The sequence below is a fragment of the Curcuma longa genome, chromosome 2 (assembly GCF_044706935.1).
Source record: "Curcuma longa cultivar G26 ecotype Majalengka, Jawa Barat chromosome 2, ITB_CL_G26_1.1, whole genome shotgun sequence".
In the NCBI taxonomy this organism is placed as follows: Eukaryota; Viridiplantae; Streptophyta; class Magnoliopsida; order Zingiberales; family Zingiberaceae; genus Curcuma; species Curcuma longa.
This window is the reverse complement of record NC_133862.1, coordinates 623805-678793: the sequence shown is the minus strand read 5'-3', so window position 1 is coordinate 678793 and position 54989 is coordinate 623805. Positions and strand designations below refer to the sequence as shown.

Here is a 54989-nt window from a genome sequence, read left to right as displayed (position 1 = left end):
CTTGAGCAAATTAATTTGTTAGTCTCTGTCACCTTTGGAAAGTTGGCAGTCAATGTCTGTATCTACAACAACAGATATTTGATCAGAGGGGAATTCGAGTGGGTTGTCTTCCATGTCCATATATAAGTTATGTTAATTAAACAGGGAAAAGAGACTCCGAGTGAGTTGCACCCCATGTCTATATATAAATTGTGTTTTGGATATTTTCTATAGATAAATTAGGGGAAACAACAGTCTATTTTCAAGATTGAAAAATTGGATTACCAAAAAAAAATGGAAGGAAGGTAAATTCATTCCTTCATTACGCAGTTAATCCATTTACATGCCACATGCTACATAATGGTATGCAATCTTTAAATTCAGAATCGTCAAAGTTGGTAGGAAGGTAAGTTTATTTCATCCGATTTTAAAATAGATGAAAAAAATGAGTTAAATTATCCAAAATAATTTAAAATTTGTTTTTATAATTTTATACCAAGTAAACGAAGAAAAGAAGATTATCTCGGCCCTGACCTTTTGTAATCCTTGTTTTGTTTCTTTCCGAATGGATCGAATTGAAGTTTATTTTTTTAAAAAATATTAATTGTTTTTTTTTAAATAATAATAAGTTTTTTTTTAAATTTTTTATATTAAACTGATTAAGATTTTATTAAAAATTTTAATATATTTGTAACAAAATTAATTATTTTAATTACCGATTGAAAAATATTTTAACAGTTCGTTCAATTTTAACATATTAATTATAATTTTAACCAGTAGTTTTATAGACATCAGAAGCAAATTATGCAAAGATTTTTAATTCCATAAATTGTGCTAATTTTAATTTTAATTTATCGGCTACTTGTTTCATGGTTTTAATTTGAACTGCAGATCTTACTCTAGAAACAGAAATATTGACATTAATAACAGGTGAATTTCGACATTGAATAGATCAGTAAATAAAAATATTTGTCCATCTATAATGAAAATTACATTAATAAGAATATAAGTTAAAACATTTTCAGATTTAGTTTTAATTATCGGTAAAATAATTATACTTTTTTCATCTAGATTAGAATTTGATTTAGTGGCTCTTTTCAAAAGTCAATGGATTTATCATGGATGCAAATAAAAAAAATGTTAAATCCCGGGACAATGGTCAATCCCTATGATAGTTATCCCACGGAAGTTTCCTACCAGACCACCAGGATAAATTCGCATATAGCGGCTAATCCATGCGTATTTGTAATAAAAGAAAATTCTTTCTTACAAATACAATCGTAGCTGAAAAATTTTCATGAAACCAGAGTCACAATCCGGATATCCTACCTAGTCAATCGATTTATCATGGATGCAAATAAAAAACATCGTCTGATGAGAGGTCTTCTCGTGGTTGACCTAGCTGACGCAACTCAGATTCTACTTTTTGACCGGAGTTGACTTGAGCTTCTCTCCAAACCGGGAACTTGCCTTTATTAGATTAGATGACACTGCGCCGCTCCAAACCCTCAAATTTCGCCTCTCTCAACGTCAAGGATGGTGGAGAGCGTCGGGAGGATGAACCTCTTCGCATCCCACTCGCCGCGGAGGGTTCAGAGTCACTGGACGACGACGCGTTCCTCCCACTTCGAGCAGCGCACTCAAAGGCCCGTGCTCACTTTCGTTTTACCCGCTCCTGGCGCTGCGAGCTCCCGTGCTCCTTGCCGCCAGGCGATCAAGGCGGCTTGCGTGCAAGGCGAGGTGTTCTCCGTTACTTCTACCAAATCAGATGTGGATTACCTGGGCGAGAGCACGAAAGGGGATTTGAATGTGAACCGGGAGCATCTCGAAGCCTTTGGTGAGTTCCTCCGCTAACTCTTGGTTTAGGAACTTTGATCCAATTCTTTCTCTGGAGTTTGATTTTTTTGTTTTTCTTGCTTACTGTTAAGGGCAATTGCGTTGGTGTTAGAAATATTGTTCAAGAGAAAGAAAAAAAAATGCAGCTTTGTCCCAATTGACTGTGCTCTATAATAATGTAATTTAAAATGACATCGAGATGGACCCTTGGATTGTATAAAAAATAATAAGATGTCGAAGCACATGTACATTCGGTTTTGACATACATTGTCCAAGATGAATTGATGATTGGTACAGAGTGTCAAAAAGGAATGCATGCCCATTTTGTGGAGTCTCATGAGGAATTGTGTTTTTAACTAGGAGACATCATTAGTGAAGAGCAGACCTTATGAGCACAATGCTAGTGATGGTGTCCGAAAGACAATCAGATAGTTAATTTTATTATGTATTATAATTGCACTACTTAGTAAAGTTACTCTTTTATTACAATTTATCTTATCTTGTATAATTTGATAATTATAATAAAAATTCTATATGACTGTGGCATTAGTGATTGAGCCTTAATACATTGTTATAATATCACTAATTGTCCATATTGTGATAATGTCAATATTAGTGATTGATCCTTTAATTGTGAAATGACACTAATACATTGAGATAGTATTATTAATTGCCTCTATCTTAGCAATTGTTCCTATGCAGCAATATAGACATTGATATTGCAGTAAGACTAATACATCCTATGTTTCTATCAGTGGATAGAAGGAAATCATCTCATGCTTATAAATAGTGTGATAAACAAGCAAGTGATTTGACTCACTTTGACAATTCATATGGTATTTACTCTAACATATATGAGTATTCATGATGCGTATGCAAAAGTGGTTCTTAAAGTTGGCATTATCATAACTATCTTATTTGGAGACAAATATGCCTTCATACTTGTGCGATAGTCCCTTGATAGGGATGCACGTATATTTGTCATTATTAGTTAGTATATTGCTAACCTTATGAAGATAAGTGCACAGTCAACAATGTAACTTATCATTTTGAATGAATGGGGAGTGTTTAATTGACCGTTAGATAGACAATCATTCAAGGAATTTTCACTTTCTATTGAGTTATCATTCTGAAATTGAATATTATTTATATATATGACTGATGAGATAGACATTATTTCAAGTCCTACAACACATTATCATATAAGATGATAAAAAGAACTAAATTACACAAGAGCTACTCTTGTAAAAGGCTTTGTGGGCCAATAAAACCTTTCAAATATTGGGTAGTCACTATACCTTACTAGAGACAACTTAACTTGTCTACCTAATTTTCATGTGAGATTAAAATATTTAATTGATTAAATGTCTATCAATATTTTAGGAGCCTAATGAGTCACAATTGACACAAAGTGTGTATCCTCGGATGTTGATGCATGTAAAGATTGAATGAAGTTGAAACTAATTAAAAGTTGATTTGCTTTAGTTTGAAATTAAGAGTGACTTAATTGAAACTAATTAAAGGTTAATTTACTTTAGTAAGATTAAAAGGGACTTACTTGAATTTGGTTAAGAGATATAAATTGCAATTAGACATAAATTTCAAAAGCCAATTAACTTTCTTTTTTATAAAAGGAATATTTCTACAAAGAATTTAGAGCAATCTTATAGGAATATTTCTATAAGATTTGTAGAAATAATAGAATGATCTTATAGAATGAAATTAATTTGATAAAATAATAGATTCACAAGAATATAATAGTAGGTAATAGAATTTCTATAAATGTTGTAAAAATTATTCTCCTTTTAGAAAACTAATTCTATAAAAGGTTTGACTATAAATAAGGAAGCAAATAGTTGTAGTTAAGATTGATATTAATTTGTTTTTGTAGGAAACCTAATTACTCTCTCTGCCTCTTATTGTCACCACCCCCATTCCTTAAGGTTCAACCAACTCTCCCCTTCCTCACTATTCAGTTGATATGCTTCGCTCGAAGTTCCTCTTGTTCTACTGTTGGTCCTTTGGAAGGATCAAGGTGATTATTAGTCTATCCGACCACTACATTATTGAGATCTTGTATCTTATGGATGAGTTAGAGGCTTATACTCTTGAGTAGCTTCATGCCTACAAGGAGCATGCCTTCCTTTTGGTTTGATCTAATCTATTTTGTTAGCATCTTGTTTAGATTTTTTTTTTAAAAAATTTCACTGCATCTTAGTTTTAAAATTCCACTGCATCTTCGGCATGCTAAAACCTAAACACTATAACTAATTGTTTCTTTGTTTTAGTGAAATAGTTGTTCCTTTTAATATTTTTTTTTGTAGGATTTGATGGCCAAGCTGGCTTAGACGGCTCTATTGAAGATATTGCAAGGGTAGAAGCTAAAGAAGCTGAATTTGCACTAAATGCTCTAGGAATTGTGGTATATTCTATTCTTCAATTTTATCCCGGTAATTATTATGCTTTTATCTACTTATGAGTTTAATAAGCATAAGGGTTCACATTTACATTACATTGGCATATGTCATGTATGTTTGTTTGGATGTCAACACTAAATAAATGTTCTAGTTGATAGTTTGTCATCCCTCACTTGAGCTTGGCCCACAGATAAGGAGAATTAGCTCTAAGCTAGCGATCTAAAGTAGTATAGTGCATGCAAACAAACATAACTAAACCACATACCTTAACCACAAAAAAGGAATCATATTTGAAGTCGTGACCAACTTGATAACTAATTTATAGTAGGAAGCCAAAAATAGACGATGAGCACAAAAGTGTGATTCTAGATTAATGTGCATGAATTATATTTGAGGAAGAGCTTGTGATGAAGACCAAAGATTTAGGTGGAGCTCGTGATGAAGGTGAAAAGTTGGCTAAAACTCTCAACCTGGAAAGGCTTGTGTGAGCTTGTAACTAAGGTAGAAGGCACACAATGAATGCGAGACTACGGAAGGACTCGTCTACACACGTTCCGTGTTGGTTAGTATCGCACGAGATTTAAATCCATGGCTAGGAGAGATCTTTTAGTAAAACTAGTGCAAATCTTTTTTTTCAAGATGTGGGATGGAGAATTCATGAGTCAAATGCATAAGATAATTAAAAAATTTGCAATGAGTTATTTATAATCAGAGAGAATTAAAAAGATTAACAACCATAATTTATTATGACACACATTTAAGGCATTCTCTTGGACTCCTTTGTGGACCTTTATGCTTGATGCTTTTAAGGTATCAAAAATAATTCAAATTGGTCAAGTTGGATGAGTTTTTTTTTTTTTTTGCCAAATGGAACTTCATAAAGAATCAAATTTGAATAAACAAGAAAGTAAAGAAGGGAATTGCATTTGTTGCCAAGGAAGAGAAGAAGAAGAGTAATAAGCCAATTCAAGAAGATAGCTCCTCATCATCCTCTTTATTCGAATTTGATAGCAAAAAATATCAAGCAAATGAGATTGCCTATTATGTGAAGAGAATGATGAGAAAGAGCAAATATAAGTAAATGGATTTCAAAAGACTTTTCAAAAATTTTAAGAGAAAAAGTGAAAGCGTCCTCAAAGGAAAATGTTACTTGCAATGGGTGCCATAAGAAGGGGCACTATTGAAATGAATATTCCCATCTTTAAGAAGAAAGAATCGAGATCTATGTGAGATGACACAATTCAAAGAAATAGCTCCAAGACATCGACGCTACTTAGCTTTGATTTAAGGTGTATTTTTAGGTAAAACTTGATTCACTTTTCAATATCTTGATTGCAAATTCTAAGTCTTTTATGATCATATTTCAATTTATAGGGAGAATACATGAAATAGTTTCTGGGACATAAAATGTTTAAGATGTATATGTTTGACACCATGCCTAACTTCTATATTATTGGGGTCATACTAGTTCAAACATGTTTTTAAGCTGTGTTTTGCAAGAAAAATTGAAACAACGGTGGGTTGTCTATTTCCCTCTCTAGGTGGATCATATCCAATCCTAAAACTAAGTACCTTGACATTTTGGATCGAGTGGCTTTCTTGACATTTTGACTACTAAAGGGACCTTACTTTACTTTGACCTACTCTACATTTTCCGTAAGACTTTTAAGCTAATTGGTTGAATTATTGTGTTCCTAACCAAGTTATATAGTTTGTAACTTAAAAAACGTACTGCCTGAACTGCATTCCTGCACGAGATCAAATGATTGTATTCATTAATGAATAATTGACGCCTTCATGTTTCTTGCAGTATCATATTTAATAGTATTCATGCTTGATAACTTAAGTTATATCTTTATCTGAGCTCTGGATGTTTTTCCTTTGTTTCATAATAGGATGATTTAAAACATGACCTCTTGCTTCTTATTATGACACTTTGATTATAGGGCACGTTCTTCCTTACTCTATTTATGGAGAATTAGCATTTGAGAACTAAAGTTTGGTTGCAAATTGATTCTATTGCATGTTCAAATGTTGTAGTCAGTCATCTCTTCATTAAAGAGCCTTCTATGATCATATTACAGAGTTTGTGAAGATTCTGATCATAAAATCATGCTTCTACATCTCGTTCTCCATTCATTATGTGAATTCTGGATTTCGTTATTTCCCCTCCAGATATTGTGTTTTATTAGGTATTTAATGCTAACAGTCTGATATTTGACAGAATAGTGAAAGTGTCTTGTTTAACTTACAGCATGCTGAATGCAGGATCCTTTTTCATTAAGAAATTCTCCACGTGGCATCTTCTGCACTAGGACTTTGAATCTTAGATCCATCGGTGTAATTGGGTATGACATGGACTATACATTAATTCACTATAATGTTATGGTAAGTGGATTGCATTTGTTTTTCAGTTTCTTGTTAAACTCACAGCACTACTACTGAACTCAATCTAATTGCTTAAAGTAGACCCTTTTTAATGTTTGTCTTCTTATGTGGTGTTATCATTAGACCTTGATCACAGGGTAAAAAATAGCTCAATTGGGATGTTATTAGGGAAGTTGCTGCGAGTTAAGATATATAACATTGACATTTCAATGTCCTATCTTGATTATTAATTGTAGTTATGCTGTTTATAAAGCATTTTGTACTGTCTCATTAGTGTGAAATATCTGTTCATATTATAATACCATAAAAAATTTAGGTATTTAATTTTTTTTGAAAATATATTTTAAATAAATACTTGAGTGCTAGTGTAATTTGTCTTACTTTAATATGGATGATGAATTATGGTTAAATATATTGTTTTGTTTGTATAAATATATGAGTAATGAAACTAAATGTATTATCTTTGTATCATTGTCGTAAGATCTTGACATACTATGCCAACTAAAGTGCCTATTGTTATCTTTGTATCATTGTCGTAAGATCTTGATATACTATGCTAACTAAAGTGCCTATTAGATGATGAAATATGTTTGGTTCTAGAAGGTGATTTTGTCATTTATCCTCTCTTTTGATATATAAACACTTACCTAATGCTACTAATTGTTGGTGCAATCATACTACAGTAGGTCAATGTTAACGGGATACTTGGCATATGAAAAAGTTTAAAGGTCTTGGTTGGCAGTTGAAGAAGTCTAGTAAGTGTCAGAAGATGTTGAAGAAGTACAACAAGTGTTAGAAGATGGAAAAGTCCAAGAGGTGCTTAGTAGATGGAGAAAATCAATGTGTTTGTAGAAGTCCAAGAGGTCTTCGCAAATGGCAAATGCGAAAGACCAACAAGTGTTGATAGAAGTCCTTTGTAGATGTGAAAGACCAATAAGTGTTAGCAAGATGCTTGAAAGGTGAACGCTAACCAGGAGTGTTACAAGTGTCATTAAGGAAGACTTAGAGGAGGTAAGTACTCTTGACAAGTTGAAGAAGACCTGGAGGCAGGAGTATTAACAAGTTGAAGAAGAACTAGAGGTGAGGCCTCTTGTCATGTGACATGTGATAGATTAAGAGCGATTATAATCTTACATTTTTGTAGGATTTTTTTGCTTAGACGTGTACTCAATCAAGAAACTTATATTTTGGATTAAAGTCAACGAAAAAGCTTGAACTCAAGTTAAGTAAGATTTCTAAGTAGATTAAGTTGATTGAAAATTTGTTTCAGTCAATCAAAATTTTGTTTTGATTGATTGAACAGTTGAATCAACTCGGTAGTCGATTGTAGATATTCTACTCATGAATAGAACATTATGTTACAGCTTGAATCATTGAAAAAATATTTAGTTAACCGGAAAACATTTGGGTCGACTTAAGAAGTTCTTAGTAACATATCTAAGTTAACTGGAATAGGTTGAGAGTCAATTGAATAAGTTGTTTGTCAATAAAGTCACAAACTTATCTAGTTGAATTGACTTGAAAAGCCATTAGAAAAAGGTCATAAGCATATTTAGATTGATTTGACCAACAAAGTTTGAGTCGACTAATGCAGAATTGAGTTAACTGAAAAAGTGTTGAGTTACTAAAGAAGTTGCTGGTAGACAAATTTTCAAGATCAATGTTTTAGTCAAATGAGATAAAATTGAGTTGATTGCAATCATCTAGATTGGAGTTGACAGTCTGTTTGCGGTTATAAATAGGGGATCAATGGGACCTCGAAAACATCAATTCTCATGTGCCTTCGACAAACTATAAAGAGTTTAAAGGGTTAAAGGGTTTTTTTTTTCATATTTAACATTTTTCTCTATTTTTGTATTTTAATTTTCTCATAGTTTATTTATTTTGTTGCAACTAGGGTTGCAAACAAATCAAATCGAGCCAAATAATATGAAAATATTGATATTTGAGTTCGAGCTTGAAAAATATATGTGATATTTGAATTCGATTCGAAGCTCGAAAATACAAATAATTTGGCTCAAGCTTAGTTCGAAATAAAATTCGAGCTCAAGTTCGGTTCGAATTGTTTAAACCTTGAGTCAAGTAGAATCGAACTATAATTTGAAATGACTTAAATTCAAGTTTGGTTCGAATTATTCAAACCTTAATTTGAGCATATTTAAATTCAAATTGTGTAAACAATAATCTGGAGTTCGATTTGAGTTTGGCTCGTGAGTAGCTTGTGAACAATCAAACAAAATATTATGGGTTTGAATTCAGCTTGAAAAAATTATCAAACATATTCGAGTTCGGCTCAAATTCAATAATTTCGAATACAAATCAAATATTTTCCGAGCCAGCTCGAAAAATTTGAAACAGGCTCTATTCGTTTGCACTCCTAGTTGCAACAGTAAAGTTGTGGTTCAAGTTGCAGAAATAACCTCTTGCAATGCAATTTAGGTTGCGTACGATAGATTCAATGTGGTCCGATTTTCTTGGGAACTATACATTAGTGGGAGCATCGTGCACTAGACTGCTCTTTTTGTTTATTTATTTTGTTATTTGTAAAGAGAAGAGGAAGGTATTTTTGTATAGAGTTTCTCCACCTCCTAGTAGGAGATTTTCTTTGTAGGGGATTTCCAAGTAGTGACATGGAGTAGGATTGAGATTCCAACCATATTAAAGGCTTTGAGTGTTTATTCTATTTATATTTGTTTATCTTATTTATGCAATGCACTTACAAATATATAATGTTATTATGCATTTGCAAAACTAATTGAAAGATTTGACATTTACATGTTTGCGCTTATTTAAAGACCCTCCCTTCTAGAATTTTTTGCATGATGCCTACATTGTATAAAAAAGGTTTTTGACAGGTGCCATTCTTGCGATAAATTTTATTTTATTTTTGCGATAATTTTTTTAAAGTACAATAGACTAATGTGGTCTGATTCTTTCCTGGGACCTCGTATTGAGGGGAGCTTCGTGCATTGAGTTGCCCTTTTATTGATGGCGGAGTCTTTGATAGAGTTGTTAGCTTCTTTATTCTTTTTGTCATACATGTAAACAAGTCGATTTGATATATCAATTAAGCTTGCCTATAAGAAACCTTTAAATAAATTAGGCTATGAGATTTTCGCTAAACATGTTTAATTTAACTCTAGTTTCGTAATACAAGCTTATGATAGTCCTTTCCAAGGTTTGGAATTTTATTTTGAATAGGGGATTTTGTCTTTGGTCGGAACAAAAGTGTACCAGTGTGTTGACATGATAGTGTTGGTGGACTGATGAGTAAGAAGGTGCCGCAAGGAATTGAGGAGGTGGGAGGTGATTCACAAGCATAAGTAGTAGCAAAAGAAGGAAAAGGTCAAAAAGGAGTAGTCACAACCCTTATATGCCTTATTTGTGGACATGGAAGAAGCTCACGAGGAAGCATGGCACCTCATCACAGACGCTCACAAGGTAGAAGATGCTCACAAATCGCCTCCCACCTTTGTTTTGCTTGTATACTGAGGGTATCAAAAGTTCTTACGTGTTAGTAGGAGGATGAAATAATGCTCATGCCGATTGGCTGAGAATGAAATTTGAAACCATGGTCCTTTTATCTCCTTCTCAATGTGACAAATGTGTAGGTGTTGTTGGGTCGAGGTCAACTATATATTTTTGGATGATGTCCCAAAAATATAGTGTCTAGGTATTGGAAGTCCTAGTAAGTCGAGGTCGATTTATACCAGAAACATAAAGTGTCTTAGTAGACGAGGAAGTCCTAGAGACATAGAGTGTCTCGACACAATGAGAATTCAACCTTAGAGCGGCTAAAATTTATGCATCAGTCGACTAATATAGTTATTCAATCGATGGATGGTCGAGTCGACTGGGTAGTCTACTCAGGCTAGAATGTCAACGAATAGAACTCGAAGGGTAGTCGACTTGACTGATTAAGGAGATCAAACTAGGAAGTAGTCGCTGATGTGGAAAAGTTGCACACAACAGTCGACTATGATACATCAGTCGATGGATATTTGGTTCTAGTTGGCTGATTAACAAATTCCAGAAATCAGCAAAGAGCCTATCAAAGGAGGAAAGGTTTCAGATTTTAGCAATGGTTTTTGAGTGAATGCTGTAGCATTTGTGAGCCATCTTAAACAATCCAAAGCAAAAAAAGCAAGCAACAATAAGAGAAAGAAAAGCTTTATTGTGTAAATATTTCTTGTATATTTTGTTATTTCTTAACAAATTGTATTCTCTTGTTGTCACCTTTGTAAGCTGAGATTTGTAGAGAAAGAGAAAATATAGTGGGACTTTGAGGGGTGATCCACCTAAAGGATGATTGCCCGTGGACTAGGTTGTCAAACCACGTTTAAACACTTGCGTTTTGAAGTTTTAGTTTGCATTTGTTGTTCTTGTTTAGTACTTTGCATAACAAATTTTTTTGTCCAATGGTCCAACAAAATTTACTTTGCGATTGAGCCAAGATTTATTTTACTTTCATCTTTACTTGCTTCTGTTAAAGAAAATGGTTGTTTGAGATTGGATTGCAGGAATGCAAATTTCTCTCAAGCAAAGGCAATTTACTATTACCCTCCGTAGAACTTTCATTTAATGGAGACAAATGGGCTTTGACAAAAAAAAAAAATCTTTTAGGAAGACACTTGCTGTTGGTTTACCATAGGGCTGGTTCATAGTAGGTGAATTGATGATTTAGACCTTGTTAGCATTTGCAACGCTAGGATGATTTAGGAAATTTGGTACAATAAATACTGACTAACTATATAAGCCTTACATGATGAATTAAGCTTGGATAGCAGGCCTTAGATTTTCTAGGTGCATATCATACATATCATTTAGGTTTTGATCAAGTCAGTTAATTTTCATATTTACTTGGACATCAAAGATGTGTAACAGACATTTCTTAAATCAATATATTGACCATTTATGCAAGTTTGATATACTGATGACAATATTAACTAGTTACCCTGCAGGCTTGGGAAGGACGTGCTTATGATTATGGAATGGCCAACCTAGAGAGCATGGGTTTTCCAGTTGATGGCCTTGAGTTTGACCCCAACTTGGTAATTATTAGAATTGTGTACAATGTGATAGTTTGTGTGAATTCTATTCATGTAATAAATTGTATATACTGGAATCTCCAATAACATGAATCCAATGACTGTAGATGCAGTCTTCATATATAATGTTTGAGTTTCTTAGCATCACTTCCAATTCTTTTTCTATGATTAGGTTATTAGAGGGTTAGTCATGGACAAAGAAAGGGGAAACTTGGTTAAAGCTGATAGATTTGGTTATGTGAAGAGGGCAATGCATGGTACTAAAATGCTTTCAACCAGAGATGTGAGGTCTGCTGCTTTTTTTTACTCATAGGTTTCCTAACTTTCTCGATTTGACCATAAGAGTAGTTTCATGCTTATCATTTTCTTTTGTCCATAGTGAGATTTATGGCAGAGAATTAGTTGATCTTAGAAAGGAAAGCCGTTGGGAGTTCCTGAACACCCTTTTCTCTGTTTCAGAAGCTGTGATGTACATGCAGGTTAGGTACCATCTTGAGCATTGGATGAGTTTTTGTTTGTGATAAGTATGATTTCTTTTTTTTTGTTGCCGTAAACAACTGATATTTATTAACTATAAGTTCTGCTGCTGCCTATCTAATGTCTACTTGTTCTGCTTTGTATTGTAACATATTCTTTTTTAAATTCATGTATCCATTAATATACTTCCACACATAGTTTGAAATCTCGTACCGTGCCGAGCAAATAGTCAAAACATATAAAATCACCAAGATTCAAAATCTTGAGTTGTGTCATAGTTTCAGTCTTTGATTGAAAAGATATTATTCCAATATCGTGCCGACACTCGAATGCATGGTGCTAGTGACATATTAGAGATTGAAGGAGAAAAAAAGATGAAGTGAAGGAAGAAGACATTGTGTGTGCATGATATATTTTGACAATTTCGCCCTGCAAGGTGCAAGATTTAAAATCATACTCGACACATTCCCTCCTATTCTTCATTTCCTTTTTCAACTCCAATCCATCGCTGACACCATACATCAAAACATCGATATAATACCGAAACAATATTGTTCCTATTAAAGACCGAAACTTTGGCATGACTTGAAATCATGTAGCATCAATTGCTGGATGCTTTTTTTATACTCACAACGATTGACCATCCAGTATGCCATTTTATTTCCTCATACTGTATGTTTTTCATTTGAGACTTCTACTGTTTGCATTATTATGGTGATGTTTACTGGATTAGAAAATTAAACTGACCATAGTTTCCTTTGCAGATGGTCGACAGATTGGACCAAGGAGCAGTGCCAACAGAACTTGGACCTCTCGACTATATGGGGCTTTACAAGGCATGAAAATTACAGACTATCTATAATGCTATTTGGTATTCTAATACTTTCTATTGCTTTCAGGCTGTTTCCAAGGCTCTCTTCAGAGCTCATGTTGAAGGTCAGCTCAAGGTAATTATACTATTCTTTGTTGATCGTCTTTGTTCATTATTTATCTAGCGAATACATTCAAATTGTTGATGAACATTCCACAGAGTGAGATAATGGCAGAACCAGAACGATTTGTAGAGCCTGATCCTGAACTTCCTCTAGCTCTTTTGGATCAAAAGGAGGTTTTTATGCACTTCCCTCTGGAAAATAATATATCTGCATTTAGTTTCTTTTACCAATTATATTTTTGGATTTTATCAGGCCGGTAAGAAATTGTTATTAATTACCAACTCTGATTACCATTATACAAAACAAATGATGCAACATTCCTTCAATCGGTTTCTTCCGAATGATATGGATTGGCGTGATCTTTTTGAAATGGTAAGGGAATGTTATCAAATCTTCAACTTTATTAAGCTAAATTATTTACTTCAAATAATTAAGCATATTTTTCTTGAAGTTATATCTATTTCTTCCCATTTCACTTGCCGATGGATGAATGTTTTTTGCAGGTTATAGTTTCTGCAAGGAAGCCAGAATTTTTTCAAATGTCACATCCATTATATGAGATCGTGACACATGATGGATTAATGCGTCCGTGTTTTAAGGCAAAGTCAGGTGATGATGCAATCTTTCAATCCCTTTTCTATCATTTTGAAGAGTCTGCAAGTTCTTTGGTTTCTATATCAGAAGCATATTTAAGTTGTAGGTGTACTTATAATATTCCATATTCCTTAATGATACATTTATATAGGTAGATGGGGACTATTTAGGATTGTGTGTAATAATTTCCCCTAATAAGAATCAATACTCAAACCGTAATTTTTAACATATTAGTTTAATTTAATTAATTAATTTTTTAAAAATTGTAAAGAATAATTTAAAATATAAAATTTTTAAATAAGATAAAATTTGGTAAGTAAAAGTTTTTTCTGTGTTTTCACTTTTATGATGTCAATAGAGATCGAGAGGAATAGTCTTAGCATGTAATACGAAAACTAAAGTTCGATGAGATTACATCAAGCCTTCATCTCCTCCTCCTTTATGTGTTCTCTCACCTTCAGTTCGAATGTCAATAAACAACTAGGGTTTGGCATTAACAATTTATTTTAATAAAAATTTATTAATTAAGTTAGAAAGTAAATTATTTATTTATACTATTTTTAATTTGTTTTATTAAAATATCATTTAAAATATCTTACATTTCTTTTGATATTGGTAACGTCATATTTTACTAAACTTATCTTATTTATTTATATAAATTTCAATTCGAGCTATTGTTTTATCATTTTAAAAAAGAGAGAAAAATATATTTATTTGTTTTTAATAAAATTTTTCAATGGCAGCAACCTTTTGCTAAAACTTAATAACACTCATTTATCCAAGAATTATCATATATAATATAATACGATAGATATAATATATTAATAAATCAAAGTCACCATCCCCTTATCATTTTACCACATAATAGAAAATTTAGGTAACACTTTTACATATTCTCAAAATATAAAGATTATATTAATCCATTAATAATTTGAAATTTTCAAATAAATGTAACATAATCAATGTCTAAAATCATTAAAATATATTTGAAGATGTCGAAACTAAAGATCATATTCATGACTATTATAAATGCAAGTCCTCGGACTTTAGGTCTCTGCAATAAAATTTAAAACTAAAGATCAATCTTCATTACCCTTATAAATGTAAGATCTTGAACTTGATGTCTCTAAAATAAAATGGAATTAAGATGATTTAATTATGTGCAGTAACAAAAATATGGATTTTAAATTTATATATTACTGAAAATTGTTGCAAAAGATTTAATAATCACCAAACATCTCACGAAATAATATCGAAACTTGAATTCAACATAACATCATAACATCTCAAATATAACTCAATAGTAAACATCTATAGCAATCAAATATTAATAAAAAAAATTTAATTAGTATATTTTATATTTAAAAAAATATCGAAACTATATTGATACAACATAATACGGTATCGAAATTGTATCATTTCGATCATAAACTGAAACTTCAGCATGGTTCAAAATTTTAAACCTTGCATTTAATTAAAGTGTTGATGTCGAGACTTGCTATTGCTCGACACCCAAACTAAAGTCAAGACAACATGTAGGAGGAGAAGAAGCTTGATATGATCTCACCGAATCCTAGTTTTCCGTCACTTGCATGTATAATTTCTCTTATTTCTCTCCTGATCGTCACAGAAGTTAGAACATGAAAAGAAGTCTCACTCAAATGATATATTCATTTTTATCCTATATAAAAATTTCACATTATTATTATTTTTAATTTTAGATAACTAATTAAGCTTAATCGAACTAATATTTTGATTTTGGGTCTAGTGGAAGTCGTTTAGAGTTAAAGGGTTAGGTTGACCCATCAAGTATAATTAGGATTAAGTGGGTTCCAATTGGGTTCGATTTGGGCTCATTTTGGTTAGTTTAAGATTGAACCAAGTTTATAAATAGGACATTTTGGTCTAATTGTATTTAATTAAGTTAGGGTCAGTTGCCTGTCATTTACGTTGTTCATCAGCAAGTGTTATTTTCCTTCATCCCTCTTGCAACACTTCTCCCTCCCTCAATTTCTCTCTTGCTCTTTCTTCTTCATGTCTCTCTACTTCTCCATGCATACTATCACTGCTCAGGATGAGTTGTGAAGCGAGGAGATTAGTCTACTTGTGACTCACAAGTCTCCGGTGCTAGTATCAAAACCATCTCGCATGCTAGTTGGCGAACAAAATAGTAAATTTTGCTTAAGGAAACTGTCACATGCTCGACATGTTAATCCATAAAATGGACAAGTGCTTGTTCTTCATGTTCACATGTAATATAACCTTTGCATTAGGTTACCGTTTATGCGATTTACAGAACCTAACTATGTGCTTCTGTATGATTTATAGATCTGACTTTACTTATTTTTAATACTTTATTTATTGATACATACAATGCAGGTTCCTTCATTATGATTTATAGGTCAGATATGTTTCTAAAATCTTAGTTCCTTGTGTACTAATACGTTTACAATTCAGGTGGTTTGTACTCTGGTGGTAGTGCTCAAATGATAGAGAAATTCCTTGATGTACATGGTGATGAGATTTTATATGTTGGTGACCATATATATACGGATGTAAGCCAGTCAAAAGTTCATTTGAGATGGCGTACAACATTGATTTGTCGAGAATTAGAAGATGAGGTACAATATCTGTACAACTGTTATCTGTTTCCCAAATCATTATCATTCTTAATTTGTTTACCGCGCATGGAAATTGCTTCAATGGAGTAAAATTGTTCAACTACACCGAATAACATATCCATTTAATACAATTTGACAAGTCCTTTTGTTTTTTATGTGAATTTTTTTGGAATGGGCTTCATGTGAGAATTTTGATTCTCTTTAATCATGTATCTGAAATATTAAATTTAGTTAATAAATCCTTAGCTCATAGCAATGATAATTCCAGCATAATATCAATGGCTCTATTAAACTTTGATCTAGAAATTGCTATCAATCTTTCTTAGGCTGTGATTTTTGCAGTATAATGCGTTAATCCTTAGTCGAAAGTACAAGGAGGAGCTTATAAAGCTGATTGAGCAAAAGGAAATTGTAGGTGATCTATTTAATCAATTACGTCTTGCATATCAACGACGCACTAAAGGTCGTCCAGCTCAGGTAAACTCTGACAAGAATATTATCTAGTATCACTATCTTTTTTCCTCTTCTATTTAAATCTTATTTTAAAGTGTTCTTTTGTCTATTTTGTATCCGCAAGCCAAAAGCTTCATGTGTTAGTGTTGGGTTGTTACCATGGTCAGGAATGGAAGAATAGGACTTCGTCAAGAACAATGGTAGTCACATAGGGCTTGGTGTGAATGGCAATGTGGAGTACAAAGCTTTGAAAGGAGTTGTGTTCTTGGAGGTGTACTTGACGAAGTCAAGCTAGGTGTTACTAAAATATAGGTTTTGGTGGCTGGTGTTCCTCGGTCAGCTAGGAGCCATTGGGATTACAAGTGGAGTTGGGGAATGGTAAGGTGCTTGATGGCTCCGTAAGACAATGATTATGACAACAATGCTTGGCTACTAAATTTGAGATGGTGATATTGCAATGAGGGTGAGTAGAGTCGAGGAGGTTTTGAGAACAAATGTGAAGGATTATTTAGTGTATTGGTAGACGTGAAAGAGAAAAGAGAGAGAAGGGAGAGGTGGTGGGGGAAGAGATCGGTATTTTCATAATGGAAGGGGAGGCATAGAAGATAATTTGGATTTTGCGGGAAGACAAGTGAGGGGAGATTGTGCCTTTACAATTAACCCATGTCATTTAAGGTTTAAAATGTCATGCCGGGGTTTCGATCTTTGATGGAATGATACTATTTTGATATTTTGCTGACATTCCGATGTATGGTATCGGTGATAAATTGGAGGTTGAAAGAGAAAGGATAAGAAACATAGAAAGTGGACATTGTTTGAGCCGAGTGGTATCGAATTTTAATAATTTACTGGAACGATATATTTCGACAGTTTCATCTGGCATGGTACGAGATTTCAAACCATGATTCTTATTATAAAAAAATCTCGAAAAGTATTGTAAAATTGTTATTCTTTGCAAAATGATGTTATTGCTTGCAACACACATGTATATGTAGCCTTTAAGCTTATCTAATTATTCATTTGTCATGAGACCTCTAACTTGAGACAAAAAAAGAAAAGCATTTTATTTCTACCATCCACCCATCATCATCACCAAGTTATGGCATAGTCCCAACTATTTTGGAGTCAAATACATGTACCTTATCCCGCTAGCAACTTCTATGCTAGGTAATATTGATAGTAATGTTCAAATCCATTTATCGGGATGGAATTATATTGTATTACTGACTACTTTATCATGGTAATAGAGTCCAAATTTTCTCCCCTGCGCATCGGTCTTCTCCATGTGATAGTGTCATTGGACAGCTCTTCCATTGCAACAAGTTGATCACTTTCATTGCATCAAATGTACAACAATCTCTTTTGTTAAGGATACAGTTATAAATCAATGAGGGTCAGCTTGTAAATATATAAACTACAAGAATATAAATGTAAGACAGTAATAAGATACTATAAAGGCAAAGTGGAATTCCTACAGAAAATTTAACTCCAAGAGTTTCTGCAATTTATCAATGAGGGTCCGTTGTATGTGATTCAATCATAGTGTCTTCTTCCTCGGTAGCTCAGTCAGGTTGCAGCACTTTCTTCCTTGGCAATTTAGCGGTATTGCAGCTTTTAATCAGTGTCTTTCACACTAGTTTGTGAACTGTGCTTGCTTTCATTGTGCATCCCTTTTCTGTGTGGTTCTTCAAGATTGATCAGTATCATTGGGCATCCCATCCCGTCTTATTAGTGTAATTGAAACGCATGAAATTGAGCAATGTGGGTAGTCTACGTTCTTATTAGTGTAACTGAAAATATTCCCAAGTACCTCTTAAGCACAAGAGCAATCACTAATGTAAAGATCTTATTCGTTCGTCATTGCACATAGCAAGAAAGTGCAAGGACACATGAAGATTTACTCCTATTTTGTCTCTATTCAAGACTTAAGGAACAGAAAGCTAATCCCTGTAGAGTATGAGTCTTTTGGACTGTTCCTCCATAGCTGCCATCATTCATGGCTAAGTTGTCTCTTCTTGAGGTCCAAATTCTCTTGGGGTCATTAGTCTATAGAACTATAAAAAATGGTTATACCTTTAATCAAAGCTCAATTAGGAAACTTGTTCGATCTTCACTCCTTAATAGAGTCCATAAACATGCTTCTACACTCTCTTTAATGCATTCTAATGTTTTAGGTCCTAATCGTGTCGATACCTTTTTTGATAACTACTCTAAATATTCTTTCTTTTATTTTCTTAATTAAAGTTTTCTTTCATCCTTATCTCTTATACTCTATTCTAATTCACTTGTCTAATCATAGATTGATTGTTTTTGAATGGCATTATTGTCTAAACATATTTTCTCTCACTTTGTCATTTACCTAATTGCTCCTAAAATAATATTTTTGACATATCTTTTTGGTAACAGTATTATGATTTGAAATCTCGTACTGTGCCAGTTGAAACGTATCGTTCCAATGAATTACTGAAACTTGATGCCGCTTGGCACAAACAATGTCTTCTTCCTGCAACCTCCAATCTGTCATTAATATCATGCATCGAAATGTCGGCATGATATTGTAACCGTATTGTTTCAGTGAAAGACCGAAACTAATGTTCTTAAATATTTTATTAAATTGTAAGATTTTAAAATGTTAGGTTCTCTTCCTACAATCAGAGGTTCTTAGGTAAGATCTCGAGTCCAACAATCTTATGCACAATTTCAGGAATTCCTCTTGATCATAGAATCTTATTATTTTCTTCATATTAATTATATCTTCATCAATATTTCTCCATTGAATAATAGAAGGAAACCTATTAAACTCATTGCAAAACTTCAATGCATTTATTGTTGTGTTTCATAGAAAATGAATGTACTGATTGTTAAAATGCCACAACTTGTTTCATTTTTAAGACTCATGCAGCAAATAATATGGATGACAAACAATTGAAGGAAAGTATGCAGAAATTGCTAGTTATTATGACAAGACTAGACCAGAAGATTGCGCCAATGTTGGAATCAGATGGCGAATTCTTCAATGAAAGGTACAGATAGAACTTTCTTCATAAACCTACTATAGTAGATGTAGAAGTGTTAGATTCATGCAATAACCTCATTGTTCGATCGCAAAACAGTAGTTCTGATAGTCCGAGTCTGAAACTAATGGTTTGTCTCAGATGGGGTTATCTTTCACGCTCCGGCTTGTGGGACAAGAGCCACCTTACAAGGCAAATTGAAAAGTAGGTCATCCCTCGCTAGCCTACTAATTTGTCTATCAAAAGAACAGGGTGACATTCGTGCATTCTCTCTTTTTCTTTTATATTTTAACTGTAGGTATGCCGATATCTATACATCCAGAGTCTCAAATTTTCTCCACTATACTCCATTTATGTATTTCCGGTCACAGGAACAGGTAAAAACAATGTTCTTCATCATAAATCTTTACATTATTGTGAAATTAAATTTTATTTGTCGTATCTTCATTCGTTTGTCTTGATGCCTATGATTTTATGCTCTCCTTTGAAGTTTGTGTTTGTCAACAATATTATTAAGTGATCTTTAAGGATTTAATATTACTAAGACAAAGTATTTGTTTAATTATCATAATGAGTTTTTTTTTCTAAAAACAAAAACGAAAGGTCTAAATCTTCTAAATTAAATTGCTAAATGACTAGAAAGATATCTAGAACTAGGGCTCAACCTCAAACTCTCCACTAGTTGAGTTGGCCAATTTCAAAGCCGACAATGTACTCCTTCGATGGTGAAGTGTCTTACCGCTAGTAGTCCCATTGACCTATATCATATTCATTGTTGTAAATTTGCCTTAACAATTAGGCGCTTGGGTTCTTTCGTCCCCTCTTAAGCTAGTTTAAATAAATTGTAGGTGATATATGCATGACAACATTATTTTTGTAGTACAATTTCAATAGGGTCTATGGGAGCATGTCCTAATTTGGTAGTTATTTAACCTAAGTGAGTTTGTATGTTATTTGAATTGTATCTCTATACTTGGCCTCTATACTTAAGCTAACTACGATCGTTTGCTTTTTGTTTTTCTAGAAAATTACAATAAATTATAAGAAGATAGAGTAATGTGAATCATTTATATGTGGGAGAACCTACCATTTATCATTAGTGTAATCATATTTCTATACTTGCTCTATACTTAAGCTAAATTCGTGTCTAAATTTACTCTATGAATCTCTATGGTTCTCTATGTCTAAATTTACTAATGAAGGTACCCCTACATTCGTGTGATTATAATCGAATCATCATTGGTGATGATAATGCCATTAATTTAAATAATGAAGATGCTACATCTTTTTGATTGCGAGGTGAGGTTGAATCTCGACGAAGCCAAGGCAATGCCCTCCTCCGTAGTGGTCAGCAATTTACCACCTCACAGATGGTCGTGGGGCTGACCGTTAGGCCACTGGGGTTGAGTTATTTGTTACACTCCTAATTAGTCCAAATTAAAAAAGGTATAATTAAATTTCCTAAAACAGAAGGGGAGCCTTGGCGCAACGGTAAGGTTGCTGCCATGTGACCTAGAGGTCACGGGTTCAAATCCTGGAAACAGCCTCTTGCCAAAGGCAAGATAAGGCTACAATGGATCCTTTCTCCGACCCCCCATGACGGGAGCTTCGTGCATTTTTTAAATTTCCTAAAACAAACACCCATAGATTGCTTTTGACTATACAAAGACTTCTTTATTTTTTACGCTAGGTCATTCTACATGAGTAATTATTCTAGAATGATGCTACGGAAGTATGCCAATGAGCTGGATGTTGAGATGGAGCTGATGATGCGGAGGTCTACCAATGCCGTGGCTACTGAGGTGGTGTTGTCTGACCTACCCAGAGTGCACACTAGAACAAGCATCAGAGAGCGTCGAAATTGTCCAACAAAACCCTTTGATGCTTAAGTAACTAGAGGTGTAGTGAGCAATGAAAAGTATTGAAGCAAGAGAGAGAGAGAGAGAGACCCCAAACACCAACATATGTTGGTATTTATAGGTATGATGATTGTGGGCCATGTTTGTTGTGACCAACAACTGCAAGGGCAATAGTGGCTCTCTTGAAAAGCCTCGTAGCCTACTAAACTCAAAGGGGAGAGCTCAGAGAGTTCAGAATGGAGAGCTCAAAGAACCCAAAATGGAGAGCTTGGGGAGCTCAAAGTAGAGAGCTCAAGGAACTCAAAATGGAGAACTCAGGGAGCTCAAAGTAGAGAGCCCGAGGAACTCAAAATGGAAAGCTTGAGGAACCGAGCTCAACATGGCTAATGACGCTTACTAGCCGACCTAGCTTGAGGTCTTGGAACACATGGTATGTGTGAAGTGGGGCCATGTAGGCATAGCTTGCTGATTCGGAGTGAGGTCATTATCAGGGGTATCATAGAATGGTGCTTAAAATTCTACATTGTTACTGTAAAGAAGACACTTTTTTGTCAAGTTGCTGAAGATGCCAATGAAAGACAACTATTAAAGAGGCAAATTGAAGCTATCTTGGCCACAAAGATAGTGTTAAGATAGTGTACTACTAAGAACATTTATCGGTAAAGACCCACTCGCAGCATGCAATGGTACCAACTCACAAGTGTTACTAGAGTTGATAATATTCATCTTATCTATTATGGCTTGCCGCTAACTTGAATTAGAAAGGGCTTCTAAGAGATCAAGTAATGGATTCTAAAACCAAAGACAATTAGAAAGAAGAATAATTGGGCTGACCATGAAGCATAAGGTAAATAGCCGGAAAGTGAACGTGGAGTAAAACAGTAAAAGTACCTCTGCAAAAATAATGGGATAGTCCAATTAGAAGTATGATTTAAGATGACGGTAGGTGACAGTAAGGCGAGAGAGTTTTTGGAAGTGTTGGAGCATGTTTGGATAACCTTCATCTATACCACTAACAAAGACGGTTTCTTGAGAGTAGGATCAGGAAGTACCTCGTGCCAATTTAGAAAGAGAGGGTGAAGAGCCAAAGAAGGGAGGAAAGTTCGACAAACAACATGACTCCTTTTCTATTATGTGTTCTTATAGATGATAATCGAAGATACAAAGTGGATTGGTTAGTAAATAGGGTTTAGTAGAAGCCCTTAACGTTCTCATATACATATTTGGCAGGACTAGTATATGAGAGCTTATTGAGTCTTCACTAGCTCTAACTCAATATAAACAATGTGGAGGAATAGTTAGCAAAAAAGGTCAAAATCAAATTTTAAAAATTTTAAAATGTTGATTAGTTAGAAATAGATATACGAGTACGAACAGGATAAGAAATGAGAATGTTAAAGAGAAAGTCAGATTATACCTATTGAGGAACTAGACGATCAAAGAAGATTTGATTAACAATGATAAAATATAATAAATTTTATTTAAATATACACGATAACATAGAAGGCGATACAACCAAATGGCATAAGAGGATCTATATAGCCGATAAGACTTGGTTGTCGTTATTATTATTTGATTAGTTAAAATCCAACATCATTAACATGAATAATATTGCCCTGTTGATTCATTAGCCCATGCTGCCTCTTCGATCTTCCATTGTAAACTCTAGTGTAATTTACTAATATCGACTCATTAAGATTAAGTGAATGCGCACGATTGATTTATAGCAACCGAAGCATGCAGTGGCAATTTACGGAATGCTTTCGTCACACGATCAGCATGTAAAATTCGATATCGTTGTCGTCTGTAGATGTGCTTGCTTTCTTGCAAATCTCTAGTGTAGTTGAATGCTTACTTTACGCATGTATTCTATTGCACAATTTTGCAGACGTTGGCGCATGATTCACACACATACTCTTCCAGAGATGTCGATCGAATCGCAGTCGAGCATGAGCATTGATCAAGTTGCATTCTCACCTGCAAGGATGATTATAAACTGCATTCAATAAGAGGAGTGCAAACATTTGATGATCATGCTTATTTGGTCCTCTTGTAAGTATGATCAATTACGGCCTATGTCAAGCATTACAACTTGCCATATTGCATTCTCATTGTGAAAACATTCGTTATCGATAGTTTGATTTGTTCAGTGATTCTCTCCGCAAATTTGACGATGTATTCTCGTGTTTCATCTTCGCCTTCAAAATGTCTCCGTTGTGTATGTTGTTGATGGGATTGCGTAAGATCGATAGATGGAACGGATAAATGTAGTTCAAAATCATCTTCATTAGTATCACTATTTTGCTAGATAGTGATAGTCCTATTAGCCAATTGTTCATGTCTAACTTCATCTACTAGGACTTTCTAGATGAACATTAGCTTATCAATGTTCATAATCATCAATGTTGGTTCTATTATCGTGGAAGTCGACTGTTGATGGCTTCAACTTGACCACTTTCTAGATTTGTTCTAGAGAAGTCATGCTTACGGAAAATCATTTGATCATACTATCCCAAGATCTCTCTAAGCTACCTTAAAGTCAACTTCCTCAAGTAAAGAGCTTCATCCACACTAACTTTTACAAACAACTAGGTGACGTCTATCTCTGTCTCCACCTTTAGTTGCACTTTAGTAGTTCATTAAACTAACGATAAAAAAAAATAAAATCATCTTAAAACACACAAAAATTCACATCTTTGATCCAAAATTGAAATTTTACTTTACCAACAAAGACACACCAACACTCGTGCGACCGAAATTACCTTCTCACAAAGTCAATCTCATCCTCCAAAAGTGCTTATTTTCTGCTGCTTTTGATCGACTTCTTCGAACATCAAAGCTCAACAAATCAAGCTGCAACTCGATGTCCTTGACATAGCTCGCCAAGACTTCCATGTCATTCATTTTTTTTTCTAAATCTCAATTAGAAACACCACTAATTCTCAAAATCTATCAAGAATCGATCTAAAACTCTAATCTTGATCTCAAGCTGTAGTTGACTTACCGCATCTCTTTGCGCCGTTGGACAAAGATGAAGGAGACGATAGAAGAAACCCAGATGTAAATAAAAGAGAGCTGACAGATTAACTTTTTTAACGAAAAAAATAAGACACTTAAAAAAAAAATTGTTCAGATGAACTGACTGGGTCAATTAAAAAATGAGATACGCATTTTAGGCAATAAGAAAAATCAAATACGTGGTTCAATAAAATGCCTATATATAAAAGTATAGTATGATGCTTAATTGAAATATTAGCAAAAGTCAAGAACACAGTTTAGTTTAGTAAAATGCAGACATGAAATGCTATAAAGTTTGTTGCAACAGGACTCTCTCAGATCACACACTTTTCCACTTTATTCTGATTCTCTAGGTGACTGAAATGTCAATTTTGGAACATGAATTAAGAGAATTTATTCATGCTCTTAATTTTGGAACTTTGTTCAATCTTGGAACATGAATCAAGTGACTGCAATCACTTTGAATTAAGGCAAAGTGAACTCTTTGGATTGAGCTCAAGTAGTGCCATCTGAATTCTTATCCTTGTGCCATTACTCTTCAAAGATAGAAACTGAGAACAGATCAGACATCTTGCCTAAGTAAACTAATTTCACTACTCTCCTAAATGTCCTGATTGTCTCAAGAAGGAAGACTGTCTTTTTATACAAACCCATTGAAGTAGATTCCAAGAATTTGATGTACAAATACTACATTTCTCAGGTTAATATAAATCAAGGATCGCCATGGGGCGTGCAGTGATAAGTTATGTTGTCTAACGATCGATGGGTCGAAAAGAGTAGATCACAGTTCAGGCTCTAGAATTCTGCACAACCAGGACTGCGAGGAAAAGGAATTGCATCCCTGATGTTATCTATACCTGTCGCGAACTGCACAAGTCTCTCAAATCCCAGACCGAATCCAGCATGAGGAACTGTAATAGTCAGAAATCAGCAACACAATCTACGTATAATACCGAACTTAAGAAAATCTGAAACAAAAATGTCATAGACGAGACGAGATGATTGATGGTCATCATGTATTAAATTGGGTACACCATTAATGCCAGTCCCAAATCCGGTTGAAAAAAGACCAAGAATTTATTTAGGCTTTCATAATATGTTATAAGTTAATCATGATGTTATAAGGCTGTTTTCATCAATCAAATACCTCGAAATGCAATCAAAATGAAATGGCAGAGGTTAAATGAAATAGTATGTCCTTAAATGGAACATCTGTAGAAACTTGGACCTTAGCAATCAGAGTTCCTCTTAAAGTTTATACAGGTGAATGATAAAAATAATTTCAGAAAAGTAAATACCCATTAAAGTATCATTTTAATTTCAGCTAGCAATTCTCAGTTAGTTAAAGAATGTTTTGAAGGAAACAAAAATTGAATCAAATTATCTGAGGAACGTATAGTAAGATATGAACATAACTACCAAACCTGAACCAAAACGTCGAAGATCAAGATACCACCAATAACTATCCTTGTTAAGCTTCAACTCATCCAAGCGACTTTCAAGATATTCAAGTCGTTCTTCTCTTTGACTTCCGCCAATAAGCTCTCCTACCTGATAGGTATCATAAAGGATAAATCAAGAAGTTACACATCATTTGCATGAAAAGAATAACACAATACATTCAAATATTATGAACATAGAAAATAGAAGAAATCTTACATTTCTGCATTGGAAAATTATAGCAGAGTATAGAGCGATTTATTAACATTAGGCATGGAGGCTGAAATTTCCATAATGCATAATTATGGGCCAAAAATAAAAATACATAAACAAGGTGACACGTAACAAGTAATAGTTATTAAGAGATAAACCTGACTTTCTAAGATTAACCAATATGAAGTTCTCTCATTCAAACCATATTATTATTCATTAACTTGTAATGTGTGGTATAAACAAATATGAAGCTTTATTGTAATAGCTTATTAGTTCTAGAAGTTTTTGCAACTGATTCTCATATCAAAGTCCGACCTCTATCCTAGTGTGATTTCAAATTTTCCAAAATCATCAAATCAACTCTTTATGACTATCAAATCCTTTTTGAGTTAGATATTCCTTATCATTGTTTATACTCACCATCTCACATCTAATTTACTTTATCCTAAAAGCATAAAGCTGAACTAAATTAATAAATTAGCATGAGATAGTGTGGTAGAATAATTGAATATCGACTACCTGTGACTGTATTTATGCAATAAAGTGAAGCACCGAATATGCAAAAGCGGTAACATAGACCATTATCAATGAATTGACAGTGATAGGAAATAGCAACATTATTTTCTTTGATCTTTCCCCTTTTTTTAGTGAGAACATTCTCAAATTTTCTTTGATAAGGTGATTTGGAAATCATACATATTCAATCTATGGCTCTTCCAAACTCTTTCCTATTGATAAAATAGATTAACTTTCTTAAACAGAGGCAGACTATTATTATCCCCTCCCTCTCTGACTTTGTGCTTTTGCTTAACGGTATTGAGGCAAATGTATTGATGTTCAGGCAAATGTTCAGGTAGATTATTACCAATTATGAAAAATCATCACAATATCCATGAAATGTCAGTGTAATATTTTGACACCCTTTATATGAATTGTTATAGATTGTAAAATGTTTTGACACTTTTTATAAGGAACTGTCATAGATTTTCAGGAATCAATTATGGAAGGGGAGGGTTAACAGTTATTTATCAACTCATACCTATAGTGCATGAAGCCACTACGACAACTCAAAACAACTGGGATACGCAGCCATCCATTAAAGCTTAATAAGCCTATAATGACTTGTAGTTTGCACCTTCATTGCACAACAAGAATTTCGGAAAATGTTCATCTTTCTTGTGAATTAGTAAGCTGATTTGTACTTGTGGATAGTTGACAGATTCCATGTCGACATCAACATACCTACATCTGCTAACAGACGAAGATTCTCCTCTATTTACATTTAGGTTTGTTGGACTTTTTATGCACAATCAACGTTAGTAGTTTCATGAATTACTAGAATGAAAAGTTAGCATGCTTTATGTCCTCAAAGCAAGGTCATGAAACACATTCAAACTGAATCAGCCATGGTCTATGAAAAGATACCCTGGGAACCAACACATCCATAGCAGCAACTGTCTTCCCGTCATCATTTTGACGCATATAAAATGCTTTAATTTCCTAATCAAAAGTGAATGAAAATAGAGATTAGTTTTTTCACTTCATCTCAAATTTGTGTACACGAGAGCAAATCAAATGCACACCTTAGGATAATCTCTTATTATTACTGGGCGGCCAGCAAAAGCAATTTCAGTGATGTATCTTTCATGCTCACTTTGCAAATCCAGACCCCATTTTACCTATGAAAGTTGAAGACCCATGACCCAGGTTATCTGACAAAAGATCAATATATCTTATGAAACAGTAAATCTGCTATTAGCTTTTATCTAACAGATTTAGAAGAAAGACCCATTTTCTAGAAATCACTGAACATAAACAAAACACCAAGGAAGCATACTGTGAACTACTAGCTGCAAATCAGAGACAAACGTTATCATCCTAGAAAATGTAGTTTAAAAATAAAAGAATAAAGAACAATATAGGGAGATAAATAAACTAGATTCCCTATATACAGAACAGTTGGGGAAAGATGGTGGTACATGCAAGTAGACAAATCCTTTCACGTTATAGCCATCTAAACTAATGCCCTTTCTTAGCCACAAACTAACAAGTTATAGATATATGATATGTTACCGGGAATTCAAATTTCTTTTTGGTGCTAAGTAGAAGTTCAACAGCATCAGAGTATGTCAATTGAATGAAGTCTTTCTCGACCACATCCTGTGAAAAATTAAGAAAAAAAAGGCAAAGAAACACCAGGTTATGATATCTGTGTGATTACTCTAGTGCTTATCAAATCAATAAGATAACTATACGTGTAAGTTTAAGGAAGAGAAATAAAAAGTGGTTAGACAGAGAGTATGCCTTCAATCTATCAATTATTCCTTTCTCAATCCATGTATTAAAGAAATCCATGTCTTCCTTGCAATTCTCAAGGATATATTTCACCTGCAAAGCATACCATTAACAAATATATAAAACGTTTAGTTCATATTTTTTTAGCAAATAAAATAAATTCACAAATAGAAAATAGATGACAAAATTCAAAGAAGAAACCTACTACATACTGGAGATATGCAGTAGCACAAGCCATGTCATCATTCAGATCCGCAAAGGCAAGCTCAGGTTCAATCATCTAGAGAAAAAAAAGGGGAAAAAACTTAGCAGAGTATAAATTTTTAAGGGAATTTTGGCTGTAATTTGGATTGCACATCACGATGAAATAAGTAACATAAGTACCCAAAATTCAGCCAAGTGTCTTGAAGTGTTCGAATTTTCAGCTCTGAAAGTTGGGCCAAACGTGTAAACCTAAGTGATCAGCATGGTTAACAATCAATTAGGTATATGGCAATAGAGATAAATAAAGTAAAAGTATCACCCAAAATATATTGCCATTTATAAAGTTAACAAAGAGGAAGAAGCACCTACATCAGAGAGAGCAGTAGCATATGTTTCAGCATTGAGTTGGCCAGATACTGTCAAGAATGCAGGTTTGCCAAAGAAGTCCTAGTATCAGTAGAAGAAAGTTAGCACCATGATTCAAGAAAATTTTGCACGAGGAAAAAATAAAATTGAAGCATAATATGAGAAACATGCAGCCAAAGTTCAAATTCTTCATTATAACATGGATCAAGGCATATGTTGTATCCATGATCCATAATTTCTTCATTATAACCTCTTAGGCAGTTACATTTACCAGCCACTCCTTGGTTATTGCACCTCACAAAGTGTTACCCAGCAACAAAGTTCAAATTCTGGAAAAAGCAGTTTAATTTTTATTTCCACATGAATGTTGTTTGCAATTCACCCACCACTGAGCTTCACTCATAATTAATCAAACAAGGGCAACATACCCATTTCATTTGAGCAAGGTAAACTGAGGGAGAAACTAAAAAGAAGATAAACACTGAAAAAAACTGAAGAATCCCGATTTCTAATTATGTATAAACTAAGATTCAAATTCTCAAGTCATGACAGTTTTGGTATTTGACTACAATGATATTGTTTCAGTACTGTAACAGTGTTCCAACCAATGGTGCTGGTACAAAATTTCAAGCCATGGTATAAATTCTTTTCATATTTCGATTGGAATATTTATAGTGTTTGATTGATTATCTAAACATGGAAGTGATAGGCTTTTATCATCTGGAAGATACATTTAGCAATTCAAGATGTCAATCCTGCTCTATTTGGAAGCCAACCACAACATGGAAATTGTTCATTTGTTCTATGAAATAGCATACGCTGGCATAAAATAGATTTTTTTAACACGTCAGAAAGATTTCATAACAAACCTGTGACCAATCAACATTCCCATCCTTGGTAGTTGGGATGCTATTGAGTCGACAGTTACCTTCTCCAGCATTTGATATCTGTCAAGGTAACAGAACTGAAGTCAATATTATGGAAGTGATTATGAAAATAAATCAGGATAAGAACAACCAAGTGACGAGCTTTCCTGTTTTCTAAACAAATAATTCTTAGTAACTCATGGAAGTTTGCAGCAAGTAACAGTCAGTTTTTATGCCTTAACAACATTTGATTGTTTACAGACCTATTCCTTTCAAGGTTTAGTCAGACAACATAATTTCCTAAGGGACACATTTAACCTCAGTGATAGTCATGTTTTTAGAATTAAAGATGCTGTGGGAAGGAAAGAATATTCAATCATATGTGAACTCAAGGATTTATACAACCATCTGCTTTATACATATCAAATGAAGCAAGCAAAGCTAATCTAGGCCAGTGACCCACAACTAAGATTCAAGGCTACAAATTGGCGGGTTCTGTCAGCCTCTAAAAAGGACTGATGAGTGCAGTTATACATGGAAATAGTTGGCTCATTTGAGTCATCAGTTTAAGAATCAAACTGTTCCGCATAACTAAAGCACCAGGTCACCCCTTTATCATATTGCCCATCTCTTCCTCTACCATTGCAATATGAAAGTGAAAAAGGAAAGGAATAAAATTAAAAAAAGAAGGGCAAAGATATGGCAGGGAGAGACAGAGTGGAGAAGGAAGAACAAGTGGTCAGAATTGATGCCTCACCAACAAATTGGCCCAAAAAAGACTAGGAGGAAAATAGTACTAAATCTGCTTCAACATACCAATGTAGTCACACAGAATTGTTCACCAGCTCCTTCACAATCTGATGCAGTAATAATAGGACTTGAAACCCAAACAAACCCATTTTCCTGAAAAAAATTGTGAGTAGCAAATGCCAATGCGTTCCTCACTCTAGTCACCTGAACAAACATCCCAATCAATGTAAACCTTTGTTAGTACGAAACAACAAACTGTTTCTTTCTACACACTAAAAAAATTGAAGCTACTACTGGATATTTGATATCACTCAATCCAGAATCAAATAGCATTCTTCCCAGAATGAACATGTGATGTTATGAACAACTTGAAAGGACTCCAAATACATCATGCATCATAAATGGTAAAGCAAAAACTGTTCAAAAAATGCTAGATAGCATACAAGGAAACTAAAAGAACACAAGAAATGTCTTCTGCAAAATTAGTTGTAGCTCAAAAAATTCATGATAGCAGGGAAAGAACAGGATATAATCTGCATACATTTAGCCAAAGAAATCAGTTCCCCTGTTTCATCTTGTATCATGTATGGACCATCCAGTACATCATACAGTAATCATCAGCTAGTAGAATATCACAATCAAAATGGATGCTTTGTTAGAATGAGACCTTCCAGCACAGAATCGTACTTAACTGTGTTGCAACGCTATAAATGTTCTTTCATTCCGCAAAGGGAATTGGTTATCATGTAATAAAAACATATTTAGTGTTGCCTGAGTAAGACGAAAATAACATGCACCACCAGCACAGGAGCTTCATTATCATGCATACAACTGCAAGTGATAGAACCAGTAAAATATAGTTGAGTATGAACATACAGCACCAAATGTATTTGTTCGAGGACGAAGGTGAGCTATGGTTCTCAAAAATTCTCTGGTAGCTCTCTTCTTTTGGATAGGATAAGCTGATGGGTCACTTTTCCCTATCTGCATCAGAAAAGATGGAAAGCCTAATTGTTTATGGAAATAAGGAAGACTGAAAATTTAAAGTCAGTCTGTAATCTTCAGGGAAGGCATAAGTTACTGTTTTGCAGGGTAATGAGACATTATTTTCTGCTTGCTTAAGAACATAATGGATAAATACCATTAGAAATACTTGAAGTAAACCTTTTTACAATCAGTGACATGAGATATTTAACCATACGAGAAGAAAGTTTCCGAAAACAAGCATTCCCAAAAAAAAAGTGTTGAGCTTAAGACAAGTGTTAGATTAACAAAATAAAATAGTAACTCAAGGTATTAATAGGCAAGCAAAGTTTTTTTTCGTCTTTTTGGCATTTTCTAACAGTGGGAGATGCTTGTTCCACTAAATTTTGAGCAAAACATTTTGTTTCCAATTATCTACTCAGGAAAGTAACACTTTCAGAACTCTACAATAGCAATGACACTTCTCTAGCAATTACTTCCACCAAATAATCACATTACATATTTTTAAATTTTTGAATCACACAAACTATCTGCTCCAGAAACTCTTTATGAAATGTGATTTCAGTAACAAGAAAAGCATTGATTAAAATAATTAAGATGGATGGGCATAAAATCTTGTAAGAGCTTTTCGATATTTTGGATTTGTTATTAACAAAATAGGATATTAAAGAAGATATCGTAATAGCATAAAGAATGAGTGATTAAGGTTCTAGAGTCTTCTGCAACTGTTGTGTCCCTTTAAACTAAAAGAAAAAATTATAAGTTTATACTATGAACCGAAGTGCTGGTTTATTACAAAGAAACGTGTACAAAGTTAATGTAGCAAAGATGAAAAATGCTAAGATGACATGTGGAGTTGCTAACAAAGATAAAATAAAAATATACTAATATTTGTAGCAATTAGATATATAAGAATTAAATCCATTAGGGTAAGAAGGTATAAGGGATAGAGAAACTAAAATATATTGGTCAATGTGATTAAAAATAATTAAATTATTTTAAATATAATTAGTAATAAATATTTGCTTAGAGCCAAATGGAGGGATAAGATTCATATAGCTTCAAATGATTGGGAGAAGCATGGTTTGATGACGATGACAACGGCAACAATGACAGTGATGACATATTATCTACTGAATTACTAGAATTAATAAATGGGTTGTTGAAAATAAAGCGTAACATTTAGGGACCCTATATAATTGTTTTGTGCCTCTTGGGCTAAAAGGAAAACAATAGGATGACGTGGATCTAGGGAAATTGGCTCAATCTAGGGCAATTGGGTTGGATCAGGGACCTGACAATTATGCTATGAGTGAAATGTTTGAGAGTATCCCTCAGTATGTGTGGTTGCATCATACTATCATGTACCTTGTAATGATGAATTAAGGAAGTTGATTGTAGTATGACACTGGTCTCCTAGTCCTCATTATCAGGATGCAACGCACACACAAAAAAATTTATTAAAGACGAGAAATTCTCTAAGATGGATGTGCAATATTACTAAAAACAATAAAATAAAAATGACTAAAAAACAATGAGAAATAGTATAGTTCTAATAATTAAACAAGAGAAAATAGATTGAGATGGTAGAGACATATTCAAAGATAACTTATAGATTTATAGCTGGAATAGTTGAATTGGTTGGAATCATAGGTGTAAAAAATAGAGGGCGAGCAAAATACAGTATTCAGTGAATAAAACATGATTTAGTTGATTTAAATATCATTAGTGATATAACCTTAAATAAAAAATAGAGGGATAAGATTCATGTAGCCAAACACAACTCGATAATAATGATGATGGCACATGTCTACTGATTTATAGTAAACAAAATTAGACTTGATACCAAAATAAAGATTAAAAAATACAGGCAGATTCATCAAGTATGACCATTACGGATACCCTTACCCTTCTCCTAACACCGCATTTCCCCTCTTTTTGTTCTTTCTCCAAAAAAAAACTGAACTTCAGGATAGATATGTATGCTAAAATGAAATCTTAACAAACAAAATGCAGTGTTACTCTTTTTTGGATTTTTGATGTTAAAAAAAGTGTTTTGACGTGCAAATAGCACTTTTTACAAGAGAGATATTGACATAAATTTATTACCATGATAAGTCTTGCCACCTTTAGCTCCACTTTCTGCTTAGTACCTTGGCTTCCAACCAAAGTTCCTTCTACTAGTACAGAAGTTCCTGTTGTGATAAAGCCAGATTCTACCTAATAACAATAGAAGTACAAAAATTTTGACAATAGAAAAATTAAACAACCATATAAAAAATAACACTAATAAACTGAATGATACAATTTGAAGAAGAAAGATATATATCCACATAGATCCCATTTATTTGGGTGAGAGCCATAAAATAAAAATATTCCAAAGTAGTCGATGGACAAACTTCTCCAGATGCAATCAACAACATAATTAATCAACAATGATAATACAAAAGCAGAAATTTAGTTTATTTTTTGAAGGACCAAGTCAATAATTATGGCCCTAATCATCACAAAAAGCATCAAGGAAGATATTTTCCTGCCAACATCATATGGAAGAACTAGTTCAAGTACATGAAAATGGTAAGAAAACAACTTATAGCGTAGTCCAAAAACTACAAGTTACAAATTTGATTCAAATTATCAAATCCACTTGTTGACAAAAGATGAGAAGGCCACTTGATCACAGGAAAGAGAGGAATTTTTAGTAATTAGTTTGCAGAAATCGGATCAATATGAAGAAAATTTGACAAGATTAAGATGATGTCAAGATTCAAAAAGGTGATTCTAAGCGGTAGACACTAGACGCTCAATTCACTGAAAAGTAGGTAATGTAGTGCATATGTGATATGTGAGAGGATATGGTAGTAGTATTTAGAATATAAAAAAGGCAGCCCGGTGCACTAAGCTCCTGTCAATATGGAGTCTCGGAGAAGAGTCGGGCCACATTGGATCTATTATACGCAGTCTTACCTTGCATTGCAAGAGGTTGTTTCTGCGACTCAAACCCATGACCAACATATACCCAACAAAGCATCTAATCAATTCATCCAATTTACAATTTCACATAGAAAAATGCATGTCAAGAGACAAAGTAAAACACATAATATAAAAATGTAGGATAGGTCATATTTATAAGTAATATGCACATGCCATTAATATTTAAAGCGTTTAGTTACAAAATAAATTTTAAGTTAACGCTTATAACTTACGTGCTACCATTCCAAAAGCTTAGTTTAGTTTAGTGTTCCATAAAACAAGAATTAGTTTTCTTTAGTGCAAAAAAAACATCACATAAGCACATGTTAAGTTCTTGATCATTATCAACTGTATGATTTTTCTCTCATTCACCACATAGATGATTTGCCTCACCTACATAGGTAACTGTCTGGCCTGCCTAATCACTAAAACTACCTAAAGAGAATATCATATATGTGATATGGTTCCTTGTCTAAAATGCCTTGGCTTCTGCATATACAGCCACCATGACTCCTTTTTGGAACATTGGTTGATGTAATAATTTATATGTAAGAACAACAATTAAAAGCCGCCTTAGATTGCTATGCTTCATGTATACTGAAAATACATACATGAGTTTGTTAGTTAGAAGATGAGTTACCTGATCATAGCCATCGGCATCAGAGCCCATCACACACTGCATGTTGGATAAGCAAGAACCATCATTTACCTGAATTCATGGAACAGTGACTTAAATAGTTAAAGACTAAACACTGATTTATGAACACAAGAAAACCTAGCACTGCCACGTCAAGCAATGACAAATAAATGGATCCATCTACATCAAAACCAGTATAAATTCCATGAAAACAAAACAATGTATTTGTAAGTATTGACATGTAAACAGGCTGTTGGAAGATCAAACTAAGCCATTAAGTGAGATCTTCATGATGGATCATGCCATAAAAGAAATGACTCCCCAATTTTCATATTTATGATAAGCAAATACAAAATTCAAGTGCAGCGCATTATAGGCTCCATTTTTTACCAAGTTAAAAATTGGGAGGTGCTACTTCCTATTTCAGCCCGCATAAGTGAATAATGTTACTTCATGAACAGAGAAATAGAATGGTGCCTCTGGATCCAAATGACAGAGGTTAGACACGACTTGATTCAACATTCAAATCAAGAATACAATTTTGTCCCTCTTGCTGGTATATGCCGATAGAAAAAAGGAGTACTCTAGTTTTCCATCAAAAGAACATTTTGCCCACTGGTCTGGAAAATTGCAACAAAATATATCATCAACTTCAATCATCTTCTTCTGTAAGAAGGTAAGTTAATTCCAATCACCTCGATGAACGTCACAGTAGTCTGAACCCGACAAGTCCGGACCCAACCCCTAATCACCAGTACCTCCCCAATCCGGTCCACCCCCTCGTCGGGCCCTCCCTTGACGTCCGCGATCCTCAAGCGCCTCCGGAACTCACGGACCTTCTCCCCTGCCTCCGCTGAGGGAATCTTCTCCCGGGTCTCGGCGTCGGCGGAGATCGCCGCACTGCAGAATTGCCTCCACGTCGAGCCTATACGGTCGCAGGAAAGAGCATCACTAGAGAACGGGGACGGAGACGGCGGCGTATGCGCCCTCGAGCGGGCGTTTCCCGAACTCCGGCCGACGGAGGTTCGAGGGCATCTAAGGCGTCGCAGGAGGAGGAGAGGAGAAGCGGCGCGACGGAAACGGAGAAGGGAGAAGGTGGCGGCGGAGGCGAGAGACGCCGCTGCGGCGATCGTCATCCTGATGACGCCGATATCTCGCGCTAGTGGTTCAGCTCTCCCTCCGTCGCTCGGCTTAAAGCGACAAGGTTCGACCGGACAAAAGTGTCCGGTCTAAAACTGAACCGGGCTTGAGTTTTCGACTGACTAAGGCAGGACCCGGTCCATTAAGAGATCTGAAGCCCATCCAGTCACGTCCTCCCATCGGAGAAGAAACCTCGGCTCCGCTCGTCCCCTTCGCTCTGCTGCTCGCTGCTCGCTGCTCGGAATCGAAGCCAGAAGAAAAAATGGAGTCCGTGGGCGTCGATGAGTAAGCTAGTCGCCTCTCCTTTCTTCCATATGCTTTGTGGTGTTTGCGTGATTCAATCCGAGAGCATACGCGGTGCATTTCCCGACTTACCGCCTTCGATTCGATCGCCACTTCATCTGCTGTTTCTGTCGAAGAGTTTACTGTTCTAATTTCTTGTGATTTTTAAGATTTGTCTATCTGGGTGAGATCTGAATATGGATAGATCCATGGGGTTGATATGGGTGGCTTGATATTTCTCATGGGCAGTTTGCCTCTTTAGTGACGTTTTTCTGCTCGAGTGATTTATGGTTTTCTTATTTATTGGCTTTGTGCAACAGGATGTCTGAATCTATTATTCCTGGCCTGCCAAATGATTTAGCTTTGAGATGTCTGGCAATGATCTCACATGGATATCATGGTTTGCTAGAATGTGTTTCAAAAAGATGGAAACATGCAATTAGAAGCAAGGATTATGCACATTTAAAGGCCAAGGCAGGGTGGAGTGGTGATTGGTTGTTTGTTCTTGGATCCAATAATCCGGCTATGTGGCTTGCTTATGATCCTGATGCTGATAGTTGGCATCCATTGCCGGCAATGCCAGGGCCCACTTCTGATGAAGAATTTTGTAGGTTTTCATGTGCAAGTATATGCAACAAGTTTTTGGTAATTGGTGGCTGCTACATCCCACGTTCAACTGTATGGTCGGAGACAAATTTATCGGAAGTGAATTCTGTCACAGTTTTTGATCCATTCAAGAAGCAGTGGAGCAGTGCAACCAGCATGAGCACAAAACGAATTGATTTTGCATGTACTGCAATAGGTGAGAAGGTTTATGTAGCTGGTGGAAGGAACTCAGATAATCTTCAAGGACTTGCTAGCGCTCAAGTTTATGACCCTCACTTGGACTTGTAAGCTTCTTATCATTTTCCATATCATCTGTTGGAAGTTTTTAGTAGGATCAAGAAGGACAAGAAGAAATTAGCAACTTTGTTTCATTATCTTGATCTACTCATTGCCTATGTCCTAAGATTGCATTCCCTTATACAGACGTTATAGGAAATTCTAGATATCTTGATAACACAAAAAAACTCATTAGCTATTTTGGTTTACAAAACATGGAGAAGACTAAAGTCACACAATGTTCAAAATGCAAAGAGTGCTTTGGTTTAAGTAACCACAACCTCTTTATTCTTGCATGAACATCTAGGTATCAGTGAAGGTTGACCTTTGAGGATTGCAAATTACACTTCAACATCATTATCATGAATCTTTATTTTCCATCTATTTCATGCTTGACAATTGATTTCTTGTTGCTCATCATAATTATTGATTTTGTAAGACAATTCATGTGGTTCGAATTGATCAATTTTGACCACTATGCATCACTGCATAACATATGTCTTTTGTTATTATTTTGGGAGAATCTTATACAACTCTTCGACTCAACACTTTCAGGTGGGAAGATTTACCCTCAATGCCATTCCCTCTTATTGATTGTTTCAGCATATCTCATGGAGGTGAATTTCATGTTGTTGGCACAAAAATTCACAATTTTCGGCAAGATGCTTATGTTATCTTTAATCCACTAATGCGGAAGTGGCGTGTAATGGAAAATTTTGAGCCAATTTGTGAATTGTCACGGCATTCTACAACTGTTCTTGGAAGTAACATCTACCACATACTTGCAGATGGCACTGTTACAGTCATGACAACTGATCAAATGGTTTGGCACGAATTATGTGCATATCCTCCTGTGGTTCTTCGAGGCCATAATAGACAATTAAGGTCATTTGGGTTTGGATTTGCAGCATCTCGAAAGCACATATATGTTATTGGAGGTCTGACTCTCAAGTATAACACAAACAACTTTACATATGTCACTGTAAAGCTAAAGACAACTAAATTTTGCAATATAACAACTTTACCACTAGAATGGAAGGATGTCAAATCCATGCCAATTGAAGTGGGACATATATGTGGATGTGCCTTTTTGGAGGAACAAAGCTGATGCTTCTTTGTATCATACTCATTTTGGAACATCATGTATGTTAATAAACATCTTAATAAGGATTCTGTTAATGCTTCCTAGCATTACTTGATGCGTAGCCGTAGAAATATTGAAGCAGCTTGTCATTGTAACCAGAGGATTCTTTATGTCTACAGATTGAGTATCATGTATAGCATAAACATTGGCATGTTTATTCAATGTGGCTGGTCTTCCTAACAAAATTTTCTGAGCCCTTTATCTTTGATAAGAATATGAGAGTGTTCTCTTTGGCTTTGTAAAGAACAGATGATTATCTTCTACTGAATCTAGATCAACAATGTTGGTCATGTCAAAGTCTCCTCTCCCTGCGAGAAGTCAACTGATATTTGTAGCCATGCCAAGTGCATCTTCTTGCCTTCAGGTTAGTGCATCCTCTCAAATATATTTTCCTTGACTCACAGACTAACAAACAAGGCGGGTACATAAATTTATACAGTTGGTAGTCTCCTATCAATTAGGTCATGAATTCTACATAGAAAATCACACCATAGAAATCTTCAGCATCTAATTTTCCATATGCTTTAGAAATAGAAAATTTTTGCAACTAGGGCATAGGTCAGTTTCCAAGGCATAGCTTCTTGTTATTGACAGTGCTTGTTGTTAATTTGATTCCTAAAATTCATCCTAAATTGTACAAGCTTTGATTGAATTTGATTTGGTTCGGCAATGTATGGTTGGTAAACAAGGGTAATATTTTCAGTAAAGTAGAAAATATATTATTAAATATTTAACATGATTAAATGATTGATTCTACAGTTCATTTGTGGAGCTTGTCTTTCTTTTAAAATTCTTATACTTGTTAGCTTTGCTGCAACTATTCATTGGCGAATGCTAACAAATTCAGATTTCTCCTTTTTTTCACAAATAAATGAGCCTGCAATTAGCCTCTCTCAGAATAATGGACTTTTGTATTACAATAAAATCTGACTACGTCAACATTATGGTTATGACTGTAAATAGCATCTAATGCTTTACAGTTGATGTTCCTGTACATGTATTTTATTTTTTCGATGGAATAATTCCCTTTGTTATTCTAGATATAGATATAGTAGAGGACGTCAGCTGTTCTTTGTGATCGTAAGGTACTTCTAAAACTTAAAAAAAAATTATAAAACAGTGGTTAGACTTGTTATGTTATATGGAGTTCAATGTTGAATTATGGAGCGAACACACCAGTAGATGAGAATTGTAGAGATGAAGATGTTAAAATAGATGTGCAAAGATGGACAAAATAAAAAAATAAGAACATTAGAGAAAAAATTGAGATTGCACCTATTGAGGGAAAACTTTGAGAAATGTGTTTATGAAGGTATTGTTATATGCTTATGCGACCAATGAATACCCCAGTTAGGGGATGCGAGACCATGAAAAATACACACATTAATTGTGGAAGAGAGAGGTTAAAGAAGACCTAATTAACAATAATAAAATAGGAATAAAATTTATTTAAATATAAATGAGGATATAGTAGAGGATCGAATCCAATGACATAGGAGGATCCATATAGCCGGTCCCACTTAGTGGAATAAACATTTATGTTATTGTTCCTCTGGATATGGTAGAAGATAAATCTACCATCTAAGAAGAATGTCAAATTCTACAAATAGAACTTTTATCTATTGATTTGGATAAAATTTTTACTAATATACGATACCACATTGAAACAACGGTAAAATTACTATCGTGTAATCTTGTGTTCTCAAGGGTTCAAGTCGTAGAAACAACCTCTTACAATGCAAGATAAGACTGCGTACAATAGACCCAATGTGATCCATTTCCTGAAACCCTGCATTGGCAGAAATTTCGTACAGTGGACTGCCCTTTGTAAGATACCATCTAGAGAACTTTTTACTAATGTACAATCTTAAATCGTATAAGAATACTGTTAGAAGAGGTTTGACTTTGGAGAATGGAGAATAATCTGACATTGTGCTACGTTCGCTGTAAGGAGAAAGAGTGCAGAAACAGTTGATTTCGTAGGTAAGCTACTGTGGCAGAAAGGAAGGAGAAGCATCTGCTACAGAAGCTGGAGCAAGAAAGAGAGCAGAAATTGTTAATAAAACTGGATCACATCCTTAATTTACTGTAGTGGAAAGGAAGTGGAAGCTTTGGCCTGGGGCACAACGACATTACTATCCTTGCTACAGTATTTGTCGTCTTCCTTTTCTCGGCAGTCTTCCTCAGTGACCATGCTTACCATGTTGTTGAAAAAGATAGGCATCAGGTAAAATACAGTTATTGCATTCACCTTATTGATGTGTACTTGTATTTATTCTCCGTTGCAGTTTCCTTCAATCCTTGTCATGGTGAAATGTTCACATCTTGACTTGTATACAAGGTTGAAGCTTTCACCGTTTCAATCAATTGTTTTAATTTATTTTCAGATTTGAACATTTAGTCTTCCAAACACTGAAAATTTCATTACACAATCACCTAATTGATTGTGTGCTCGATTTATTCTCTGCAGTTTCCTTCAATCTTTGTCATGGTGAAATGTTCACATCTTGACTTGTTTACAAGGTTGAAGCTTCACCATTTCAATCAACTGTTTTCTTTAGTTTAATTTATCTTCAGATTTGAACATTTTAGTCTTCCAAACACTGAAAATTTCATTATTTGATACTAGATCTTGCAAATTCAATACTGTGTTAAGAGCTAACAGTTTGTTTTATTTGACTAACTAGAAGTCAGCCACAGTTACATTCCTTCAAAACAAAATCAATATGTAATCACACTTACACAGGACAACTATATCTATCTAGTCATTCTATTATGTTGTTCACTTGATGAGTTTTTATTTTGTGAATAACAGAAATACATTCAGAGATGGCTTGGTTGTGAGTCATTCATACTCGATAAACTGCACCTGTTAGAGGTATTCTCTTTTCTCAGTTTCACCATTTGGTTTGCTTTCTTCTGCCTTTTTATGTATCTATTTATTCATATTTTTCAGTGTCGATATATATAGCACCATTGCTTGATACATCTCTTCTGCAAAAGGTGAAATTTTCAGTGTTTGGAAGACTAAAATGTTCAACCCCAGTTAGGGGATGCGAGACCATGAAAATACACACATTAATTGAGGAAGAGAGAGGTTAAAGAAGACCTAATTAACAATAATAAAATAGGAATAAAATTTATTTAAATATAAATGAGGATATAGTAGAGGATCGAATCCAATGACATAGGAGGATCCATATAGCCGGTCTCATTTAGTGGAATAAACATTTATTGTTATTGTTCCTCTGGATATGGTAGAAGATAAATCTACCATCTAAGAAGAATGTCAAATTCTACAAATAGAACTTTTATCTATTGATTTGGATAAAATTTTTACTAATATATGATACCACATTGAAACAACGGTAAAATTATTGTCGTGTAATCTTGTGTTCTCACGGGTTCAAGTCGTAGAAACAACCTCTTACAATGCAAGATAAGACTGCGTACAATAGACCCAATGTGATCCATTTCCTGAAACCCTGCATTGGCAGAAATTTCGTACAGTGGACTGCCCTTTGTAAGATACCATCTAGAGAATTTTTTACTAATGTACAATCTTAAATCGTATAAGAATACTGTTAGAAGAGGTTTGACTTTGGAGAATGGAGAATAATCTGACATTGTGCGACGTTGGCTGTAAGGAGAAAGAGTGCAGAAACAGTTGATTTCGTAGGTAAGCTACTGTGGCAGAAAGGAAGGAGAAGCATCTGCTACAGAAACTGGAGCAAGAAAGAGAGCAGAAATTGTTAATAAAACTGGATCACATCCTTAATTTACTGTAGCAGAAAGGAAGTGGAAGCTTTGGCCTGGGGCACGACGACATTACTATCCTTGCTACAGTATTTGTCGTCTTCCTTTTCTCGGCAGTCTTCCTCAGTGACCATGCTTACCATGTTGCTGAAAAAGATAGGCATCAGGTAAAATACAGTTATTGCATTCACCTTATTGATGTGTACTCGTATTTATTCTCCGCTGCAGTTTCCTTCAATCCTTGTCATGGTGAAATGTTCACATCTTGACTTGTATAGAAGGTTGAAGCTTTCCCCTTTTCAATCAATTGTTTTAATTTATTTTCAGATTTGAACATTTAGTCTTCCAAACACTGAAAATTTCATTACACAATCACCTAATTGATTGTGTACTCGATTTATTCTCTGCAGTTTCCTTCAATCTTTGTCATGGTGAAATGTTCACATCTTGACTTGTTTACAAGGTTGAAGCTTCACCATTTCAATCAACTGTTTTCTTTAGTTTAATTTATCTTCAGATTTGAACATTTTAGTCTTCCAAACACTGAAAATTTCATTATTTGATACTAGATCTTGCAAATTCAATACTGTGTTAAGAGCTAACAGTTTGTTTTATTTGACTAACTAGAAGTCAGCCACAGTTACATTCCTTCAAAACAAAATCAATATGTAATCACACTTACACAGGACAACTATATCTATCTAGTCATTCTATTATGTTGTTCACTTGATGAGTTTTTATTTTGTGAATAACAGAAATACATTCAGAGATGGCTTGGTTGTGAGTCATTCATACTCAATAAACTGCACCTGTTAGAGGTATTCTCTTTTCTCAGTTTCGCCATTTGGTTTGCTTTCTTCTGCCTTTTTATGTATCTATTTATTCATATTTTTCAGTGTCGATATATATAGCACCATTGCTTGATACATCTCTTCTGCAAAAGGTGAAATTTTCAGTGTTTGGAAGACTAAAATGTTCAACACCAGTTAGGGGATGCGAGACCATGAAAAATACACACATTAATTGAGGAAGGGAGAGGTTAAAGAAGACCTAATTAACAATAATAAAATAGGAATAAAATTTATTTAAATATAAATGAGGATATAGTAGAGGATCGAATCTAATGACATAGGAGGATCCATATAGCCGGTCCCACTTAGTGGAATAAACATTTATTGTTATTGTTCCTCTGGATATGGTAGAAGATAAATCTACCATCTAAGAAGAATGTCAAATTCTACAAATAGAACTTTTATCTATTGATTTGGATAAAATTTTTACTAATATACGATACCACATTGAAACAACGGTAAAATTACTGTCGTGTAATCTTGTGTTCTCACGGGTTCAAGTCGTAGAAACAACCTCTTACAATGCAAGATAAGACTGCATACAATAGACCCAATGTGATCCATTTCCTGAAACCCTGCATTGGCAGAAATTTCGTACAGTGGACTGCCCTTTGTAAGATACCATCTAGAGAATTTTTTACTAATGTACAATCTTAAATCGTATAAGAATACTGTTAGAAGAGGTTTGACTTTGGAGAATGGAGAATAATCTGACATTGTGCGACGTTGGCTGTAAGGAGAAAGAGTGCAGAAACAGTTGATTTCGTAGGTAAGCTACTGTGGCAGAAAGGAAGGAGAAGCATCTGCTACAGAAGCTGGAGCAAGAAAGAGAGCAGAAATTGTTAATAAAACTGGATCACATCCTTAATTTACTGTAGCAGAAAGGAAGTGGAAGCTTTGGCCTGGGGCACAACTGACATTACCATCCTTGCTACAGTATTTGTCGTCTTCCTTTTCTCGGCAGTCTTCCTCAGTGACCATGCTTACCATGTTGTTGAAAAAGATAGGCATCAGGTAAAATACAGTTATTGCATTCACCTTATTGGTGTGTACTCGTATTTATTCTCCGCTGCAGTTTCCTTCAATCCTTGTCATGGTGAAATGTTCACATCTTGACTTGTATAGAAGGTTGAAGCTTTCACCGTTTCAATCAATTGTTTTAATTTATTTTCAGATTTGAACATTTAGTCTTCCAAACACTGAAAATTTCATTACACAATCACCTAATTGATTGTGTACTCGATTTATTCTCTGCAGTTTCCTTCAATCTTTGTCATGGTGAAATGTTCACATCTTGACTTGTTTACAAGGTTGAAGCTTTCACCATTTCAATCAACAGATTTGAACATTTTAGTCTTCCAAACACTGAAAATTTCATTATTTGATACTAGATCTTGCAAATTCAATAACTGTGTTAAGAGCTAACAGTTTGTTTATTTGACTAACTACAACCCAGCCATAGTTACATTCCTTCAAAACAAAATCAATATGTAATCACACTTACACAGGACAACTATATCTATCTAGTCATGCTATTATGTTGTTCACTTAATGAGTTTTTATTTTGTGAATAACAGAAATACATTCAGAGACGGCTTGGTTGTGAGTCATTCCTACTCGATAAACTGCACCTGTTAGAGGTATTCTCTTTACTCAGTTTCGCCATTTGGTTTGCTTTATTCTGCCTTTTTATGTATCTATTTATTCATATTTTTCAGTGTCAATATAGCACCAATGCTTGATACATCTCTTATGTAAAAAATAGAATCCGTCACTCCAGCAGTTTCACACGATCGACTCTATGATTATCTGTGGGGAGGTAATGCTCGATACATCTCATACCGATTTATTAGTGGCTCAATCTAAACAATCACCCCTACTTTTTCCCAACGCCATTGAACTATCGTATTTAAGACATCGTGTAATGGCTGAGCAAATGGGAAAAAGTAGAGATCATGATGATGTCGATTAATTAATTATGATTGTTAACTGCAAACTATAATTAAGCTCTTGTGGCCAAGTAGTTAGATCATTCGTCTCTCTTTCATTAGTTTTCCGTCTTTAATAATTATTCTTTTTGCTTTATTAACGTACACATCCGAAAGGTGCCAGAACAGGAGTGATTAAAACCATGCCTTTTTCCGATGATGGCACCAGCTGCTGGATGCTCATAAAGGGCGTCTCGCTCAAAGATTAATTAAGTGATAGATGAATAGTGGTCCATTTCTTCTAAACAAAGATAACCAAGAGTGGCCTACATCGTAAGTTGGACAACAAGCTTGAGTAGGGTTGTGAATAAGTTGAGTGGAGTCGAGTTTTATGATGTTTAAATTTGTTTGATAAAATATGGTATTTAAATTTGTTTGATAAGATAATCGAATTAAGTTAAATCTAAAATGAATCAATCGGTTGTTCAAGGTTCGTTTGATTTCTTATGTGTAATTAGCAGGTTTTAGTAGCTTCCAAATGAACTAGTGAAGGCAGCAGATTTGCAGTGGAGAGTAAGTGTTCGAATCCTGGTGAAGTCAGACAATATCCTCGTGCGTCGTGATCAACTGTAATTTTTCGATTTATCTCCTCACATATGATCGTGGGGCCGACTATGTGGGGCCGTTAAATTTGTTTGCGGATTCCACTTATGCAGAACAAATGAATTAGTGAAGTGAACACAAAATTGGCATTTTAATTGTGGAAAAAGAAGAGGTAAACACAAAATTGTTCAAGGTTTCACATAATGAACACGGTATGTAATTTACTACATGAATTGCAGCAAAAGGTTTTATCCTCGGTGTTTCACACGATTGATTTTATAATCATCTATAGAAAAATAAATTTTTCATATAAGAGGGTATGATAAGTCAAAATTCAACTCTTATCTACCGCAATAGTTCTACCAAATAATTGACTATGTAATATTGACTGTGGCAAATAACGGTTGAATTTTATTAAATTATAGTGGATAAAACTCCAAACGCCCCCCTATGCTTTTTTTTATTGGCATTTTAAATATCTAATGCCTAATATATTTCTTATTTTGAAAATATTTTTATTCTGATATTATTATCTAATATATTTTTTATTTTAAAAATATTTTTATTTCAGTGTTATTGGAGTAGACATAAACTGTTACAATTTATTAAAATAAACATAGATCACCAGTATATTAAAATATTATTTATTAATTTAATTAAAATTATTTAAATTTGATTAAAATTATTTTAAAATAGTAGTTTTAAATGACTTGAAGTGATTTTATTAAAGATAAAAAGTATTTTGATATAAATAAGATATATATAATAATTTTATTTTTTATTAGAGTTGTTATGGATATAGTCACTACAATAAAAAATAATAATGTTATTTTTAAAATAAATAATATATTAAAGTGTGATTTTAATATTTTTTTTTAAAACATAATAAAAATGATAATAAAAGACGTCTTTCATTTTTGCCCAATGATCCTTATTTATTTATTTTTTTGATAATATAAAATATCTGGATTTCATCAGATTAATTTTAAGTAGATTTGTCATTTAGAAAATTTAAATTGTTTAAAGAAGAATCAAGTGGCAAGAGAAGATTAATTATAGTCGTTCTTGGTGCTTAAGCTTAAGAACATTATGATTAGTTGACAAAGATTGAACAGAAGAAGCTGAAAAATTATAGGCAGCAACCAGAAAACTTGAATTTGTTTGCTATTCATGCAACTATCGATTCAACAAAAAAAAGAAGAAAAAAACTTGAAATCTGCACAGAATATAGATATATATATACATATATATACACAAAGCAGTAGTAATCTTGAGGATTCTGCGGCTCAATCTTCTCAATTTGAAGCGCAGGCACACAGATTCAGCTTCAGATTTGGTCCAAGGCGTGCGAGATGGACGGGAAATCCTTGGCGTGGAGCTCCGGAGCGTGAATCTGCTGCCAATTGCTGAAGCAGTTCGTCGCAAATTGGTTTCCGGCGGCGAACAGGGCCGCCGGCGGGAGTGCGGCGTGCAGCTCTTGGTCGTCGCCGCACAGCTGCTCCGCCCACGGGAACATCCCCCCGTCTCTGCCTTCGTCCTCCCCGGCGTACCAGTTCCCGACCGCGGCGCCGTCCTCCGGGAAACAGGGAGGTTGGGGCGTCGCCGTCGCCGTCGCCGTCAGGAAAATCGCGGGGTTGGGCCAGAGGAGCTGCTGCTGACCGCCGAAGGGGGAGGAGTAATAACCGAGCGAACGCGAGCCGCGGCCGGCGAGGAACTGGTCCAGCGCCACCTCCTTCCCCTGCCGCGACGCGCCGCTCATGCTCTCCTCCAACGTGGGCGTGGGCGGGACTTGCAGGTCGCCGGACGCGGCCGAGCTCTTCCCACTGCTCTCGCCGGCGCCGCCCTCGGCGGCGACCGGCCCGTGGGTCGCCGGGTCCACCCCTCGCCCCCTCAGCTTCTTCTTAATGCAGGAGTTCCACAAGTTCTTGATCTCGTTGTCCGTCCTCCCCGGCAACTGCGCCGCAATCCTCGACCACCTGCCATCATCATCATCCACGATCGAAAGAGAAATCAAATTCAAGAACAAATTCATTAAACTGATCGATCGGAGGTATGTATCTATCTATACTTGTTTCCCAGGACGGCATGGAGGTCGACTACGAGCTCTTCTTCCTGGCGCGAGAAGGTCCCTCGCTTGAGGTCCGGCCTCAGGTAGTTGATCCACCTCAGCCTGCAACTCTTGCCGCACCTCTCCAGGCCTGCGCCATGCAGACGACGATCGACATTTTTGGAAGGTGAAGCAGAATGAGGAAGCTAAGGAAGCCAAGGAGAGTGGGTAAGGAATTACCAGCCTGCTTAGGGACGGAGCTCCAGCAGCCATGGCCGAACTTGGCAATGTGCTTGCGCAGCTTCTCGTCCTCCTCGGGAGACCAGAGGCCCTTCCGCAGCTTCTTCATGAAGCAGCAGGAGTGCCCTCCCATCCCCCACCCCCCACTCCCCACCCAAAAAGGGATCGATCGATGTCGAAGAAGAAGAAGAAGAAGAAGAAGGAAAGAAGAAGAAGAAGAAGAAGGAAGGAGAGAGGGGGCTTCTGCCATTGCCCCTCTCATCCTCTTCCTTTTTTAAAGTGGGAGGTGGGGAAGCAACGGATAGAGGTCATAACTTAGGCCCCAGCCAAGCTTTATATTACTCATGTTTATTTAATAAGGTAAGCCCCTCAGGATAAGGTAGTGTTAAGAGATAAGAATGATAGCATTTTAGAGTGCGAGTGCGTAGAGTTTGGTCTTCGGAGCATAGTTGAGTTGATTGGTGCCGGGGAGTCCCGATTATGTAACGGAGCAGAGTTATTGAAGTGGATAAAAGTTGAATCTCGGGTAAAGCCAAGGTAATGTCCTCCTTCGTCGTAGCGAACTGCATGTAGTTTCTCGATTTACTTCTCATCATATGGTCGTGGAACCGATCATGTAGGATCATTGAGATAGTGGATTTCATCTTTTATTGAAAAAAGAGTGCGTAGAGTTTGAAGTCGTGAGACTGGGTTATTCATCTTTATGATTAATTAGATTTAAGGTTTAAATATTTAGATTAAGAAACATATATTTATTAAATAAAGTAATCTAGTTAAATTAAATCGAGCTTAAAATGACTTTGGTACGGCTAAATATTTAGATCAAGTTGGTTGTTTCAGTGGATCATGATATGTTGGGGACTAGAGAAGAGAAGGATTGGATAGAGCCGTCAATTTCGATTGGGCACGTCGGATTGGTTCATCCCATCGATAATTTATGTGAGAGAAGGATTGGATAGAGCCGTCAATTTCGATTGGGCACGTCGGATTGGTCTATCCCATCAAATAATTTATATGAGTTGGATTAAAATTTTATCAACTCATTTTAAGGTGGGTCGATTCATCTAGGTCCGCGGCCCGCGTGGGTTGGCCTAGTGGTGGGCTTGGATTGGCCCACGAGTTGGAAAATTTTTATTTTTTTTTATAAAATTTAAAATTAAAGTAGAAGACTAATTGAAATTTTTAAGTTTGGATTGCAATTTAGACGGGTTAAGATCACTATTTCAATTTGACTGATTTAAACTGTAATCCAAACTTAAAAATTTTAATATTTTAATATTTTTTTATTTTTTGAAAGGTCTGTAATCCGGGTTGACCCGCCTAACTCGTAATATGTCTTGAGTTGGGTTGGGTTGAAGATTTTTCAACCCACTAAGTTGGTGGTTCAATCCGTATCACCCCTTTCATATGATGAATTTCTAATGGGTTAGCCCGTTTGATAGCTCTAGGATTAGATGGAAATGGATCACATGACAAAAAACATTAAGGCACAACATTTTGTTATAAAGGATATGAGTTTATCAAATGTGATATGAGGGATTAAGATCTCATCTTTGAAGGAATATTATTATCACAATCTCATTAAGATCTCGTATTTGAAGGAAAATATTTTGTAGTGGGCCATAGTTGGGATTCAAACCGTGAATGTTTAGTGAATCTACTTAATGTCTTACTGTTGCACCATGCCCCGATGGGTGATATTCAATCATACTAGAAGGATACAATAATCCTAATTGGATAACTAATATAAAAGATTTCAAATCCATAAGTGGTTATGTGTTTACCATTAGAGGAGCAGTGTCTTGGAAGCCCTCAAGACAAACATGTATAGCTCAATCTACTATGGAGTCCGAGTTCATAACCTAAGATAAAGCTGGAGAAGAAGCAAAATGTCACTACAACTTCTTACAGGACATTTTGAGTTGGACAAAGCCTATGTTGATAGTTATAATACACTATGATAGCCAAGCAATTATAGGGAGGGCATAGAGTAACAAGTAAATTGATAAATCTCAACACATTCGTCAGACATAATATCATTAGACAATTTATCTCTGTTGGCGACTATGTGAAATCAAAGGAGAAATTTGTGGATCCTCTTACTAATGGCTTACCTAGATATCAAGTAGACTACTTATCTAGGGAATCGATCTAAAACCCAACACATGAATTGAGTAGTTGTAACTCAACCATGTTGACTAGAGATCCCAAATCCATGGTTCAAAAAGGACAACCAAGCTACAAAACTCGAGGCACCTATGAATAATTACTCAAACTCATTCTTGTGATAAGAAAGTACGACCTACAAATGGATAAACAGTGAACAAAGATTCTTAAAGTTTCCTATATTTTATCGTAGATGGTATAATAGGATATTACATAATACTTTAGATATCAGTGCAGAGTGAGGGTCGCTTCAAAACTATTAGTAGTTATGAATTTTCAAGCATTGTCCATCACCAAAACAAACATAACAAAGAACTGATAGAAACTTAGAGGAACTATATTGTGGATATGACAGGTGAACAATTCAAGACATAGTTTATTAGAATGCCAAATTAAAGTCGATCATATTCCACTACAAAAGGTTCAAAGTCATAAGTTACCTCTTTTGATGTAATAGTTTCTCGTTTCAACTCTTATTTGATATATTTTTGAAACTCTTATTTGACATAGTTTTTTAGAATGAACTTAATAGTTGAAAGCATTTGTGTCAATTCTATTGGTGAAGGTCCACCACTAAAGAGTAATAAACCACTAAAGAGTAATAAGATTGAGAAATTATAATTATTTTATGAAACTTGGCTACAAAAGGAACGAGAGAAATTAATCAATTAATATTGGAAATTAATTAATTAGCAATTAATGTAGCAACAAATGAAAAAATATATATTAACTTAATTAAGTTGATAGAACTTTTTATCCATATAAATTAATGACACCTCTTTTTACCCAAATCATTTAATTCTTAAGTCGTGAGTTATCCTTTTGAATTTTGTCTCTCCTCCTTTTCAAAAAGTATCAAAATTTACAGTGTTTCTATTTCAAATGGTAGATCATTGTATCTCTCGGCCATCCCGACCTAAGTTGTCTCGGTCTTTTGGCATCTCGGCCTCTCAACCATCCCGACTCGAGCCATCTCGGTCTCTCAACCATCTCCCTCGGTCATCTCAGTTGCTCGGTCATCTCGACCTAGATCATCTCGGTCTCTCGGTCATCTTGGTTGTTCGGCCATCCCGACCTAGACCCTCTCGGTCTCTCGGTCATCTCGATCACTCGGTCATCCCGACCTAAGTTGTCTCGCTCTCTTGGCCACTTCAGCTCACCTCTTCCCGGTCTCTCAGCCTCTCGATCACTCATCCAATCTACCTCTGGATTGTCCCGGCCACTCAACTGCTCCGCAACTCGACAAATCCAACTCTCGGATGACACAACTCATCCACCACTCATCCTTTCCAACTCCCTCAGTTAAGCAGCCCTTCGGCTTGCTCGATCTCTCCACGCCTCACCTCAACCACCGCCTCTGCCTACCATAGAAGATGCCAAAATCCCCCAAACGTGTGAGCCCTGCCAGGGGTCAGGGTGGTTACGAGGTTATCAGGTCTTGTTTCCTGAATCCCCTTGTGTCTATGCATATATACAACCAAAAGGTAAGAATAATCAGCATTGTCGAGTCACAGGGCAGTTATGAGGTTAGCAGACTTGGTCCTCCAGATGCCTCATATAAGAGCCTCCTATCAGCAATAATTAGAACCTGCCCCCTCGGCCCCAACAGAGGTTTGCCCCATATCAACGTGGATATTCCCTCTCATAAGTATATAAATCCTCTTTTCTTTTGCCAAAAAAAAAAGTATATAAACCCTCTTACAGGTATGAAAGATCTCTCTCCGCAAGTTGAGTAACTTCACATATTTTTCCTTCTTCTTCTTCTACCAGTACTGACTTAGCTTGAGTATCAGAGTGGTCTATCGGAAATCCCTAGCGCCCATCTAATCCGTTCATTCAGCTTCTCCTCAAGTCCATTCACTAGCAGGAGCAGCAGTGCGTGAGTTGGTGATTTGTTTACTGGTGGTTTGATCGTCCAAAACATCCAGCTGGAACACACACAAAGAGGTGTCTTATAATCAAAAGAGTGTATCGAGTATTTTAAAAGAGAACTTAATCCATGTCTTCATACTGATGTCGTCAACTTAACAAGTTGACTAACCAAATCCAAAACTTTGGATCAACATACCATACCATAATTATATTTACCATAGTTATGATTATTGATGCATACCTAGGGTTGTAAATGAATTGGATGTTCATAAACCAACTTGTTATTCGGTTTGATAAAACTCATTTATATTCGTTCAATTGTAAAAGAATATATAAAATAAACACATTTCAACAAGAATGTGAAATCCGCCATCCTAGTGACTCCACATGGTCGGCTCCACGACCATATATCTATGAGGAGATAAATTAGGAAACTGCAGTTGGCCACTATGGGGGAGGGCATTGCCTCGGTTTCGTCAAAATTCGACCCTTGCCCACTTCAGCAAGTCTACCCCGTAGTAATCAACTCAACCATGCTCCAGAAGTAAAATAAACACACTTAAACAGTACTAGTGAGCTCGTGGTTCATTAGCATTCATGGATAATGTTCATGAATAATTTATGAATAAATTTATTTATTAACTTATATAAAATTTAATTCCCGTAAATAGTATATATGAAAATATTTGTAAACAATTTTATAGATTTTTTATGTTCTTTTCAAATCTAGTATGTATAATATATTGAAAATAAAGAAATAGTATAAATTTTATGAATACATAAAAATTTAACATACATTATAATAATAGTTGAGCTTAATTAAAAGTTTGAACAATGTTTATAAATAAGCTTAGCTTGAATTTGACTCGAGCTCGATAAGACTTTTAATAAACAAATTTGAGCAAGCTCGATCGATAAGTAATAAACCAACTTGAATACAACTAACCTTGGCTTGACTCACCTCGTTTATACGCCTATGCTTACCCTAAAACCCTAATAAACAAGAAGCATAAATAAGTTATTAAGCTACAATAATAATAAGAAGTAATAATTGATTGAGTACAATTGTCATCCAACATAAATAGATGAAAGGGATATGGCATGTGACTTGGTAGAGCAAGAGAATCAAGAAGCCCTACAACAAGGGACCCTCTCGCTTCTTTGTCCCCTTGGAGCCACACCGATCCAGGTATGGTCCAAACATTAGGTGAGCAAATCCCCCGACCATTTTCTCGAGCACATACACACACACATACATATGCTTGCAGTGCCCTTGGAAGAATGAGCGAAAATGACACACAAAGTCATGAAAATCTCCCAAGCCACGAGAACTTAAAGGACACTTCTCCGAGTCGTTGTCCATAACTATAGTAGGGCACCCTAACATTTTAAGGTTGTGTTCCCTCCCTATAAGGCTATAACTATATATAAACTCCCTATAGAGAACGACTATGTATCAATCAAACAATTGATATTAGATAAATTAGAGGAGATTGTCAATCCTTTTCCTTCTTTTTTGTCTATTTAGATTGTTACTTGTCTATATATCTCGATGTCGATATCAATCGGGATCGAGACATCGAAACAATTATATAAAAAGGTGAGGGATCGGAATAATTTCGCTAGAGTTGATTGGCAAATCGATTTCTACGTAGGTCTCTCAATCTCAATCAGAGTGTGTATTCATTCAATCCAATGGAAGAAGATTCTCAAGGCAAGGCATCCATTGACATGCACATGCAACCATATAATTTATTTTACGTAGTCATGTATACATAGTTGATTATAGATAGCTGTGGTCCATTTAAAAGGGATTTTTTTTTTTCTTTACTATCATTAAAAAGTATTTTATTTTTAAAAAATAAAATAAAAGGCATCTTGTATTTCAAAAGTATTTGGGCAAAAGTCAAAATGGTAAAAAAAAATTTCAAATCAGAAAAGGGTCGCTATAATTTTTTTTTATCAAAAGGGGGTCTCATTCTACTATTTAACTATATATAATTACTTAATTGTACTTGAGTACAGTTCAACACGGTTATTTTTCACCTAAATCTTGAGTCAGTCGAGCGCATTGTAATAGTTACGATTTCGTAGCTAGCTGCTACAACGTTAATAAGAATTCACGTTAATTAAGTAGTTATGATTTCTTAACTGCTATAACGCGTCAGACCAGTTCAAATATTAATTAGATGGGAGATAATAGTATCACTACAACAAAAACAGTCATAGACATCGGTCTATGAGAAAATCGACTGATGTCTATGAAGACGTTGTAAAAAGTCTGACATTTTAGACATCGGTTTGTAACCGATGTAATACAACTCAACGACATCGGTTTGTAACCGATGTAAAACCGATGTAATATCACTCAACGATATCGGTTTCGCAACGGTGTAAAACCGATGTAATATATGTATCACAACGACATCGGTTTTGCAACGGTGTAAAACCGATGTAATATATGTAATTAACATCAATTTTAACAACGGTTTGTGACCGATGTAATATCATTCAATGACATCGATTTTGCAACGGTGTAAAACCAATGTAATATATGTTTAACATCAATTTTAACAACGGTTTTCGACCGATGTAATATCACTTAACGACAACACTTCCAAACCGATGTCATTAAATATTTTTTTTATGTTGTTTGTAAATTATGATCGAGCAAGATGACAAAATTATCATAATATTATAAATTCATCAAA

General features: G+C 35.0%; 4 protein-coding genes across 5 annotated transcripts; 2 read left to right on the top strand and 2 right to left on the bottom strand.

Moving 5' to 3' along the window:
- Window positions 1-1481: 1481 nt before the first annotated feature.
- Window positions 1482-23795, top strand: LOC141821254 (uncharacterized). Its single transcript, XM_074708660.1, has 17 exons — window positions 1482-1816; window positions 4140-4237; window positions 6501-6620; window positions 11582-11671; window positions 11841-11956; window positions 12048-12147; window positions 12910-12981; window positions 13045-13092; window positions 13176-13253; window positions 13333-13452; window positions 13584-13689; window positions 16132-16295; window positions 16638-16772; window positions 19641-19771; window positions 19904-19966; window positions 20061-20139; window positions 23510-23795. Exons 1-17 carry the CDS (start codon window positions 1516-1518, stop codon window positions 23579-23581), a joined length of 1893 nt encoding a protein of 630 aa, XP_074564761.1. The 5' UTR covers window positions 1482-1515; the 3' UTR covers window positions 23582-23795.
- A 1105-nt stretch (window positions 23796-24900) lies between these two features.
- LOC141821194 (asparagine--tRNA ligase, chloroplastic/mitochondrial) lies at window positions 24901-36512 on the bottom strand. 2 transcript variants are annotated; one of them, XM_074708584.1, is made up of 15 exons: window positions 36063-36512; window positions 35371-35439; window positions 33867-33977; window positions 31650-31757; window positions 30840-30977; window positions 30027-30104; window positions 29161-29238; window positions 28972-29040; window positions 28793-28867; window positions 28597-28680; window positions 28366-28452; window positions 27876-27971; window positions 27718-27792; window positions 26064-26190; window positions 24901-25550 (listed from the first exon to the last, which is right to left on the bottom strand). In XM_074708584.1, the coding sequence occupies exons 1-15, from the start codon at window positions 36501-36503 to the stop codon at window positions 25435-25437; spliced, it is 1752 nt and encodes a 583-aa protein (XP_074564685.1). In that variant the 5' UTR covers window positions 36504-36512; the 3' UTR covers window positions 24901-25434. The 2 variants fall into 2 exon arrangements, with proteins under 2 accessions (XP_074564685.1, XP_074564686.1); XM_074708585.1 differs by having other exon boundaries at window positions 35371-35406.
- A 170-nt stretch (window positions 36513-36682) lies between these two features.
- Window positions 36683-38977, top strand: LOC141821195 (F-box/kelch-repeat protein At1g16250). The gene is made up of 3 exons (XM_074708586.1): window positions 36683-36792; window positions 37110-37679; window positions 38227-38977. The coding sequence occupies exons 1-3, from the start codon at window positions 36770-36772 to the stop codon at window positions 38777-38779; spliced, it is 1146 nt and encodes a 381-aa protein (XP_074564687.1). The 5' UTR covers window positions 36683-36769; the 3' UTR covers window positions 38780-38977.
- Window positions 38978-47173: 8196 nt separating this feature from the next.
- Window positions 47174-48373, bottom strand: LOC141822033 (uncharacterized). The gene is made up of 3 exons (XM_074709442.1): window positions 48241-48373; window positions 48022-48151; window positions 47174-47929 (listed from the first exon to the last, which is right to left on the bottom strand). The coding sequence occupies exons 1-3, from the start codon at window positions 48371-48373 to the stop codon at window positions 47281-47283; spliced, it is 912 nt and encodes a 303-aa protein (XP_074565543.1). The 3' UTR covers window positions 47174-47280.
- Between the last annotated feature and the right edge of the window lie 6616 nt (window positions 48374-54989).

What these genes read in the sequence shown, in the direction of transcription:
- LOC141822033 (XM_074709442.1), bottom strand. Translation starts at nt 48,373, where the DNA reads ATGGGAGGGCACTCCTGCTGCTTCATGAAGAAGCTGCGGAAGGGCCTC. An exon ending in CTCCGTCCCTAAGCAGGCTG is followed by an intron (nt 48,152 to 48,240) that starts GTAATTCCTTAC and finishes TGCATGGCGCAG; the next exon opens with GCCTGGAGAGGTGCGGCAAG. An exon ending in CATGCCGTCCTGGGAAACAA is followed by an intron (nt 47,930 to 48,021) that starts GTATAGATAGAT and finishes TGATGATGGCAG; the next exon opens with GTGGTCGAGGATTGCGGCGC.
- LOC141821195 (XM_074708586.1), top strand. Translation starts at nt 36,770, where the DNA reads ATGGAGTCCGTGGGCGTCGATGA. An exon ending in GAGTCCGTGGGCGTCGATGA is followed by an intron (nt 36,793 to 37,109) that starts GTAAGCTAGTCG and finishes TTTGTGCAACAG; the next exon opens with GATGTCTGAATCTATTATTC. An exon ending in TATGACCCTCACTTGGACTT is followed by an intron (nt 37,680 to 38,226) that starts GTAAGCTTCTTA and finishes CAACACTTTCAG; the next exon opens with GTGGGAAGATTTACCCTCAA.
- LOC141821254 (XM_074708660.1), top strand. Translation starts at nt 1,516, where the DNA reads ATGGTGGAGAGCGTCGGGAGGATGAACCTCTTCGCATCCCACTCGCCG. An exon ending in TAAATGCTCTAGGAATTGTG is followed by an intron (nt 4,238 to 6,500) that starts GTATATTCTATT and finishes TGCTGAATGCAG; the next exon opens with GATCCTTTTTCATTAAGAAA. An exon ending in TTGAGTTTGACCCCAACTTG is followed by an intron (nt 11,672 to 11,840) that starts GTAATTATTAGA and finishes TTCTATGATTAG; the next exon opens with GTTATTAGAGGGTTAGTCAT.
- LOC141821194 (XM_074708584.1), bottom strand. Translation starts at nt 36,503, where the DNA reads ATGACGATCGCCGCAGCGGCGTCTCTCGCCTCCGCCGCCACCTTCTCC. An exon ending in TAATAAGAGATTATCCTAAG is followed by an intron (nt 27,793 to 27,875) that starts GTGTGCATTTGA and finishes ACTTTTGATTAG; the next exon opens with GAAATTAAAGCATTTTATAT. An exon ending in TCTTCGACGTTTTGGTTCAG is followed by an intron (nt 25,551 to 26,063) that starts GTTTGGTAGTTA and finishes TGACTATTACAG; the next exon opens with TTCCTCATGCTGGATTCGGT.